A 67,960-nucleotide genomic window follows, 5' to 3' on the forward strand; every position below is an offset into this window, starting at 1 on the left:
GTAACCCAGGCTGGCCCTAGAACTCTCTATGTAGCCAAAGATGACCCTGAACAAACCCCTGATCCTCCTTCCTCCACCTGCTGCATGTTGAGGTGACAGGTGTGTTCTAACACATCTGACTACTCTGTTTCTTTCTTCTTTTCTTTCTCCTCTCCCCTCTTCTCCCCTCCTGTTCCCTCCCATCCCTTTCCCTCCTGTCCCTTTTTTGTTTCTCCAGACAAGGTTTCTCTGTGTAGCCCTGGCTGTACAGAAACTCACTCTTGTAGACCAGGCTGGCCTCAAACTCATATAGAACTGTCTTCTTTCTCTATTAATTATTCTATTTTTATTGGGATGTAATTCACATGCTACACAGCTAATCATAAAAACTTAGTTTTCACTGGGTATGGTGACAGAGCTTCCCAGCACCTTAGAGGCAACAGGTTAGATCACAGACTATACTCGACTACAGAGTAAGTTTGAGGACAATTTGGTCCGCATTAAATAAAATTTTGGGGTTGTGGATTTAGTTCAGTGGTAGAGTGCTTGCCTAGTAAGTGCAAGGCCCTGGGTTTGGTTCTCAGCTCCTAAAAAAAAATTAATTAAATATTTTAGTTCTCCTAGCTTCTGGGAGGATCCATGTTTTTAAGTCTGGGTTCACCTCTACTAGGCATTTCCTAAGAACAGACTCTTAGAATATGTGAACTTTTGCATCTAACTTTATTTTGGAAGTTCACCCTGGATTATCTATGACTGTAGTATCCACCATCAGTTCCTTCCCTTTCAGGGCTGAGTAATATTCCATTGAACGGATATACCTGTGTATAACTGCTCATCAGTGGATGGCCATGTGGGTGATTATCTATGACTGTAGTGTCCACCATCAGTTCCTTCCCTTTCAGGGCTGAGTAATATTCCATTGAACGGATATACCTGTGTATAACTGCTCATCAGTGGATGGCCATGTGGGTGATGCCCTGGTTGGGGCTGTTGTGAACATAGTTGTGCACAAAGCCAAGTATGCACAAGCTCCTCTTCCCAGCCTTGGGGAGGCTATGAGTTCAAGACCTTTTAGACTTTGGGTTTGGGATGTTGCTCACTGGTTGAGTACTTTCCTAGCATTAGAGAGGTCCTGGGTTCCTTCTAGAAAAATACAGAGAAAGAAGAGAAAATGCTAGGCGAAACTTCATGCCATCTAAAACCTTCCGAAGCTTAATCAGGTCCTGTTGATGTTTTCCTGTGTGTGCCTCTTCAGAGGGCACATCTAGGAACTAACTTCTTCATGCACAGCCATGGAGGTTTTGACCAGGTTTCTTTCTTTCTTTCTTTCTTTTTTTTTTTTTTTTTTCCTTTTTCTTTTTTTCGGAGCTGGGGACCGAACCCAGGGCCTTGCGCTTCCTAGGCAAGCGCTCTACCACTGAGCTAAATCCCCAACCCCGACCAGGTTTCTTTCTAAGCATTCAGTTTCATTTAATTGCAAGATCAATGGGCGACCATGGTGGGTGGTAGGCCGTAACAGAAAGAGGGGAGACCTGGCCACTGCACACACGGTATCTGAGGAATGGCTGAAGCTGGGCTCAGCTGACACAGCGGGCTGGTGGACAGACAGAGGAAGAAGGCATCTCACGCCTGTGCTCTCCCACCCCAGTTCTGGAATGGACACGGGCCGCCCTGCCCTCGCTGATACCTTTTACGCCATCTCCTATCTCTATTACGGGGCTCTGGGCACGCTGACCACCATGCTTTGCGGTGCTCTCATCAGCTACCTTACTGGTAAGTGCAGCGGCCTCCTTCGGAGTCAGCTGCTCATCCTCCTGCCTCCACCCTCCACTTTGCAAAGGGAGAGGTAAAAGAGGCCGCCATCGGGCTGACAGCTGGCACGTTTGCATCATCCTTTAGGCCCACAGCGCCGAACAAGGCTGGTTCTGTTTTGCAGATGTGGGAACTGAATGAGGCAGGTTCCACCAGGAAAGTCCCTGCCTTGACCAGGGATGTGGGGCGCTGTCCGTGGTCCTGAAGCAAATCTCAGCGTGGGGAGGCTCCTGGGTTTCACAGCATCCTGTTTGCATGGGTTTGAGATGAGGGGTCTCACTCTGCAGCTCAGGCTGATCCTAGAAACAATCCTCCTGCCTCACCTTTATGAGAGTTTGGATGACCTTTGTGCGTCACCGAACTCAACACAGACTATATTCTTTCTCTTTTAGTCATATATTTCCTTTCGAGACAGGGTCTCATGTAGCCCAGGCTGGCCTCAAATTCCTTAGGTAGCTGAGGCAGACCTTGACTCCCCCTCTTCCATCTGCCCCTGAGGGCATGCACCACCATACCTGGTTTATAAGGTTCGGTTCTGGGGATGGAAGCCAGGGCTGTCTGCACAGCAAGAGCTCTCCCCTCTGAGATGAGGGCCTTTGACACCCGACTCCCAGCCTCAGCCTGGCTTCCTCACTCCTGTGATTTGGTGACCTGATACCCTCAGGCTTTTGTTGAACTTCTAGACATTAGGGTTGAAACAGAGAGGGGCCAAATGCTAGGCACTCCCAGCCAGCTGAGGTAGGTGATGATGCCCGTCTGTGATGCCAACACTCTGAAGGCAGAGGCAGGAGAATGCCATCAGTTCCGGCACACACTGAACTGTACTGGAGACCCTAACTCAAAAGAGACAAATAAACTAAGACTGAAACCATTTGACCCCTCTAGCTGCAGATGAAGCAACTGAGATGAACTGGGTGGGCCACCATAGCTGCTGACCGAGTTGGGCAAACACTCAGCCCTGAGTTCCTGATCTCTCTGCCCCTCAGGTCCCACCAAGCGCAGCTCCCTGGGTCCCGGATTGCTGTGGTGGGACCTTGCTCGACAGACAGCGTCTGTGGCCCCAAAGGAAGACACTGCCACCCTGGAGGAGAGCCTGGTGAAGGTCAGATCTATCCCGAGTCACTGGGAACCAAGGCCATGGGGACCTGGCGGGTGTGACCAAAGGGGCCCGGCAGATTCCTCTCTGTGGTTAAAGCTGTCCCTTTCCCAGGGGCCGACACATGAGCACTGTCTATTTTTATCTTATCTGTTTTTTTAAACAATTATTTCCTGCCTGTGGCAGGGGAAACTGGTTTCCCCTTGAGAGAAAGAGAGAGAGACTCATGAAGAATATTCTTAAGATAACATTACTTAATTCACAATTACATAAGAAACAGGGGGGCAGGGGAGCTAGGCTAGAGCTGAGGTCGGGGACTGTAGAACCAGTCAATGACCTGAAAGTGGGAGACACTGTCACCTCAGATCAAGTGACCAGAGTAACACAAAGAAAGGAGAAGTTTTTCTAGTACAAAGATAGAAACGTGGAGTGCCAGGCCAGGAGTTCGAGGCCAACCCAAGCTGCATAGCAGGCCTGCCTGGGCCCCATGAGAGCCTATTTCAAGTGACAGTAGGAAGTGACCGGCTAGGCCTGCAGGTCCGTTCCTGGCACTACATGAACACCATTGTCTGCCACTCCAATTCCCCAGGATCTAAGGCTCCAGGCATGCACACATGCTGGCATAACACCCACACCTCACACCATAACAGAAATAAAATAACGTTATGAACCTGATGTAGGCACTGAGGCAGGAGGATCACTGCAAGTCTTACACCAGGATAGAGTGAAACCCTGTCCTCAGAAAACACAATGAAATAGAGCCGGGGCTGGGGCTGGGCCTGGGTGGAGTGCTTGCATAGCACCAGGAAGGTGGAGGCAGGAGGATGAACCTCAGCTACAAGGCTAGCCCGGGCAGCAGTTTACTCTGGTGGACGGTTGCTGGGTCACCCTGCACGTAGCTGACCTAGTCCTGGGGACCCCATCTGGGGCGGGTGTATGATGTCCTCTGCTTTCTCCCAGGGACCGGAAGACATCCCTGCTGTGACCAAGAAGCCCCCTGGCCTCAAGCCAGTCGCCGAGACCCACCCCCTGTATCTGGGGCACGATGTGGAGACCAACCTCTGAGGGCGGGGTCCAAGAAGGCCAATCACAGGCCTCGGGCCAGCAGCCTCCTCTCTGGATGGTTGGACCTGAGCATATATAGAAGCTTGGCTGATACATGCCCTGCCCAGAAGTCCCTGTGTCTTACCCGCACCAAAGAGAGAGAGAGAGAGAGAGAGAGAGAGAGAGAGAGAGAGAGAGAGAGAGGAGTTGGTTCTCCATCCACAAAGGAAACCGTCTGGAACCTTCATGCCCTTGTAGATTTCAGTAGGCAGCGGAGAACACTCAGCTTCTCCAGACTGAGGTTTTCTCATTTATCAGGCAGAGAAACGGAGGGCTGTCACCCCAACACCGGGGAGGAGACAGTAGAAGGGTCATAGATACAAAGAAAACTAAGGCAGAGGGAGAAATGAATTGTCTACAGAGCACAGAGCTCCAAGGATTGTGAAGCTACCTTGAGGTGCCAAGGGACGGATTCTCAGAGCCTTCACAAGACACAAACGGACGAGTTGCCTCCTCCAATTCAGATGGTTTGCAGACTATCAGAGAACATGTTTCTCCTGTGATCAGCTACCTAGCCTCTGCCAACGTGTTCCAGCTTCCAGGAGGCCACACAGACCCCACCCCCCATGCTCTCACCCTTTACCCCTGTGCTTTTCACACACTAGGCAACTGCTCCACCACAGGACCTCACACCTAGACCTCCGTTTTTGACACAGGGCCTTAAGGTAGTCTGGCTGCCATCTGACTATCTCTCAGCACGTTCACGTGTATAATATTTCATTCTTTTTCATTGCCAAGTTGTCTTGTAAGGAGAGACCACAATGTGTCATCCATGCCCAGCTTTTGTGTCTAACAAATAAAATCGCTGAAGGTGTTCAGGTGCAATGGCCTGTGACATTATCAGTTGGCTGTCAGTCTCTGGGCTCCATACCTGTGTGTTCCAGGAACCCATAGATGGAAAACATTTGTTTTTAAGATTTATTTGTTTGGGGTTGGGGATTTAGCTCAGTGGTAGAGCGCTTGCCTAGCAAGCACAAGGCCCTGGGTTCGGTCCCCAGCTCCGGAAGAAAAAAAAAAGATTTGTTTATTTTTATGTTTATGAATACACTATAGCTAGCTGTCTTCAGACACACCAGAAGAGGGCATCGGATCCCATTACAGATGATTGTGAACCACCATGTGGTTGCTGGGAATTGAACTCAGGACCTTTGGAAGAGCAGTCAGTGCTCTTAACCGCTGAGCCATCTCTCCAGCTCTGATGGAAAACATTTGAAACAGTTACTTTACTAAACATATATGGCCTTATCTGGAGCCATGGTTCCCTAGACAAAGGGTGTAGGAAATAGCTACCAAGTGATGACTGCTCTGTTAGGGTGTCCGTGGGAGCAAGTTGCTGTGGGGGCGCACCTGTGAGCCAGCCCTCAGAAGGTAGAAACAGGAGCGCACTATGGCTTCCAGACTCATTTGGGCTATGGAATGTTCCCCTGTCTCAAAACTACAGGACAGCAAATCAACCGGGCAGCTGCTGTTGTGACCTGGAGAGTTTGTCGTGCAGGCCAGAGGCTCTGTCCGCAAAGACAAGTCGAGAAGACTGCGGTTTGGCTCTGTGCAAGGACAAGACATACAGGGCCTTGAGTAGGCATGGCATCCTGAAATCTGTGCTCCTGAGGCCACCACATTAATTTTCTCCTGGGAAATCCATTTCTTGGATGGCCATGACCTGCCTGGTTTAATTTGGGGGGCGGGGGGGGGCGGGACAGACAAAGTAATATGTAGCCCAGCCTGGCCTCCCGTTTGCTATATAACTCAGGATAACCTCTCTAACACCTGATCCTCCTGCCTCTGCCTCGTTTGTCTAGCAAGAAGCTCAGGAGCCCTCCCACAATCTCCTCCCAGACCCCACCACCTCCTTTATTTCATTTTATTTAATGGTTTGTTGGTTTTCTGAGACAGGGCTTCTCTGGGAGGCCCTGGTTGTCCTGGAACTTGGTATGTAGATAAGGCTGGCCTCGAAACCAGAGATCTGCGTCCCCGGTACTGGGATTAAAAATGTACACCACCACTATACACCCCACCCCCAAAGATTGCTCCCTTTTATTTGTATATATGCAGACACATTCCGAAGCAGGGCACCGAGAGGCCAGAGGGCGGCTTACAGGAGTTGGTATTCTTGTACTGTGTAAGACTGCGGAGGATCGAACTCCTGTTCTCAGGCTTGGCAGCAAGCCTATGAAACCATTTCTGCGGCCCCTCTTTCTCTTTCACTCTGGCCTTGATTCTTTTTTCTTTTTTTTTCGGAGCTGGGGATCGAACCCAGGGCCTTGAGCTTGCTAAGCAAGCACTCTACCACTGAGCTAAATCTCCAACCCCGATTCTTTTTTCTTATCTGGATGGCAAACATCTCCACAGCAGCATTAGCTGCTAGCCAGGGTGGTAGCAGCCTTGCCTCACCCAGAATGTGTTGTGTCTGTCCTTCAGTCACCTGACACAGGCAGGCAGCCCTATCCACTCCCTGGCTTGGAGCAGCCTAATTTCCCTGGTTCCTCATTTAGCACTTAGGCTGGCAGATGTTATCAGGCTCCTCCACACGGTGAGCTGCTCTTCGGGAATTTTTCTTCCTCTCATGTTTGAATGATCCAGGCCCTCCAGAGCTCCAGGGTTCTTCTGGTCCCTGGAATGAAAACCTTGCACACCCCCGGCATGGTGGCCTCTGCCGCACAGCTGACTTCAATCTCCTAATACTGTTTTTAGCATTTTTGCATGCACAGCCTCCTGTACCACCACCCCCTTCCACCCCACTCTACCCCCTCCCACTGTTCTCCACCAGCTCTTTCCTGTGGTGGCTTCAGCAGGGCTCGTACAAGCTCTTTACCTGCTGACTCACCCCAGACTCTCACTCCAGACCCTCTCCAAGAACGGCCTGTGCCGGGCCAAGCGAGCACAGGGTCCCCGGCTTCCCTCTCCTCACCCCCACATCCCACCCTTGCTGACAGTCCCAAAGGGCCAGGTGGGGCCTCCCTTACATGGCTGTGTCTGTCTCCCCTGCTGGGCTAGGCATCTGTGGCTCAGGCCCAGAGCCTGCTGACATTCCTGTAGGCTCTGGGGCAGCAGGGGCGCTGTCAGGAAGCCAGGAGAGACGGAGCCGCATCAGGCAGGAAGCAGTTAAGTTCCTTTGGCTGAGTCAGCTTTCGGCTTGGCTGGCTCCAGAGACACCTGCGGTGCTGAAACCCAAGGTTCGCCCAGCTAGGTGGGACTTGCCCGTCATCCTAGCACATTCCCATGAAGGTGGAGGATCTTAAAAGTGCAGGGTGTCATCCTTGGCTTCAGGGTGAGCACGGAGACAGCCTGGGCTGCCTGAGACTGTCTCAAGTCCCAAACAGCAACCACAAACAGATTCAAGATTCAAGACCTGTCCACAGACATTGGACGCAGAGTTGGGGGTCCACTCTCAGAACTGGAGCTCCTCAAACTTAGCTCCCAGAACATAGCATTACCCACTAATACAGAATCCCATGAGGTTGCTGTGTGACCCACACCCAGTGACTGCACCTCTCTGGTTCCCCACATTGTTTCACCAGGGCTGGCCAGACAATGGGTTACACAGCAAGAGCTGAGATGCCGTTGCCCTAGCAACATAAAGTCAACCAGATTCCCAAGGGTGCTCTTCTAAAAATCCTGTATCTTGGATCAGGAACACGTCTCAGCAGGAGCGCACCTGCCCTTCACGTTTGAGCTGCTGACAGTGCTAGAAGAAGGGTTCCTGGTTCCTGGCTGTCATCCCACTCCCTCCAATACAGTAGGATCTGAGTCTTCCCTTCCATGCTGCTGCAAGCCAGCCCCAGGGCCCCCAGAGAGTTTGTCTTAAACAACAAACAGTAACGGGAGTGGGAGGAGGGAGTAGGTGTGTGAACTCCGCAGGACTCTTCAGGATGGAGGTGGGATCCAGGGCTGTCAGCCAGGTGGACTGGAAGTGCTTCTGTGGAGTCAGGATAAACAAGGCCTGGAACTAACTGAAGCCTTCCTGGCTCTGGTGGGGCTTGAGAAAATGTCAGCCAGGAGTGAATCCTAGGCCCCCCGATGCCCAGATCCCAGAGCCAGTGATGGATGCTGAGTGGGTCAATGGTTTTCTTGATTTTTATCCAACATGGATGGGTGAACCTGTGGCTTCAAGACTTTTAACGAACCTCGAGAACAATCTCACTATTTCCTCTGTAACAAAAATAAAAAGGCAAATTTTAAGAGCCAGAGAGAGGGCTCAGGAACTGCTCTTGTAGGGGATCCAGGCTCAGTCGCCAGCAACAACATCAGGTGTCTCAGCTCCAGAGCATCCAATGCTCATTTCTGACCTCAGCAGGCACCAGGCACACACATCCGCATAATTAAAAAATAATGAAATTGGGCAGGAGAGATGGCTCAGTGGTTAGGAGCACTGACTGCTCTTTCAGAGGTCCTGAGTTCAAATCCCAGCAACCACACGGTGGCTCACAACCATCTGCAATGAGATCTGATGCCTTCTTCTGGTGTCATAAAGACAGCTACAGTGTACTCACATACATAAAATAAATTAATTAATAAATAATTCTTTAAAAATAAAAAATAATGAAATTAATATCTCTAAAAAGGAAGAATCGAAGATGAAGGTTTTTTTTTTTTGTTTTTTTTTTTTTTGGTTCTTTTTTTTTCCAGAGCTGGGGACCGAACCCAGGGCCTTGCGCTTCCTAGGTAAGCGCTCTACCACTGAGCTAAATCCCCAGCCCCCGAAGATGAAGGTTTATTCAGCTGGACAAGGTGGTGCACACTTTTAATCCCAGCATTCAGGAGGCATAGACAGGAGGATTTCTATGAGCTCGAGGCCAACCTGGTCTACAGAGAGAGTTCTAAGATAATCAAAGTTACATAGTGAGATGCTGTCTTGAACACACACACACACACACACACACACACACACACACACAGTGGGGGAGGGGGGAGAATGTGGGGCTGGTTTTTGATCTCCTGGAGCTCTGCCTGTCACAAGAGCAGACCCCACAGGGTGGCTGTTTGATGGCGACAGCTTGTCCACATATCAGCACAGCCCACATTATACTGTGCAACAGATTGCCCGCAGGAGAGGAGGAGAGGGGTCAACCCCAGAAAGCAAACAGGCCCTTGGCCTCTGCTTTGTGTCCCCAGGGGCCTTGTCAGGCTTCATGCCTGCCCAGCCCACCTCCGAATAGAATAGGGCTCCTGCGGTTGCTGGATTTGGTCCTTTCTCAAACATTTGTTTTGAGACAAGATGCCTGCAGGTGAGTCATGGCCGGGGCAGCTGAAGGGAGAGAGGCTAGAGCTCTACAGCTGCACTGGTCCTAGAGGCAGATGAGAATCTGGGGCCACTGCAGCCTGGAGCCCTGAGGGGGGACCAGCACGAGGCACAGCGTTAGGACAGAGGCCAGGAATCTTCAGGGAGGAAACTGACATACAAGCCCCTCTGTGACAGTGAAGGAACAGAAGTTCCCAGAGTGAGTGATTTCATTGATTGAAAGGTCAAGAACATGCCAGGGCTGGGGGTAGCAGTGAGGGCTTGAAGGGGAGCCCAGGTGACTGCCAACAGTTTGGTGTTGGAATATTTTGTGACTTGACAGTGGTGGGGGTCCCTTAGAGGAAAAGGGACCAAGGGCCTGTAGACTGGAGTTTCTCTCTTTAAAAAACAAAACAAAACAAAACAAAACAAAACACCTGGGTACCACCCAGTCTCTTTCTTCTTCTTTTTCTTTTTTCTTTTTATTAGAATTATTTATTTTATGTATATGAGTGGTACACTGTACACAAGAAGAGGGCATCGGGCCCCATTACAGATGGTTGTGAGTCACCATGTGGTTGCTGGGAATTGAACACAGGACCTCTGGAAGAGCAGTCAGTGCTCTTAACCACTGAGCCATCTCTCTGGCTCCCTGGAGTCTCATTTACATGACTTTGGTCAAATAAACCAGACACATGAGCTGTTGAGATGGCTCAGCACCGGCTACTCTTGCAGAGGACCTCTGTGAGCACTGAATGCATATGGTGCAGACAGACAAGTGGGTGAAACAGTAATACACATGAAAAGTTAAAAGGCAAAATACACCAGGCAAGCTGCTGTCATTCCAGCACTGGGGATGCAGTGACAAGAGGCCCCCTGGGACTCACTGGCTGGCCACATGGGTGACCTCCAGGTGTCTCAGAAAAAGAAGACAAAGAGAAGCAAGGAAGACACTCAAAGCCATCCTAGAGGCTTTGCCCGCGCACACATACACACGAACACAGAATGAAGAAACAATTAACTTAGACATAATAGAAAACAACAAAAATAAAACCGAGGCCAGGCTTCGTGCAGCCAATCACAATGCACAAGTGAAGACCACAAGTTCCAGGCCAGCCTGGGTTGCAGGTCAAAGGAAGAAACTGGAAGCAGCTTCTTCTGCACCCTGGTGCAATGGGATCTGAACCCACCCACGGCCCCTGTGAGTTCGCCCTGGGTCTCACAGCAGCAAGAAGCCCTAGAAGGTCAACTCTGCTCCCGGGAAATTCCTCTGGTCTAGTGGTGTTGGCTTGGTCACAAAGAGACATGGGGTCTCCTGCCCTTAACTGAGTGAACAGAGACTTGTTTAGATTAATTTTAACTAAACTGATACCATTCTCTTCTCACATACTAGCTTTGTTTTTCTTTTTTTTTCTTTTTTTCCGGAGCTGGGGACTGAACCCAGGGCCTTGCGGTTGCTAGGCATAGCTTTGTTTTTCTATACCCACTACTTAGGACAGAACTAAGAACAGACTCCAGCCCTCACTGGAGATTCTAGCCAGGGGCTCCACTCTGAGCCACGCCCCTAGCCCCTCACTGGGGAATTCTGGGCAGGAGCTCCATCCCTGAGCCATATCCACAGCCTCTCACTGGGGATCCTAGGTAGAGGCTTTACCCCTGAGACATACCTCTAGCTCCTTCCTGGGGGATTCTAGCTTGGGCCCCAATCCTGAGCTACTCCCTCTGCCCCTCACTGGGGTATTCTAGCAGGGGCTCCACCCCTGAGCCACACCCCTGCACCTCCCTGGGTATTCTGGGCAGAGGCTCTACCCTTGGGCAGTGTCCCCACCCCTCTTTATTGTAACCCTGGGTACCTCTGGGGCCCCACTGTATGTGTGAAGATAAAGCAGTTTGCTCTGGCTGTGGATGGCTGGGTTTGCTGACTGAGGTGCGTGACCTCATAAGTATATCATGTGCAGGAGATTAAGGCTTGATTCTGAGTAGATGGATTTCGCAAGCAAGTGTGTGAAAAATGTACCTTTTGGGAGGAGCATATAGAAAGTTCTTCAAGGTGTTTTCCAAGGTGCTATATCAGAGAAAGTAGCTTAAAACTGGGTTATTCGGTCCCAGAATTAGGTGTCCCTGGTCTCCTCTCTCAACCCCTAGTTTTTTGAGGTGTTGTGTCATTCACTGATTCTGAGCTGAGTATAACCCTATTTCTGTCACGCTCTATGAGTGGTTGAAACATCGGGGTTTGAGGACAGCCTAACCTTTTTTTTTTTTTTTGGTTCTTTTTTTTCGGAGCTGGGGACCGAACCCGGGGCCTTGCGCTTCCTAGGTAAGCGCTCTACCACTGAGCTAAATCCCCAGCCCTTTGACAGCCTAACCTTTACAGGGAAACCTACCTCATAGAAAGTCATAGTGGCTGGCTCAGCTGGTAGAGTGCTTATAGCTCAGTTGTTAGAGTCCTTGTTGCTCAGTTGATAGAGTACTTGTCACTCAGCTGTTAGTTGTGGCTCGGGCTGGAGAGATGGCTCAGTGATTAAGAGCACTGGCTGCTCTTCTGGAGGTCCTGAGTTCAATTCCCAGCAACCACATGGTGGCTCGCAACCAACTGTAATGAGATGTGATGCACTCTTGTTATGTGTCTGAAGACAGATACACGGTACTCATCTACATAAAATAAATAATTCTTAAAAAAAATAAAGAGTACTTGTGGCTCAGTGGTATAGAATTTGCCTAGTGTGCATGAAGCCCTGTGTTCCAACCCCAGCATACCAGGGTATGGTACCCACACCTGTCGGACACAGAGAGCTCCTGTCTCAGCATCAACAATGAAAAGAGGTCCACTTGGCTGCTCCAAGAATTTCTGTCTCCGAATAACCTGCAAATGTATCATGCCTACCAATGTCATCTGTGAACTTTGCCATTCAGATAAATTAATAAGCTTAATAACAAACACTAGGGGATGGATTATCAGGAACAAATGTTTGCATTTCTCTAAAGGTACCTACGGGCCGGCTGTCGCCTCTCACAGAGACAAGTCTTCCTCCTGTCACTCAGGGAAGCAGACAGAGCATTTCTCATAGTTCTTTTCTTCCACCTTCTCTTTTTGGTTTTCTGTTTATTTGTTTTTTGTTTGTTTAACCAAGGTCTCTCTATATAGCCCTGACTAGCCTGGAACTCACAGAGATCCTCCTGTCTCTGCCTCCCAAGTGCTGGAATCAAAGGTGTGCGCCACCATCTGCCCAGCTTTCTGGGTTTTGTTTGCTTGTTTTGTTTTTGATTCAGGGTCTCCTGTAGCCCATGCTGGCCTCGAATTCAAGGCTAGCTTTTGAACTCCTCCCATCCTCAGACTCCTGTGTCCCGGGTGACAGGTGGATGCACCATGTTCACCTTTCGGGCTTTGTCCACACAAGGGCTCTACCCACTGAGCCACAAGCACTCTAGTAACTTAATCTCAGTACCCACTTTTTAAAATTACATCCTACTTTGTAGCACAGGCTGGTCTCAGATTCATGATATTCTCCTGCCTCAGCCTCCTGAGTGCTACCACACCAGGTACTGTTCAGCTCTTTTTTTTTTTTTTTTTTTTTTTTTGTGAATCTCATACAATTGGAACGTATTCATGGCAGCAGAAGTGCTGTGTGCTGGACCCATCTCCCCTGGGGTTATGCCATCACTGCAGAGGCTGATTGCCTCCAAAAGGCTTGAAAAAGCCAACATTAACAGTCCACAAACTGAAATACCATGTTGACAGTTGTATGTCTCTCCTTCTGCCCTTCTCAACGTCTACCACATGGGTAAGGAGCCAGTGTAGGCTGTGGTTGGGGTGGGGGTGGGGGTGGGACAGCACCTCTTCCCACTGAGCCTTCTTTCCTGCCCTGTGTTCCCTCTCACAATGAGCAATGGACACCTCGATCTGCACCTTCTGCTTTCTTACCAACAGGGGCATGCCTGCCACCACAGCTCCTAAGACACTGAGGCAGGGGCATCAGTTCAGGGTCACTTATGGCTACACTCACTCACTCTCAATAAACCAGCAAACAAAGCCAGGTGTGGTGGCACACACCTGCCTGTCCCAGCAGAGGCAGGTGGATCTCTGTGAGTTCCAAGGCTAGCCAAGGCTAGACATTTAGAGTCTCTCAAAATAAAATAAAATAAGAAATAGAAACCTGAGGTCGGAGTCTTCACGAAAGGTTCAGTCCTGATCTGTGTACCCCATACCTGAGTTAGGCTGGGGTAGGAATGATTGGAACCTGAGATAGGAGAGTGGCCCTTCACCCAGAGCCCTGACTAAAGCAAGGATCCAGTCTGACAGTTTCCAATGCTCAAGCCCCTCCCTCCCTGGCTGGAAACCTGCAATTTCCTGGGCATCTCCAAGGACCCCATTTCTAGGGTGGGCAGGTCCATTCGTGCACCTTAGCAGCTCATGCCTCTGGCTCGCCACATCCCTATCTGCAGCTAGAGGTGATGGAGACAACCTCGAACCTCAACACTTGCATTCACGAATAAACACACACACTCACATGCACACATACACAGGCACTCACACATACAACATGCACATATGCGCAGACACACAGCGGCACACATGTGCACATACACCCCCACACATGCACACGGGAACATGCACACACAAACACACTCAAACACGCTCACACTTTAAGGAAAATGTAATTTTGAAAATGTAAATGTCTTTTATCAAAGCAAGGCTTTTCCCTGAAAATCCTCGCCTGTGCCTCAGGTGGCCTCCCACTCGTGTTATCAAACCTTCATGCTTAGTCACATGCTTAGTCACTGAGCATCTGGTTTTTACCTGAGTCAATTTCCCTGGAAGAATTGGTAGCTGGTAGCTCCTCGGGCTCTGGGGGACAGCGGGTAGCTGTGCTCCAGTCACCAGCCTCACAGTGAGTAAAGAGAGGATCCTGCCTTATGGTTCGAGGAGGATGGGCTCAGCCCCTCCCTCTCCTTGTGCCAACCCGCCTTTCCGGATGCCAAACAACACCCCAATGCCCGCAGGTTCCCTGTTCCTAACATCACAAAATAGGGAAAGCAGCATCAGGCAGGACCAGGCCTGGTAATTTTGGGAAGGAGGCTGCAGGGGCTGGGGCTGACAGGAAACAGGAAGGCTGGTGCTAGGGTGGTGGAGGAAGACCTGCAGGCAATGAATGGGGAGCCAGGGCAGATGTTAGAGCGGGGAGATCCCTGGGTGGCTCATGTCCCAGCAGAGGCACCATTGGGAGGAATGACTCAACTTGTCCCTCCTCAGGGGTCTGACACCCAGAAACTCCAAGGATGACCCGAAGTGGCGGTAACTGTGACAGATATACACAACATCTGAAATATTACAGACTAAGATTAATTTAATCACCAATGAAGCAACAGAAGCATCAAAAAAACTAGCGGGGGGGGTGAGTAAAGAAAAGCAAAAGGGTTACACGGTGAGAATCGGCTTCAACAACAAGGGAGGGGCTGACGCGGGCAGCAGAGGACACCGAGTAGCTGCGATTTATTTAGTGATTCGGCTATATTCAGTTAATTTTGAGACAGTGTCACTTTTAGCTCAGGCCACTTTTAGTCAGTCCTTCTCCTTCGAGCCCCATCGTCCTGTGAGGAAAATACCGCTACGTCAGTTGCATTTAGTCTAATCCAATTTCTACTCCCTCTGATCCTCAGTTTCCCGACTCCAACAGGGCAAAGAATGTCTTCGGACTTTTTTTGAGCTGGGGTAACCATTGGCCTGACAAAGAGCCGGGAGCAGCCAGGCCCACACCCCGCGTGGGGCACGGACGCCCCCTGGCGGCACGGCAACCATGTCCGGGCCGTCGCGCTTAGGGCTAGGGCCGGCCTCGCAATCTTTCCTCCGGGCAGCGGCCATCTTGGTGAGGTCATTGTTTTAGAGTGTAGCTTTTATCCTCCTCTTTTGTTCATAAATGTCTGAAATGAGCCAATAACATGATATTCTAAGAAACATTCTGCTTAGAAAGAAGAACTGGCAACACTGGTTTAGTATTTTGGCTAAGAGAAAAACTGATACAGACTCTACCAAGATGGCGGCACTCGAAACGTCATGAGCGGAGCGCCACCAATAGATAAGTGCGCAGATGCGGTGACGTCACCGACACGCGACCAAGCCGGTGCCGGGGGAAGAGGTAGGAACGGCTGTGGCGCGGGCGGAGCCGGGTTGCGGGGCACGCTGGGCGGGCGCGGCTCGGCCTGGGGGTCCTGCCGGCGGGAAGGCGGAACCGGAGATGGGGTGCCCGGTGGTGGGTGCTCCCAGCGCGCAGGCGCAGAAGCTCGCGGGGAGTTCAGCCAGTTTCCGGCCCAAGTCGAGCCGGGAGGGCTTCCTGAAGGAGGAGGAGGAGGCGTTTTCCGCCACTTTCCTCCTGCCGTGCGGCCTGGCAGTCATGGGGAACCACTGAGGCACTTTTCGAAGGGGATTATTTAGACTTCTGGTCTCATTTTGTAGCCTAGGCTGCCTCGAACTCGGTGTAATCCTCCTACCTCAGCATTGCCAAGTGCTGGGATTACAGGCGTGGGCTCACGATGCCCGGACTGTCTTTTCTTTTTCTTTCTTTTTTTTTTTTTTCGGAGCTGGGGACCGAACCCAGGGCCTTGCGCTTCCTAGGCAAGCGCTCTACCACTGAGCTAAATCCCCAACCCCCTAGGGCTGTCTTTTGCGGATTTGATTAGGTCCAGGTCCCTGGTGAGGAGGGTCCTTGCAGTCTGTGCTCGCGGACTCCTTAATGCCCCCAACCTGCTGATTTATTAAATGACAAATTAGACATTCAGGCAGGAGGATTGTGAGTTCCAGGGCAGCCTGGGCAAGATACCGGGATAAAAATGTCTGGATGAAAATGACCCCAGATACCTCCACCTACCCCCCCCCCCAAAAAAAAAAAAACCAAAAAAACAAAAACACCCACCGCCACCACCAAATGCCTTAAAGAGAACTTTCCGGTCTGAAAAAGTCAAGAGTTCTCGGTTTGCTTTCTCACTGGGGCCACACCTGAACTGGTTTGCCTCTGCTGGGACTAGAGGCATTTGCCACCATGCCATGCGTGGCCCTGAAGTTTCAACAGTTTACTGGATTAAAAAAGTAGCACACCTGTCATCCTGCTGAGGCAGGAGGATGGAAAATTCCAGGCCAGGTGTGCAAGTATTGAGGGCAGGGGTGATTTGTGTGCTCGAAGGCTCAAACGGAGGCAGGTGTGGCTGTTATAGGAAAGAGATTCCGAGACTTGTGCCTTGGCAGCGCGGAGTGGAGTCGCGCGCCTCAGTTTCCCTGGGTGTCCAGGAGGGTGGCCTCGCTTCTGCACGTGCTCCTGGGATCCCTGGAGAGCTTTGCTGCCGGCCTAGTGCAGTGAGAAGCTTGGGAGGAGTCAGGGAATGTTTGTGGTCCACACGCACTGTCTTGTGCAGGGTTCTGGTATCCCAGAATTCACAGCGTTCCTGTGTGAAAACTGAGACACACAGGCGTGCCTTGGCCACAGGGGACCCAAGTTGCCGTGGTCTACCTTGCGCTTTGTCTGTCTGATGGCCCTTTTGAGGCCAAATAGTGCTTAGGAGCCAGGTCAGGGCCCTCCACCATTCATGAACTGGCCTCACAGCCAGCTCCCAGGACCCCATGCCCACATGGCATTCATACCCAGCTGTGCCCACAGGATCTGAATGGGGCTCTGTAAGCCAGATAGGAGTGTGTCCCCAGTCCTGCCTCCCTCCTCTTTCCTACCCTTCACTCACCTACCAGAGCCTCCTTGGACCCCTATAAACATACAACCTCATTCCTGCTGCAGGACCTTTGCATGCCCCTGCTGTCTGCAGGGACTCCTCTCCTGATAGGATACATGGCTGTGTATGCACGGGGTTTTCAGTAGGGGCCGAGTGGATTTTACATAGAGAGGGCTTGAGGGATGTGATATCCTTGTGGTCCTGGCCCACTAGGGACTGTCTCCCTCATTCTGAGGCACTGAGCTGGAGATGGGGACGAGGCAGAGAATATTCTAGATGAGGGCACTAGGTGGCGAAGTCTGAGGTCCAATATGTTGCAGGCTGTGGGCAGGTGCATATTGGGTGTGGTTATTTCTTTGTGTATCTAAGATGGCCTGAAACTTGTGATCCTCATGCCTCAGCCTCCCAAATGTTTGGATCGAAGATACACCCCACCACACCTGACAGGAACAGGGGTGTGCCTAATACCAGCAGCATGGTCTCCCCGTCACTGAAGTCCAGCCTCATCAGCTTGTCCACTTACCCCAGGGATAACTGACACCCCACAGTTGTTCTGGGGGCTTACAGTTGAGTCAGTTTATATACAGTATCTCCTTCAGGCACGGATCCATGCCTCCTTTCATCTGGTGGGATCCAGTGAAGTTCACAGGCCACAGCCCACCCCGTCTACACAGGCTCTGATCCAGGGGACAGTGTGAAAGAACTCATCTGCACAGTCTAAAATAGGGCACCCCAACAGCAGCGAGAGTCGCCCACCTTGCAGGGTCCCACTACACCTTGATGGATGGTAGAATATGCTCCACACAGCATACATACTATGGCACCTTGGATACTTAGACACAACACAAAACCCACTGCTGAGTGACAACGGCCAACACAGAAGGCCACATGGTGAATACCTGAGTGCAGAAATTACCTCCAGGGACAGGCAGAGGGCAAGTAGCTCAGGGACTGGAGCAGGGACAGAAGTGACAGCTGATAGGGATGGGATCTACTGGGGTAGGCAGTGCTGGTCTTTGCACAACATTGTAATTAGAGTTTTAAAAACTTATTTCAATGGGCTAGAGAGATGGCTCAGCAGTTATGAGTACTGACTGCTCTTCCAGAGGTCCTGAATTCAATTCCCAGCAACTACATGGTGGCTCACAACCATCTGTAATAGGATCCAATGCTTTCTTCTGGTGTGTCTGAAGACAACGACAGTGTACTCACGTTCATAAAATAAATAAATGTCCCTGTCTAGAATCCCCCAGGGAGGGGCTGAGAGAGTAGCTCAGAGCTAGAACCCCTGTCTAGAATTCCCAGTGCAGGGCTTTGGGTGTAGCTCCAAATGGAGTCCCTGCCTACATTTTGTGGGTGCAGAGTTATATATATATTACTAAAACGAGAGGGAATGCTGACATGTTGCTCCTTGCTATCCCAATAGCTTCCAAGAGTCAGACAGGGTCATGTTGTCAGGCCAACCTGGTGTACTTAGTGAGACCCTGTCTTTTAAAAAAATCGTTTTTGCATGTGGTCTGTAAGGTCGTGGAGAGGGGCGGCCCTAGCCCCAGTCCAGCCCCTCCACAGTGTCCTTCCTGCAGCCTGCTGAGGGATGCCCAAGAAGTTCCAGGGCGAGAACAGCAAGTCGGCCGCTGCCCGAGCACGGAGGGCTGAAGCCAAGGCGGCAGCTGATGCCAAGAAACAGAAGGAGCTGGAAGATGCTTACTGGAAGGATGAGGACAAACACGTGATGCGGAAGGAGCAGCGCAAGGTGGGCGCTGTGGGGCTTCGGTGTTGAAAGGTGACTCGAGGTAGCCATGGAGGGATGCATATGCAGAAGCCAGCTGAAGTGGGTCTGCATTTGTCTCCAGCCTTAATTGTGTCATCATTCCTTCCTGACCGAGGCCTGTCTTTGAGCCAGCCCCAGGTGCCTACTTAGTACTTGGTACCAGGTTCGGGCCTGGTGCTGACGGGTCTTCCCACTAGGTGGCGACAGAGACCCTTTCACCTCGCAGGCCTCACTCTGCAGAGCGGCTGAGATGCCTGGTACCAGCTTTCTTTGCCTTTAGGGTCTCTGTGACCCAGGCCGGCCTGGAACACCTGGGCTCAGCCTCTCCTCCTGCCTCAGCTTCCCCTGCAACTCAGTAATACTCCACATTTGTACCATGATCAGAATTTTGTGTTTCTCACTCAATACTGATGGCCACTTGGTCCTGGGCTCTTGAAACTGTCCGAAAAATCTTCCTTCTTTTGGGGACGGGCTCTCCTACCCAGACCCTCTGTCCCTGAAAGACTGAGAGTGGGATGTTCAGAGCCAGTGGAGGAATTCCAGAGGGCAGGCTGGTGTGCAAAAACCTGTGGCAGGACAGGGCTGAGTCGAGGAGCCTCAGGAAGATGCTGCCCCTGGCTTACAGAGAAACAGGCAGACGCCAGTAGCTGCCCTCAAACACGTTTGACTTTGACCCCAGACAAGCATTGCTCCCCACGTTTGGGGCAACGGCACATGGAAGACCCGGTGAAACACTTTAACTGTCCAGGTCCTTTTGCACAAGGGTGCTCTGGAGGAGCGGGGAGGAGGGACCCAGGCAGCTTCTGTCTGCATAGCATTGGGGTAGGCAGTGCTTTTTGACCCTGTTGCCCCCTGCAGGAGGAGAAGGAGAAGCGACGCCTGGAGCAGCTGGAGCGCAAGAAGGAGACACAGCGCCTGTTGGAGGAGGAGGACTCACGACTCAAAGGCGGCAAGGCCCCACGTGTGGCGCCCGCCAAGGTCACACGCGCGCAGATCGAGGACTCACTGCGCAAAGAGCAGCGCGCAGAGCCAGGTGCGCATGTGGCCTGGGGTAGACCCCCCCAACCCAGGACTTCGCCTACTGCCGCGTTCTCACATTCTGTCCCTGTCACCCTCAGTGGAAAAGGCCAAGAGCCACCTGGAGCTGCCACTGGAGGAGAACCTGAACCGGCGCCTGCAGGAAGAGGGCAGCGTGGAGGCGCGCACCGTAGAAGACGCCATAGCAGTGCTCAGGTGGGCGGGGTAGGGCTGTGTGGGCGGGGCCCTGAGGAGGACAGCGTGGTGGGGGCGGGTCCTAGGCATGGGTCTTGACTCTTTGGCTTGCAGTGTGGCTGAGGAAGCTGACAGGCATCCTGAGCGCCGTATGCGAGCGGCCTTCACCGCATTTGAGGAGGTGCAGCTGCCACGGTTGAAGCAGGAAAACCCCAACATGCGGCTCTCACAGCTGAAGCAGCTGCTGAAGAAGGAGTGGTTGCGCTCTCCTGACAACCCGATGAACCAGCGTGCGCTGCCCTTCAATGCACCCAAGTGACAGAACCGGGCTGAATCCAGCTTGTCCAAGTCAGCTCATCCCTCTTCAGCCTGGCCTGACCAGGGATTAATAGAGTTCCGGGTCTGGGGGTCTCCCAGCTGCGCCATAGGTCACCCTCAACAAACCAGAGGGTCCCCGCTCTGACATCCTAGCCCCCGTGCATCCTGCAGAGCCCGGTGGAGTGCCCGCGCAATAAAGGCTGTGGCGAGGCTGTCTGAAGCCCATGTCTATATGTGTGGTGGGTCCCATAGGTGACGGGAAGGGCTGTATGGTGACCATGTCTGAGCCACTAGTCCAGACCCGTAGCACCCTCCTTGGATAGCAGGGCAAGGTGATTGGAGAAATGGCTGAGGCTTGAAGTCACACAGCAGTGGGGAGCTGCAGCCTGTGCCCGCCCTGAGCCTGAGGTATAAGGCAGATTTCTCCAGGCTGACACACAGGGATACAAGTGTGCTGGGCTGACTGACGCTAGCTGATAGGATTTGACCCCAGAACTGCTTTTTCTAGGTGTGTTACTCCTGAAGAGCAGAGAGGGAGCTGGAGAGACCCACAAGCCTGTGGGCAATGCTAACAGCATCATGCCAGTGAGGAAGGCTGGCTTGCACCCTGGCCATGTCCCCATCTGAAAATGGCTGGTAGAAGCACCTTTGAGAGGCAATGGTCAGACAACCAGCAGCACATACTGAATGTAGAACTTAATGTCTAACAGACATGGGCACCGAACTCATGCCCTACTCCTGACCCAGTGGTCATAAGGCATTAAGATGGCCTATCATGGGGGAATTAAGGCACAAGGGTGGGAACTGGGGGTGGGATTTATAAAGTCCTACAATACTGACACCTGGCATACACAAGGTTGTCACCTGCCACTTGTGCCCTTGTCAGCCCTAAGTTTTGGGTTTTCCAGACACAGCAACTGTGTCACTTAGGACCTTTTACCCGCCCAGCTTCTTATACCAGGAATGATGCAGGTGTCCCTGCCTCCAAGGGCCAGGGCTGGGTCCCATATAAATGTAAGCTTCATGGAGTGGGCCTTTGAAGAATGTGAAAGAGTTCTGTACCTAATCAAGAGAGACAGGCCATTGATGCCAAGGGAGGGAGAGACACATAGATACTGGATATGGCTGGAAAATCATCTTCAACAGTAAGAAGTATAGCAAGGTTTGTGGGATAAGTAGCAGTGACTGCACTTGGCCAGCATGTTTGGGGGCTTGAGCTCCAGCCTACAACTGGAAACTCAAAAGCTCTAAACCAGCCATGGGGGTGTGTGCCTGCCACTTCCAGCCCTCCAGGCAGTCAGGATTTCGAGGCTATCCTTTGCAGAGGCCAGTGTAGGCGCCATAGTCCTAAAGGTCTTGTGGGGAGAAAAGTCTACCGAAGAGACTGACCCAGGCTTGCAGTGCACCCAGAGGCAGCCCTGGGAACAGGCAGTGGGGTGCCTGGCATCTCTGGAAATCACCTGGGACTCTTGGTGAGGCAAGAGGTTGAGGGAGGCGCCATGCATGGGGCGTGGCAGCAATGCCATGCAGTAGTTCGGGGTCAGTATACCTGAATGTGTCATTTCCTGTACCCCTGTGTGTACCCTGTGACAAAGCAGCTAGAACACGGGAGGAGAAATCCACCATCCTTGCAGCTCCAGGTGCCTCAACTAGAAAACAGGTCCTGGGAGCGCCCTATAAGGAGGTGTTTCCACTGCATCCCACCTTAGTGGCCTTTAAAATCTTAAGCAAAGTTATCTTGTGTTCCTGGGAGGCTGCAGCAGGAGCCAACCTGGGCTACAAAGACCTTCTTCCGACCCCATACTTCCAAAAAGACAATTGAGGGAGCTAGAGAGTTGGTTCAGTAGGTAAAAGCACTTCATAATTGTGACTCCAATGCCAGGGCCTCCGATGACCTCTTTGATCTCCAAGGTCACCAGATACACACGTGGCCCAAACACATATCTACTTATGTGTGTCCAGACCAAAAACAACAACAAAAAAAAACCAAAACCATAAAACACTATACACATAAACGTTGAAAATTAAAAACTGTAGCTAAGAGACAGTCTAATATAGCCAAGGTTGATGTTGAACTTATTCTCCCTCCATCTCCTTTCTGCTGGTACCAGGATGCACCGCCACACCCAGCTTCCAGGACCACTAATGACGCAGAATTGGCCACACCATGTAGGGCATCGCTAGAAAGGTACAAGCGCCCTAAAGAAGGCGACCCGTGGAACCTCCCACTGGCCTGTGTTGGACTCTCCTGGTGACAGGAGGAAGCCGGGCGGGAGGGGTAGGGGTCTGGGAGCGCACGGCAGAGCAACGCGCAGAACCATGCATCTGGCTGTTTTCCTACAGAGTGAGGACATAAAGGAATGTGGTGGCCCTTGCCAGTCATCCCAGCAATGTGGAGTTTGAGGGAGGAGCATTGCTGTAAGTTCAGTGCCAGGCTGAGCCACATACAGAGACACTGTGTCAAAAAAAAAAAAAAAAAAAAAAGACACGGACCGGAGCAGAGGAAACAACCTTTGTTCTGTAGAAAAGCCCCATCTCCCGGAATGCAGCCCGCGCCTGCGCACTAGCAGTGGGGAAATCCCTGACTCCTGTACGGGTTTGCCGGAAGGGAGTTCCGCGCAGTTGCCAAGGAGACCAGGCGGTCCTAAGAGTCACGCGCTGCGCACGCGCGGAGTACTTTGTTTCCCTCACCTGGGCTTTCCCTCCGTGTGTATGTGGGGGGGGGGTTCTGCGCGCATGCGCCAGCCGCTGCTAGTCCCGGGGGACTAGGGGAATCCTCCACCGCCACTGCGCCCACGCGGTCCGGGGTAATCCGCTTGAACCAGAGAGGAGCTCCTGGAGAGGGCGGCGGGGGAGGGCTGCCGGCGGGGTCTTCCCCAGGTTTCCTCCCTCGCGGTCGCCATGGCAACCGTGCGGGGGCTGCAGAGAGGGCTACAGGGAAGCCGGGTAGGTGTGCGCATGCGCCGCCAAGGCCGGGGGTTTCCCTTTTGCCGGGCCTGGACGACTAAGACAAAGGGATCCACGCGCTGCTGGAGAGGAGAGCGGGGTGGGCCTCGCACGGTTAGCCACACCTGTTATCCCAACACTTAGTGGAGGCATGAGAATTAGGAGTTCAAGGCCATTATGGGCTCCGTGAGCTCTTGTGAAAAAAATCACATGGCACAAAGCCTGCAGCCAGAATTTGGCTCCTCTCCCCCTGTCTCTCCACTCATTTCCCCCTCCCCCCTGCGACTCCCCATCCACAACCGTCTCCCCAGCCTAGCCCCCTCCACTTCCCCAGGTCTCCACCCTCTCCCCATCCCGGTGTCATGAACTCCAGCCCAGTGTATGGTACAAAGACCTGGCTCCCTCACGTAGCTCCGAGCGGTCCAACCGGGTGACTGGCCCCACCGGCAGCGCCTTTGGTGTACTCTGGGGCGCAGCCCGTGCCTCTCCGTCCGCATCACTCAGGTGCGTGGCAGTGTCCAGAGGGACAGTCTCCTGTCGCGGACCGCAGCGCCACTCTTTAGGGTGCAGACGCCTTCCTCGCGCCTTTGTCCTTAGTACAAAGCTTTCTTCCATCCTTTGTGGAGAGAGCGTGTGACACACAGGCTATGGGAATAATGAGCCGCAAAGAGGGTCAGGTCCCAGCGGACACCCTGAACACACACGCTATTTGATCCCCAGTGGCGGGGCAGCCCCACTGCGTTACTGAAGTTTCGGGGACGCCCTACAGAAGGCATGAAGGCCTTCTGTGCTGGGTCCAAAGGTCCTTCCCAGCTGTCTGTGCACAGACCCCCTTCTCCGGCACCTTTATTTGAGGTTGACTCGCCCCAATTGCCGCTTCCTCCCGGCTCCCTAAGTGTCTTTAGGTGCCTCTTTCTCCTTGAGGAGGGTGATGAATGTATCAGGAAAGGAGGGCGTTAGGGACCTGAAACCGGGGCGAGATGGCCAGTAAGGACGCCGGTCGGGAAAGATCACCTTCAGTCTATGAATGAGATGTGGGAGTAGTTGGCACAGGACAGAGCTGGCCAAAGGGTCCAGATTCTAGGGGTCACCTAGGGGTTCTGGGAAAGACTATGGGTCTGGGAAAAGCCAGGTTGGTCTCCTCGCTTGCAAGGAGAGACAGACAGGGGAGATGTGCTGGACCGGAATGTGACCTGTCACCAAGCTATCAAGGTGTTTCATGAGGCAGGGATTGTTGGGAGTCCAAGAATCGCGGCTTGAGGACTCCACTCAGGGCGATACAAGGTTCAGGGTTCCCCACAGCGATGGGAGTCCTTTGTCGTCCCTTCCCCCACATCTACGTCCCTCCCTCGAGCTCTGTTCTTCAGACCCCGAAGTCCCCCTTTCTGCCATGTCTCTCCCCGCCCGCAGCTCCGCGATGGGAGGGGCCCTCGCAGCCCGCGGCTGTCGCCAGCGCATCCCAGCCCCGCCCGTCCGAGGAATCCCCGGCCACCGCGGGAGCGCCGCGTAGCTCTTGACAAGCTGCGGGGCTGGGGGACTGGCGCGAGGGGAACGGCTATTTTTAGAATGTATGGAAGAAAAAATACAAAAACAAAAATAACAACAACGAAAAATGATGGAGACTCTTAAAGGCCTCCAGACTCGCAGGAGGAAATCCCCCCGTCTCAGACCGTGGCTGAAGGTGGGTGGGTGCTCAGGGGTGGGACTAAGAGGGAAGGGCTGCTAGGGGGGTTGGGGGGGTCGACACTTAGAGGACAAAGCAGGACAGAACCAGCAGCCCACATTTCAGTTTTGGAGAGCCACCCCAGAGTGGGCTGGGGGAACTGAGTCTTGGGTCTAGCCCAAGTCCGGGCTCCAGACTCTGCTTTTCGGCTCCTTGAGCTCTCCAGACCCCAGGAGGCTCATTGTTCTGGCTGGGTAGTTTGACCTTCACGGTCCCGCCACCCCGGCATTCGCCGTTAGGGGCGCAGGGGGGACCCCATCTGCGTGAGCAGCACCTTACAACCAGACACCGGGACAGAGAAGTTTTCTCTTCCTGCCGCTCTGGTCACTTAGGCACCCCACCCCCCAACCCCAACCAGGACCTTCCAGTCTGGGCCGCGTCATCAGCTGCTCGAGTCTCCCGGCGTCTCTCCCTCTCGACCCTCCCCTGCCCCAGGCTCAGCTTCCCGCAGGAGTGCAGTTCTCTGTGGGAGGCGACAGCTGCTGCGCCTGACTGGGTTGAAGGGCAAGGGTTCCCGGTCCTGGTCGCAGCCTCAGTTTACCCGTCTGTAAACTGTGTGTGTAAAGCCAGCGGATACCAAGGTTCACCCCAGCCCTTGGCGTGTCCTCGGTCACTGTCAGCCTCGGCGGGGTGCACGCTGGGAGCCGCCGCGGAAGGGACACCTGACCGTCCCCAGCGGGCCGCGAGGGTGGGGGTCCGCGCTGCAGCGGCGCGCGCACCTCTGTTCCCACGCCCTTGCCCGGCTGCTTGTTCACTTGGTTTTGCTCTCGGACCAGGACGCAGGGACTCCAGCAGCTGAAGCTGAAGACTGCTGGTGAGTGAACAGGCGAAAGCGGGGAGCGATAATGTGGGGGTGTCTCTTTGCCCGGCTTCACTAAGTCTACCGATGCTTAGGAGACCTGCGGGAATCACGGGATGTCCCTTCATTTTCCCCAGACAATCTGAAGCAGAGACTCCCAGTATGAGACCTGAGTCCCTGGGAGAAAGGGGCTCAGCTTCAGGTGAGGTTGGGGACCTGGGGACTGCCACTCAGGATAGCAGTCCTCACAACCCCATGGCTCCTTCCTTAGGCATTGGTCCTCATGTTTGTCGGGGATTCCCCCCAGAGGTGGCAGACAGGAGCTTCAGAGCTGATCTGCTAGACCCTCAGGTTTTTTCCTCTGGCTTTCTCTCTTGGCCGGTCACCCCCTGCAGTGGGTAGCTTGGGGGGGGGGGTGTCCAGAGAGGGTTAGTACTCAACCAAGGTCACCCAACAAGGCAGGGGCAGACCAGTCTTGAACCCAACAAATCCTGGGTGGGGTCCTGTCTGGGCTTTTTATTTCATCCTTGAGCCTGAGGTGTGAAACCCCTCAATCTGGTGCCCAGGAACTAGGGGGGAGATTAAGTAGGATTCCCCAGGATTCATTTCATGGCCACGGTCTAGCTCAGTTGGCCGGGCCCAGCCCCAGATCCTGTGGATCACCTAGGAGGCAGGTGTCTGGAGGAGGCCAACAGATTGACCTTGGCAGCCCCTGCCCTCGCCAGCCACTGTCAGCTCTCCTGAGCCACCACCCCACTACCCGTGGCCACTGCCCGTTGCCCAGGTCCTGGGAAAAGAGAAAAGTCACGTTTAAGTTCACAACAGCAAGCAAGGAAGAACCAGGAGGGAAGGGGAGTGTAGAACAGCAGTGTGCAGGACCCTGAGCTCAAGGAGGGCGCAGGCTCTGAGAATGCAGCCTCTGAGAGCGAAGCCTCTGAGAGCGCCTGAGTAGCTTAGGGAGCAAGCTGCTGTCCCAATGCCTCATCGCCTCATCGACAAATGAAGCATTTCACTATTTGGAGAGAAAGTCTCACTCCACAACCCTGGCTGGCTTTGAGTCCGAGGTCAGCCTTCCTCTGCCCGACTGAAAGCATGGCTGTGGCTACCTGGTACACCTTGTTTATTTCTTTGATTTGGTTTGATTTTTTTGTTTGTTTGTTTGTTTCTTTGGCTTTTTAAAGACATTATCTTACTGTGAAGCCTAGGCTGCTTTGAAACTTGAGGTCTTCCTACCTCAAATGCTGGGCTCACAGCTGTGGGTCCCATAGTCGCCAAAGCCACTAATCTTAAAGAACACTGAGACCCATAGGCCTTCAGCCTGGTGCTGGCGCATGCCTTTTAATCCCAACGCTCACAAGACAAGACAGAGGCATCAGGGCTAAATCTCTGTGAGTTCAAGGCCAGCCTAGTTTATACTGAGAGTTCTGGGACAGCCAGGGCTCCACAAAGACCCTGTCTCAGAAACCAAAAGCAAAACAAGAAAAGGAACCCTGTGGCCCTGTCCCATCTGGTTCCCACGTCTGATCCTTACAGGTGTGGAGAAGAAAAGAGCCACGGGCAGAGCCATCCCACCTCTGAGGGCAACTTCAAGGCACCAAGTAACACGGACCTCAGGTTGGTGGTTTCCAGAGCCCTTTACAGCCCAGGGTGAGTTACCTAGCCCTGGTCACCCCTAGGTGTCGGGCAGGAGGGTTGATGCCTGCCAGGCCTGAGTTGGGGGGAGGAGGGCAGCCTGGGCTACAGAGTGATACTTTATCTGAAAAAAACAGCAACAAAAAAGCAAAGACAGGACTGGGCAGTGAGTCAGGTGGGAGGGCGCCTGTGTAAGTAAGGGGACCCGTGTGGATCTGCATGCTCCATGCACACGGGAAAGAAGGGTGTGGCCTGTGTAGAACCTCAGCACTGTGCAGGGTGGAGGCAGGAGAATGGCAGGGCTGGATGGCTGCCAGCCATCTCCAAGCTAATGAGAAACCCTGTCTCAGGGTATAACTCTTGAGAGTGAGCCACAGAGGCCGATGCCCTCCAGCCCGCTCAGGGATACACAGGGGGGGGGGGGGACACAGAGAGAGAGACACAGACAGAGAGACACAGACAGAGACACAGATGCACAAAGACACATACTGGATAAGTAAACAATAAATAAATAAAGTCTGCTGCCCATGTCTGTCTGCAGGCCTCATGGCCCTACACTGGGCAGTTGTACACAGAAGGCTTAGCTAGTGCCATGACTCTGTAGTGAGTTTGAGACCAAGGTAACTTAAAATCCTGTCCCTTTAAACAAAACACACACATACACACACACACACACACACACACACACACACACACACACACACGCGTGAAGTTAATTAAAAGCTTTTTAAAATTAATTTTATTTTGGGGGGGCAGGGTTCTTTAAACAGGCTTTCTCTGTATAGCCCAGGCTGTCCTGGAACTTGCTCTGAAGACCGGGCTGGCCCCAAACTCACTATGATCCACCTGCCTCTGCCTCTGTCTCCCAAGTGCTCATATTAAAGACATCAACACTACCACGTCCTAATTTTGATTTTTTTAAAAAAGTATATGTCTGTGAAGGCATGGCACGTGAGTGCAGGTGGAGACACAGGAGGTAGTGAGCCACTGGTGTGGGTGCCAGGCTGGGCCTCTCCCAGAGCAGCAGGTGTCTTGCTGAGCCCTAAGTTTAAAAAAAAAATAAGGATTTTTCTGAGATATGTGCACATATGTTTGTGCCTGGTGCAATGCTGCTGACCTTGGGAGCCAGAGGATGGTGTTCGATCCTGGGGAATCGGTGACAGAAGCGGGTATCTGCCCTCTCAATTAAATATTTTAAAGGGGCTGGGGCTGCTCCCTTGGCGCACTAGCCTGGCCCACACCAAACCCTGGCTTCTATTCCCAGCACTGCGAAAACTAGGCATGTGGGAGATGAAACTAGGAAGACCTGAAGCTCAAGGTTATTCTTGGCTACCTAGTGATTTTGAGTATAGCCTGAGCTACATGAGACCCCCACCTTGAAACAAGAAAACAAGGGAAAATAAAAACTTAAAAAATTAAAACCTGGGCTGGAGAGATGGCTCAGCGGATAAGAGCACTGACTGCCCTTCCAGAGGTCCTGAGTTCAATTCCCAGCAACCACATGGTGGCTCACAACCATCTGGAAAACGGCATGTCTGAAGTCAGTGATGGTGTACTCACATACATGAAATAAATAAATAAATCTTTAAAAAAAATTAAAACCTGGTGTTGAGGATTTAGCTCAGTGGTAGAGTGCTTGCCTAGCAAGCACAAGGACCTGAGTTTGGTCCTCAGCTCCAGAAAAAAAAAAATAAATTAAAACCTATAACAACAACAGCAAAACCTCCTGAAGCTTAAGGGAAAAGGCCTAGAAAAGACACAGCATTGAAAGAGCAGCAGCACAGCTGGCTGGCAACATCACCATTGCCCAGTTCGATCCTCTCAGCAGGGGCGGGGAGCTAGTTCAGAGAGGTTGGTGACCTGCTTAGTGTCACACAGCCTGGTTGGTAGAGTTAAAGGCAGGTCCAAAAGATCCTGACCCACCCCTCCATCTCCAGTCCTGACTGATGTCTAATGTCAACTGTGCACTGTCCATGGGGTCAGTATTAGACAATCAACAAACACTGCATAACTAGCTACTATCCATAAGATCTTGGGCGAGGTGCTGTGTATATAGTAGGGACTGAGACCTTCTGTTAAAACAAAAACCATCAGATAGCACTTCTGCATGAGGTCAGATTGTGAAGTCTGGGGACAAGCAAAGGTCCTGACAGTTGCAGAGATGAGTGGGCTGGGTCTCCAAGGCTTCCTAAGGAGCCTGTGGATGTCACCTTGTATGTTATTGGGGCGTTGCCTTCCCGGAGACGACTGGGGCTGGTGCTCTCCCACTTGAGGTCTGGCCTGTTGGGAGCTTCTGTTATCTCTGAGAGGACAAGCTCTGTATACAGAATGGGCTCAGGGCACACAGATGGGTAAATCCAAGCTCTCCAAGCCCCAGATTACCCAGAATTAGCTCCCTGAGATGTGGGACCCCACTTCTGTGATTTCCTTCTCTGCTCCTGCCTCAAGGCCTTTACACACTCAGCGATGACAAACTCCTTCCTGGTTTTCTGTTCATTTTGCAACAGGGCTATAGCCCAAGTTGGCTTTCTCTCTATATTGGGAAGGCTCGTCTTTTCCTTTAGGGCTCGGCCTCCCCAGTGCTGGGATGGCTGGTGTGTGCTGCTGGGCCTGCTTGATTTCAGAGCCTGGGGGAGAGTGTGTGTGACCAGGCCACCTCTGCTTCAGCCCCTGTCTCTGGGTGCCATCAGGCCAGAAAGGGTTTCCTGGTGTCCTTCAGCCACTGCCCAGGACTGGTGGCTCAGCCCTCAGGCCCTAAGAAAGTGCCTCGTGTTCAGCAGTCTCCAAAGGACAGTTTTTGCAAGGCTGTTTTCTGTCACAGGAGTCTAACAGTATCCCAAGGGTATCTGTGGCTCCTCCACTCCCTTCCTGCCCACCATAGCCCTCTGGAGCCCATGCCTAGAATGAAGGTGTGGCCAGTCTGCACTCAAGCCCAGAATCAGCCCCTGCCGATTACCGCCCCCAGCCTCATTTGTCCTCAGGGCTGAGGTTCTTGGAGGTCTCTGGGCCATCCCAACTGGTTGCTAGGATACCTCCTCCTTGAGGGGCTCCTTAAAGGCAAGGTGGGCCCCAAGAGGGAAGGGGTGTGTCTTATAGGCAGAAGTGGCTGCTGAGCCTGTTAATTCCTTTGTTGGACTTGATTGTGGCCACAGGCACCATGGGTGTGCATGGTGAGACAGGGATCTCAGGAGAACTAGATGCGCAGTGAACACCCCAATTTTCATGACAAACTGGGGCATGTCCCTAATCCCTGGGAGCTGTGAGAGGTTGAGGCGTGTCTCAGGAGGTTGTGTGCTTACAGCTTCGTTGGTGGAGCGCTTTCCCAAAGTTTATGAAACCCTGGGTTCTGGTGTCAGCACTAGCAAATGGGGCTTGATGGCCCATGCCTGTCCCCTCAGGCAGGACTAGAGAGGTAGAGACTGGAGGGTCAGTTCCAGGTCGCCCTCAGCTCTGCAGTCAGTTCGAGCCTCACAAACACAAAAAACCTTTCTTAAAAAGAAGAAGAAGAAGAAGAAGAAGAAGAAGAAGAAGAAGAAGAAGAAGAAGAAGAAGAAGAAGAAGAAGAAGGAAGAAGAAGAAGAAGAAGAAGAAGAAGAAGAAGAAGAAGAAGAAGAAGAAGAAGAAGAAGGGGGCTGGGGATTTAGCTCAGTGGTAGAGCGCTTACCTAGGAAGCGCAAGGCCCTGGGTTCGGTCCCCAGCTCCAAAAAAAAAAAAAAAAGAAGAAGAAGAGGAGAAAGAAAGAAAGAAAGAAAGAAAGAAAGAAAGAAAGAAAGAAAGGGAAAGGCAAGGCACAAAAAAAGATCCCTGGGTTGTCCAAGGAGGGGCAGGCAGGGAAGGCCGATGGCCTCAGGATGAGGTGGCCTCAGGATGAGGTGGCCTCAGGATGAGGTGGCCTCAGGATGAGGTGGCCTCAGGATGAGGTGGCCTCAGGATGAGGTGGCTGCATACAGAAGGTTCAGGGGCTGGAGACAGAACCTGGTGTTCTTGGCCTGTCCCTTATAGTGTCTCTTGGAACCTGCTCATGTCTGTCATGTCAGGCCAGTTCCACCTGGCTCCCTATGTGCATAGCACGGATGTGGCAGTGACCCCCAACACCTGGGCTGTCACTGTGCTGGTGGTTCTGCTGGGCTCAGTGCTTCACTGCTCCAGGGCCACTTGTTGGCCACACATCTGCCCCTTGGTCCTTCCCAAGGCTCTGTGAGCTGCATAGACGCTGGGCCAGGAAGGAATCGGATGGAGCCGGGAGGGAGAGCTGCACCTGGGGGCGACCAAGGCTGCAGACCAACCTCAGCTCCCCAACATGACTGAGGGGGTGGAGAAGAGGGCTACCCCTTGGTCCTTCCGGTGTCTTGGGAGACACCTGAAGCTCCAGCACCTTAGGGAGAAGGTTGAGGCAGGAGGACTTCAGTGAGTGAATTCAAGATTAGCTTTGGATACAGAATGGGACCCTATCCAAAAACAAAAACAAACAAACAAACAAAAACCCAAAAAACAAAAACCCAAGACCACAAAAAATGTTGCATGGGCTGGGAAAGGGAAAGCCTGTCCCAGCGCTCTGGAGGTGAAGGGAGAAGGAACAGGACTTAAAGGTCATCCTTGGCTACAAAGCCAGTTCAAGGCTAACCTGGGATCCCTGGTAAGTTCTAAGGCAGTCTGCACTTCACACTGAGTTTGACGCCAGCCTAGGCTACATAAGACTTTGATTCAAAACAAAAACTTGCGTGAGTGAGCTCTGCAGGTTTGGCTTGGGGATGGGGGAACAGCAGGTTTGGGGTTCTCTACATCCTTGATGATTCCAGCTCCCCGGAGCTCTTTCTGCCGGCAAAGCTGATAGGGTTCAGGACCGGTGGCCTTGAAGTGAGCGGACTTGTCTGTCCCCAGAGATGAGGTCCAGGTGTGCAGGATCCCTTGGAATAGCTGGTTGTCCGCGCACAGATGTCCATCTCGGGGACACGGGGGTGGGGGGGGTGTACGCTCCTAATCTTCAGAGCGCCCAGGAGGAAGCTTTAAGCATGGGCGGGGCCTGAGGGTCATGGGGGCGGGGCCTGGCGTGCTCAGCCAATCCAAGGCGCTGCTCATCCAGGGCGGTGCTGCTCCCCCTCCCTGACCGGCCGCGGCGGGGACGCGCTGGCACGCGGGTCCAGGTCCCCGCTGTCGCCCGCAGGTATTGGCGAAAGGAAGCGGGGGGTGGTGCGGGGGGCGGCGGTAATAGTGACTCCCCGGGCTATGCGGCCGGGGACGATGCTGGGGATGGTGTCGCCACGGGGTCAGGGTCAGGGACACAAGAGTGGGTGCGCGTGTCTCCCGGTGAGGGAAGATTGTGAGTGGGAGACGCTGAGTCCACGAAGTCCGTGCACAAGGGTGCATGTGGTACTGTCAGTGGCATGAGCACGCGCTCGCCGGCCACCCTGAACCGAGGTCAAGGTGCTCAGTGACAGCACCTGGGCTGCCAGCCTGGCCTTGTAAGCTCCCTGGCGGCCGGTGGGCAAAGGGCAAGCAGACCCGGTCACCCTGAAGAGTCAGTGAGCCTGGTGAGGAGAGCTCTGGCACCCTTCCTCCGCCCCATGGCCTTCTGGGTGCTGGAGAGGCCATCCAGACACAGGTCTAGTGTCCTGAGAATTTCTATAATGGGCCATTCTCGCTGCGGTTCCTGCGAAGGGGTGTGGGGAGGTGGGTGTCTCCTTGAGACTCAGCAAGGGACACCTACTGATCCGATTTTATTTTGTAACAGGGTCTCATGTTTTGAAACAGAGTCTCGTGTAGCCCAGGTTGGCCTCAAGCTCACATAGGACAGGCTAGCCTTGGCGTTCATCACCTCTTGCCTCAGCCTCCCCAGTTGCTTACATGATAGGTATGTATCACCAATCCTGTCATGATGACTCACATCTGCCATCCTATCATCTAGTGTATGTCACAAGCTCTGGGCCAACCTGGGCTATTGATTGAGAGCCTGTCTCTAAGGTAAATAAATAAAATCACAGAAGACAAGAAAAAGAAACAGACTGAGGGGTTGGGGATTTAGCTCAGCGGTAGAGCGCTTGCCTAGGAAGCACAAGGCCCTGGGTTCGGTCCCCAGCTCCGAAAAAAAAAAAAAAAAAGAAAAAAAAAAGGAAAAGAAATAGACTGAGCTGGTATCTCAGGCCCCATGACAGAAAGCAGCTCTGTCCCAGCTCATAGCCCCTCAGGGGGAGAGGCAGGCTGGTTCCCTGTCAAGGCCCTGCCCACTGCCACCACCAGGCAGAGTTCATCAGTCACTGCTCTAACTTGGTGCTGGTCGAGAGCCCAGCTGGCTGCCTGACATTCCTTTAGAAAACCAGAGCAGGAGTTCCTGGTGCCTTTTACCTGGAGGCTCAAAACACAGCGAGCCTAGGACTATTCACCCAGGTAGCTCCCCTCCTTGCTCTGCATCCATCCTCCTAAGCCAGCCCAGACTACCCAGGAGGAGGCTGCCCAGGGGAGCAACATGGCAGCTCCTAGGCTGTGCTTGGCACATGTGTCAGGCAGCTGAGTCACAGCCCCAAACTGCCTCTCCTTCCGTGTGGGGAGAGGTATGCAGTAGGCCTTGCAAGCACCCAGGCCACCTTGTCACTTGCTGTCAGTAGCTTGAGGGGAAGGGGGTGCTCAGGCCAGGGTGGTTACAGGGCACACTGGTGTCTGGAAGGTAGAGATAGCTCTGGGGAGCTGCAGCAGGGTTTGAGCAGGGGAAGGTATATGCTGACATGATCCACATGATCAATGCATTCCAGACTCTCCCGAGCCTTGGAATGTTCTGGAATAGCTACAGTGATGGCTCTTTCTTGTCTCCACAGGTCTGTTCGGAAGCCCTTCTGCTGAACCATGCTGGGCCCCAACGGGCCTGCTGCAAGTCCAGCCCACGGAGGCAGGTGGCCATGAGTAGCCGCAGCCACAATGGCAGTGTGGGGCGGCCTCTGGGCAGTGGGCCTGGATTCCTGGGCTGGGAACCTGTGGACCCCGAGGCAGGCCGCCCCCGACAGCCCACCCAAGGCCCCGGCCTGCAGATGATGGCCAAGGGTCAGCCTGCTGGGCTGTCACCCAGTGGCCCCAGGGGCCACTCCCAGGCGCAGGAGGAGGAAGAGGAAGAGGAAGACGAGGACAGGCCAGGCTCAGGGAAGCCCCCGACCGTCAGTCACCGCCTGGGCCACCGTAGGGCCCTCTTCGAGAAGCGTAAACGACTCAGTGACTATGCACTCATCTTTGGCATGTTCGGGATTGTCGTCATGGTGACAGAAACAGAGCTGTCCTGGGGTGTGTACACCAAGGTAGGCCCCGTTCCCCAACATCTGCTCAGCCTGGGGTTGGCATCTCATCTGGGTTCCATGAGCAAAGGCAAGGGGCGCAGGAGAGGGAATGCAGATGGGTGCCGCACGCTGAAGTCGCCAAGATCCGTAAGGCTGTGCCACACTGAGATGTTTCTGGGAGCCAGAGGAGCTGAGACTGGAAAGGGGGAAGCCGCAGGGACAGACCCCGTTTGGGGGGTAATTGTTCCCACTCAGCTGGCGCCTGGGCAGCTATGCCGGGAACCACAGTGTCCCCTCCCTCTCTGCGCAGGAGTCTCTGTGCTCATTCGCCCTGAAATGCCTAATCAGCCTCTCCACTGTCATCCTGCTTGGCCTTGTCATCCTCTACCACGCCCGAGAGATCCAGGTTGGTAATCACCACCTCGGAGGTGTGACCCGACGCTGGGCAGGGGCCTTGGGGACCCTCCCAATGTCCCTGTTTTGTCTGTTCTCCAGGGGGTTGTTTTTTGTTTTTGAGACAGGGTCTCAAGTAGCCCAGGTTGGACACTATTGATCTCGTCACCATCTCCCATGCTGGGATGACAGAGTGGGCTGCTAAGACCAGTTCTTCCCTTTGATGCTAGGGAGGCAGGCAGGTGCCCTTTGACCTGAGGCATAGGGATGGAGACTGAGGGAGGCCACAGATGTAGCTCTGCAGTGCTGAGAAGGTTCCAGAATGGGGAAGTTGCTAGGATGAACAGACTCTGGGCTGCAGGAGGGCCAAGGGAGTCAGACTGAGGGCTGACAGTGATGAGGTCTCTGGTTGGCACTTGGGCCATGGAGAAGGTGTCACCTGCAGTGTGGGGCAGGTGCCCTCCTGATGGCAGGGAGGCTCTTGAGGCCTACCAACACCACTGTGTCCCAAGACAGTGTCAGACCATGTGTCCCCCACAGGGCGAGGTGGACATTAAGCTAAAGGACTTCTTTGCAGTTCAGGTGATCAGACCCAGGGCAGCGAGGCAAGCACTTTCCCCAGAGCTCAGCCCAACACTTCCTTTCCTCCTTTTATTTTGCACGTGTGTGTGCACATGTGTGTGTGGTGTATGTGATGTGTATATGTGGTGTGTGTGGTGTGTAGTGTGTATGTGGTATGTGTGGTATACATGTGTGGTGTATGTATGTGGTGTGTGTGGTGTGTATGGTGTATGTGGTATGTGTGATATATGTGGTGTGTGTATGGTGTGTGTATGTGGTGTATGTAGTGTGTATGTGGTGTGTGTATGTGATGTGTGTGGTGTGTGTATGTGTGATATGTGTATGTGGTGTGTGTAGTGTGTGTGGTGTGTGTGTGTGTGTGTGTGTATGTGGTGTATGTGGTGTAGTGGTGTGTGGTGTGTGTGTGGTGTGGTGTGTGTGTGTGTGTGGTGTGTGTATGTGGTGTAGTGGTGTGTGGTGTGGTGTGTGTGGTGTGGTGTGTGTGTGTGTGTATGTGGTGTATGTGGTGTATGTGTTACATGTGGTATATGTGTTGTGTGTGTGGTGTAGTGGTGTGTGTGGTGTGGTGTGTGGTGTGGTGTGTGTGTGTGTGTGTGTGTGTGGTGTATGTGGTGTGGTGTGTGTGATGTATGTGTTATGTGTGGTATGTGTGTTATGTGTGTGGTGTATGTGGTGTGTGGTGTGTGGTGTGTGTGTGTGTGTGTGGGTTATTTCTTTGGAATCCCGGACTTGAACTGAGGCCCTCATGCTTGCAGGCAAGGCAAGCATCTTTGGTTGACTTTTAGTTTTGGCTACATCTGAAAAACCATGTGTCCTACATGGCACATATCACATCATCCTACTACTTTGGAGACTGAGGTAGGAGGATTTGAGAGTTCAAGGCCAATCTGAGCTTTATAATAAAAGCCTGTCTCAAAAAGACAAGACAAAACAACAAACAAAACAAAACAAGCCAAACGGAGTGTTTTACACCTGTCAACAAACATTTGGCACTGATGCATAAGAATCAGAACTTCAGTGTCATTCTTGGAAATCTAGAGGGTCGGGGCCAGCCTGGGCTAAATGAGACCCTCTCTCAAAAGAACACAAACAGAAATAATCTTTGTCCAAAATCCTGAGCTGGGTGGGATTGAGACCCATGCCAGCATTCCCTCTGAAGGGGGTAGCCCCATCCCCAGGGGACCCACTCAGCCACCACCGCCTTCCCACAGCTGTTCCTGGTGGACAATGGTGCCGATGACTGGCGCATTGCCATGACGTGGGAGCGAGTGTCCCTGATCTCGCTGGAGTTGGCTGTGTGTGCCATCCACCCAGTGCCTGGCCACTACCGCTTCACATGGACGGCGCGGCTGGCCTTCTCCCTGGTGCCGTCAGCAGCCGAGGCGGATGTGGATGTGCTTCTGTCCATCCCCATGTTTCTGCGCCTCTATCTGCTGGCTCGGGTCATGCTCCTGCACAGCCGCATCTTCACGGACGCATCCAGTCGCAGCATCGGAGCCCTGAACCGTGTCACCTTCAACACACGCTTTGTCACCAAGACACTCATGACCATCTGCCCTGGCACCGTGCTGTTGGTCTTCAGCATCTCCTCCTGGATCGTCGCTGCATGGACAGTGCGCGTGTGTGAGAGGTGACCCACCATGCACCACCACCGTCCTGTCCTCGAACCCAAACCCCAGGTCCCCACCTCAGCCCATTCACCTGCAGACAGTCCTGTGACCTCACAGGAGCCTGCATGGGGGACCTCAGTATCTCTGGCTGGGAACTATGGCCATCCCTGCCCATGTCCTCAGTCTCTGGTCCCCGGGGAGACCCATCACTCCGTCCCTGACCTCCTCCGGGCATCCCATGCTGGCCTCTGACTATAGCCCCCCGACAGAGCTGCCTCCATCCCGGTCCCTCCACTGATACCCCCACTTTCTTATTTCTGGGGAGCTTGGGTAGAATTCAGGGCTCAGGGCCACTGCGTACAGGCTCAAGTTTAATGTTAACTTTCCCTCCCTGTCTCTGGCCTTCCGGACCCTAGGGGGAACACGTGAGTCCCACGGTCAGCTGAGCTGCCTCCAGCCCCACCCCCACCCCACCCCCATCTGCACCCCTGCACCCACTCCCATGACTCAGCCACCCAGCTACCTCTGTTGCCCACCAGCCCCACCCCCACCTCACACACCCCTCCCCTGACTCAGCCACCCAGCTGCCTCTGTTGCTGCCAGGGAGGGGAGCTGGCAGCCAGGGTGGGCCTGGCTAGAGGAAGGAACACCCAGAGTCCAGGCTTTTTGTCAGCTCTGGGATAGAAATCTCAGATCCCTCAGGGCCTGGCGGAGGGTATAGAGTGAGGGAGGAAACGATGTCATGCCTCTTGAAGTCCCAGAAAAGGAGACTGATTTCCTCCGGGATTGAAGGACTTGCCTGGGGTCCCAGACCTGACTGAGCAGAGACAGGTATAGCTGGGCTGCATTAGCACAGGAGTGCCTCGGTGGTGGGTATCATTTACCCATTTGGTGGTTATGAGGTCCATCTGCTCTGTGCCGGAAAGGCCTTGGTGGGAGACCTGGATCTCCCACTTCATGTCCTTCCAGGGGTCAGGCTGCTTCTCAGGGATCTGATGTGCCCACAGTTCTTGTAGCTGCACCCTGATAAGAGCGGAACCTTGGGACCCTCCCTGGACCCCTACTCTAAGCCGGGAGAGGAGCATGCAGCCTGCCTTAAATGCCACACTCTGCAGTTTGCCACCTTGCCTTGCTGTCCCCCCCACCCCCAGCCCTGTCCCCACCCGCATGTCTCCATCCCTGCACTTGGGTCACCCTGTAGCTGCAGTCTAACATGGGAGCTACCCCTGTCATCTCAGCACTAAGGAGGTGGAGGCAGGGGGCTATCCTCAACTACATAGCAGGCTTGAGGCCAGCATGGGCTACATGATGCCCAGTCTCAACAAAAAAATCAACACTAGGGGTTGGGGATTTAGCTCAGTGGTAGAGCGCTTGCCTAGCAAGCGCAAGGCCCTGGGTTCAGTCCCCAGCTCCGAAAAAAAGAAAAAAAAATCAACACTAACTGCAGAACCATCTCTGGGAAGCTTGGGACTGTGGGCAAGTTCCCTGCTCCCCATCACCCCCAAACCTGAGCAGGTCTCTGCTGTCAGGGCACTCAGTCCCCATAGCTCCTATAGGTGAGACCTTTCCCACAGAGGCAAAAATCCAGCTGTTATCCAGTCCTTTCCACACCCAAGGCCTCAGGCTGGGGGCCTGACTCCCACCTTTCTCAGTGCCCCTCCCCCTCCTTACACTACAGCTACCTCTGGCCTTCTGCCTCCCCCAGTCCTCTTTCCTTAGGCCTCACAGGCTCTGCTATGGGAAGTTCTTCCTAGTGTCTACCCTACATGCTTGTCTTCTCTGTGGCTGTGCCTTCAGGCCATCCTTGGTCATGCCATGGGGTTTAGGGAGGGTAAACATGGTGGGTTGCAGCATGGGTGTCAGGGTAGTGAGAGGCTGGAAGGACCATGGAGGAGGAGGGCACAGTATCCCCATCCCAGCCCTCACCACTCAGCCCCCACCCCAGTCCCTGAGCAATCAAGAAACACGCCCCAAAGTCCTGTTCCCATCCCTAGGGGTGTGATGAATGGAGATTGTGAGGACAGCATGGAATGACAAGCCTTGTCTGTGCCCCCAACACCAGGTACCATGATAAACAGGAAGTGACCAGCAACTTCCTGGGGGCCATGTGGCTCATCTCCATTACCTTCCTGTCCATCGGCTACGGGGACATGGTGCCGCACACCTACTGTGGGAAGGGCGTGTGTCTGCTCACCGGCATCATGGTGAGTGCAGAGCCTCTGTCTTTCACCCCAAGTCTGGCTCCAGTGTTGCAAGGGTTTGTCTAGGGAATTCTGGGGATACCACACCCATGCCTAGAGGTCCCAGCTGGCCCACATCTGATTTCGGGGATCCTGAGTGTCTCATCAGCACCTCTAAAAGTCTGTCTGTAGTGACTCTAGGAGCCAGGAAGAAGGAAGCCTCAGCTCTCTCATCTTTGGTGGGTGTGGTCCACTCAGGTCATCAGATTCCTTTTCCCTTGGTTTAAGTAACGGTTTTCTTTGAGACGGGAGTCTCACTATGTATCCCTGGCTGCCTTTGAACTCACAGAGACCCGAATGCCTCAGCCTCCCAAGTGCTGGGATTAAAGGCAAGCACCACCAGCAGCACAGCCTAGGCAGCAGTTTTCTAAGCCACTGACTAGTACACCATTCTTGCTGAAGCACAATATTCTTGCAAAGACAGCATTATCAACGGTCACAGTAGCACATGCCTGTCACCCCAACATTTGGGAAGCTGAAGCAGGTGGGTGGCCACTTCCAGGCCAGTTTGGGCTGCCGTTAGAGATGCTGTCTCAAAACAAAATTAAACTAAAAGTAAGTTCTCAGCCACACAAACTTTAGCTGGCTCTCACCAGGCCCAGCTCATGTAACCATGTCTCTCTAAAGGCTTCATGGACTCTTGGCTAATTCACCTGGCTGTGCTCCACCCAAGAAAAGAGGGAGAACAAGGATGGGCCTTGGCCCAGTCTCCCAGAGCACAGGGCTGAATTCAGCCTTGCAGCCCACAGTGGCCTGGAGGGAATACAAAACTACATTCCCTAATGAGCCAGATCCCTTCCAGAAAGTTCTGTGGTTAACCATAGTCCTTTAATGGACATAGCTTTAAAAGTACGAGTCCTTTCAGAAAATTCTAACTAGCAGCTAGAGCATCACCCAAACCCCTCCCTAGGGGATTCTAGGCAGGGTTCCGCCCCTGAGCCATGCCCACAGCCATTCACTGGGGGATTCTAGGCAGGGCTCCGCCCCTGAGCCATGCCCCAACCTCTCACTAGGGGATTCTAGGCAGGGTTTCGCCCCTAAGCCACGCCTCCTGCCCTTCACTGGGGGATTCTAGTCAGGGCTCCGCCCCTGAGACGGTGTCCCCAGCCACACATTCTTACTATGCTAGAAGCAGTCCTGAAAGTCCTGGACTCTGGGGCACCACCTGCCTCTGCCTCCTGAACTGCTAGGACTTTGGTGCTCCAGCTGCCTGACTTGCTGCTCTCCCCTGCCCCATCTCCTGTCGCCATTTCCTTTTCTGGACACTGACAGTTACACTTTCGGCTTCCTCATTTCCAACACCTATCTGGCCTTTTGGAGGCAGACATGGGTGACTTTTGTGTGTGGCAGCTGTTTGTGCTTTTGTGCTCTGTAAGGATCTTTCTCCCTATTCTTTGTCCTGACTCTGTAGTATTCCCTCCAAAACTTTCCAGCAAATTGCTTTAACCTTGTCAATGTGACTTTTCCCAAAAAGCAGCCTCTTGGTCCTTAAAGACCCTAATCCAGACCAGGGTTGAGGCAGGCTCATCTTGGTGGTCTTAGCAGTCTCACTATGGTGGTCACTTCAGCACCTGCCCCCTCCCTCAGTGCCCCGATGGCACCCCTTGGGTGTTGGAGGCTCCCTGTTTCACTATGGCAGATACCTTCCCTCTTTTCTGTGTAACTTCTCATGTCCTGCTCCTACTGTCGCAGAGGGGCCAGGACACAGGGCGGGCTTCGGAGGTGGGTGTGCCTGGCACGGGGATTCTGATATGCCCTCCCACTACACACAGGGAGCAGGCTGCACTGCACTCGTGGTGGCCGTCGTGGCCCGGAAGTTGGAACTCACCAAGGCTGAGAAACACGTGCACAACTTCATGATGGACACACAGCTCACCAAGCGGGTGAGGCGTCTGCAGGCCACTTCTGTCTCTGTGGGTCACCACTATAGCTGTTCCAAAGTGGCATCAGGCTCAGTCCAGTGTCCACTGTCCGCAGCACAGAGGAGACATGGCCATACTGCGCTTCCAGCTCTGGATCAAGCTGCTAAGTGCACACCCCAAGTTCTTCAGTGTTTGCACACGGCCCTTTCTGTGCAGATTCTGTTCCCCATGTATAAAACGAGGGGCCAGAACTCAGCAGGCAGTGTCTGCCCTGGATTCCCTCCCTCCCAGCACCACACAAACCAGGCATGATGGTGTGTGCCTGTCATCCCAGCACTCAAGCCAGAGGCAGGCGAACAAGGCCAGCCTCAGCTACATAGTGAGATTGAAGCTAGCTTGGGCTACATAAGACTGTGTGAAACAATGGCTCCCAGTCTTCCTAATGCTACAACTCTTAAATATAGTTCTTCATGTTGTGGTGACCCCCAACCATAAAATTATTTCTGTTGCTACTTTATAACCGTAATTTTGCTGCTTTATGAATTGTTATGTAAATATCTGACACTCTTAGGTGAACTGTATGAAGGGGTCATTTAACCCAAGTAGGTCACAGTCCCCAGGTTTCAAACCACTGCCGTAGTAACTGATAGCATGTGCACGGTTGTTAGAGTTCCATATTCACCATTTGACCATTCAGTACCTGTGTTGTATAGCCATGGGCATGCAAACACACCCAAACACATAGTGCAGAGATTTCCCAGGGGTTTCTAGAAACTGACAGAAGTTTCTGATCCTCTGATAATAACCCTATTCTTTTTTTTTTTTTTTTTTTTTTTGATCCCCAGGTTAAAAACGCCGCTGCAAACGTTCTCAGGGAGACATGGCTCATCTACAAACACACCAGGCTAGTGAAGAAGCCAGACCAAAGCCGGGTTCGGAAACACCAGCGTAAGTTCCTTCAGGCCATCCATCAGTAAGTCCGGCTCCTTTGCAGCGCCTTTCTCTCTGCTCACCTGGCTCTCAGAGTCACACACAGCTTTGCCCTAGTGCTGGCCTCAGGGAATGTTGAAGAATGTTCAAAATGATTCCGGGAGAGGAAAGTGGGAGGTTGGGGGACTGAAGAGTAGACTCTTGGGAGACAGTATCCCTGTGTGATTCACCTGTGTCTAGGACATGACGGTCTGATGCAACCCCCTCTCCGTCGCCCCTCCCTTCCGTCGCCCGCCCCTCCATAGCCCCTCCCCTCCACCATCTTTCCCTGTATCCTCCAGCAGTTATTGAGATCAAACACATTTGGATTAGGGCCTAGAGGGAGGCAGAAGCATGGACAGGAATCCCACAGGCAGCCGTACTGAGGAGGGTGTGAAGCCCAGGCTGAGGTAGGGAGGTGGGGGGAGCGATCACAACTACGGAACCTTGCTAAGGAGAGCCCTGACAATGGAACTAGTGTTTGAGCTCTCAGGAAACCAAAGAAATAAAACCAAAAAGGGACAGTCCTGGGAAAAATACGCAGAGGCACAGTGATTGCAGGGTGAGGATCTTCCCAGCTGTGGTGGTGTTTCTTGGAGAGGGCCTGCAGCAACTCGGTCCTAGTGGGACTCCCAGTACAGGAAGTGTTGCGTGCCTGTCTGCCGCCCCTTCCCCTTCCCTCTCCCCTCCCTTCCCCATCTTTCTTTGCCTGTGATGCTATGACACTCCAAAGGCGCCAGGGTCAGAACTCTGGGCCTTAGGAGGCAGCCCACAGCCCTGGGGTGGCATATGCAGGATGAAAGTGGAAACAACCTTTGTTCACCTCTGGTGGGCAGCACTCCAAGCATCAAGGGTGCACCTGGTCAGCAGCTATGGTCAGCAGTTCACGTCCTGTCTGTGTTGTGCTGATCCCCGTTGGCACCGCCCCTGCCAGCCTCAGTTTCCATTCAGGATGTTTTCTCAGCAAGTTGCCCATGGAGGCAAGGTGCCACTCAAGGGACTGTGGGAGAAAGGCAGTGACTGGCAGCTACCCAGGGCTGCCAGGAAGTCCCCGGGGTGACAGGACACAGGTGTCTTCAGGGGTTGGCCTCTTACATTATGAGACCGGATTCCAGCCCACCGAGGCAGCAGCAACTTGGCAGCCCAGGACCCCCTGCCAGGAACTGGGGCGTCATCTGGTGATGGGCGCTGCCAGCCACTCAGATGTTGCTGCTTGAGACTAAAATGGCTCTGTGCTTTTCTCATTCTCGGTTTTCTTTTTCTACGCTCTCCTGGCTCTTCCCAGGGCGCAGAAGTAAGTCTTGGGGTGACTGGAAGTCTGGTGGTGCACGATGCCCATGGGGGGGAGGGTTATGCCACAGGCATGTCTGTAGTGGGCAGGGAATATGTCTGTCTTTGTCTTGTGGATGGGCCCACATCCTTGGAAGTGGCCTGACCTGGGCCGGGATTACCCGCAGCCCCGAGGGTCTGCTGGAGCCTCACCTGCTCCGTCCCTGCCCTATCCCTAGGCTCCGGACTGTGAAGATTGAACAAGGGAAGGTGAATGATCAGGCCAACACGCTGGCTGACCTGGCCAAGGTGAGAGTCAGCAGGGCGGGCGGGCGGGAAGGACAGGCTCCGGGACACAGGGACAGTGTCTGATCAGAGGAGGCTGGAACCCCACAGTGCAGCATCGAGTTTCTGCTCCGCTTGGCTCTTCAGTTGAAATCCATGAACAGAACAATGATTCCAGGCACGGGACCACAAGCCCAGGTTCTAGCTCCTCCAGAGGCTGAGGCAGAAGGATCCTCTGAGGCTAGGAGATCAAAAATAGCCCGGGCTATATAGAGACCCAGTATTAAATACATACACATACAGCATAGGATTCTAGGCATGGAATCCACCCCTAACCAGATCCCTAGCCCCTCACTCAGGGATTCTAGGCAGGGGCTCCACCTCCCGGTCTAGCCAATAATGGCTTTGGAAGATGTTAAATTCTTTTTGTTGCTTTTGAGACAGTCAGTGTGTCATATAGCCCGGTCTGTCCTGGAATTCACTGTACAGCCGGGGACAATTTAGAACTCCTGATGCTCCTGCCTCAGCTTCTAGAGGTCAGGAATGTTAGGCAGAAGTCATAGAGCAGTTCGTTTCACATAGTATACTCAGTGTACACATGCCTGCAGGATGATGTCCTGGAATCCTGGAGACTATGTCTTAAAAAATACATACATACATACATACATACATACATACAATACATACAATATATACATACATACAATACATACATACATATATACAATACATACATGCACACATATAATACATATATACAATATATACATCCAATACACACATACATGCAATACACACATACATGCAATACATACAATACATACATACATGCAATACATACATATAATACGCACATACAAACAAACAAATAAAGCCAAGCTAGGCCTGGTGGCACACACCTTTAATCCCAGAGCTCTGGCTTGTGAGTTTGAGACCAGTCTGGTCTATATACCAAATACCAGGCCAGTCAGGGCATGTGGTTATTTATGCCCTGTCTAAATAAATAAATGAATGAATAAATAAACAAATAAAATACCTGAGATGGCTATGAGCCAACTGAAGGCTGGCTACAGTTGTGGGTTTCTCCAAATGTCATCCTGGCTTCTGGACAAGTGGGGACAGGTGAGGTACAGTCTGGGCAAAGGCATGGTGGCCCAATGGAGAGGGCCTTCCTCTAGCTCTGTCTGACCCTGCCATGTTCATGAGCCTCCTCAGTGGTGGTGAGCTTGGCGCCTGTGATGGGACTCTGCACGTCTGGCGCCCCCTGCTGGTCACACAGCTGGCCAGCTGCTAGAGCAGAAATTGCTTAACCCCCCTGCTCTTTAATCCTTATGATGGCCCCTACTGTCCTTAGCCCTCTATCCTTAGCCATCTCCTGGCCCCTCCCTTGTCACTTGGTCTGTCTCTCCATCTCTGCAGGCACAGAGCATCGCATATGAGGTGGTGTCGGAGCTGCAGGCCCAGCAGGAGGAGTTGGAGGCCCGTCTGGCTGCCCTGGAGAGCCGCCTGGATGTCCTAGGCGCCTCCCTGCAGGCCCTACCAAGTCTCATAGCCCAAGCCATATGCCCTCTACCACCACCCTGGCCCGGGCCCAGTCACCTGACCACAGCCGCCCAGAGCCCACAAAGCCACTGGCTGCCCACCACGGCATCAGACTGTGGGTGAGGGCCTGCTGGTCACTAGACTGCTTAATCTTGGCCATTGTGTGGCCACAGCTAGCTCCTCACTGTTCTGGACCTCCGGACGACTGAGTTTGCAAGCTTGGGTGGAACTGAACTGACTGGACTGGCATTCATTCCTCTGAGGCTGGACCATGAGATCCATGGCCCCTTAGCTGTCCCAAGCCCCAGGAGGGCAAGGAGTAGTAGAAGGGGGGCCTCGACATTTCTAAGTAAATCAGAAGCCTCCAGCCCACTTCCTGTTTACATGGCAGGGGGGGCCATGACCATCTCCCCAGAGGAGGTGGATGACCCAGCCTGTGGGTTCCTGAATGGGCAAGGACAGGGGTGGAAAGTCACTGCCCATGCATTGAGTACTTGCTGTATACAGGGACTGATACAATGACTTTTCTTCAGGATCTAATTGGAGTAAGGTACAAACAAATGAAAGTTGAGAGAGGTGAGGCCACTTGCCTGCAGTCACACAGCAATGGTCTGAGGCAGACACACTTGTCAAACAGCACAGGTGGATAGATTCTACTTGGGGATCCTCATGTCAAAGTAAGGGCACACGGGAGGGTATGGGGGCAGATGTGAGAGGGTGAGAGGCCAGGGTTACAGACAAGCAAAATCACCACGGTCCCTTCAGACCTCAGGTTCCATCCAGACTTTGGGTACTTGGGGAACACCGAGACACCTCACAGGGGTAGGTGGCTTGTCACAATCAACCATGGAGCCTAAGTCATGGCAGCCCCTGATATGGACGTTAGCCACCTGTCTCAGGAGATAGTAGACCTGAACTGAATCCCAGGGGCCCAGCTTGGACTCTACAAGTTTGTGGGCAGGAGCTGTGGGGTGGAGCGGGGGGTGGGGCTGGTTTTATTTCCCTGCTGCTATGGGGCAAGTCTCTAAGGGGAAACAGGCCTAACCTAACCCCCACAGGGGTCAGACAGTAGGTGCTCAATAAATGCTCCCTCTTCCTGAGACTGCCCATGAAGGCTTGGGAAACATAGCCTCATCCAGTCCCCTCTGAGTCCAGTGTTAGCTCCTGTCCATGAGGAGGGACTGGGATCAAAACAGGACCGGAAGAAATAAGGCAGGTCAATGTGACACATGCCTTTATTCCTAACACTTGGGAGGCCAAGGCAGGAGGCTTGCAATGTATGCACAGTAAGACCTGGGGGTGGCACAGAAATAAACAAGGCTGGAGGTGACTTGAGACTCCGGTGGTGACATTTGGGCATGGAAGACTCGACTCGCACTGCGTGCTGCATGTTCTAAGGTCCGAGAGGATCTGTGGTCCACGCATCACCAGGAGGCGGGATGGGGCTGAATGAGAGCCTGAAATGCAGCTGTGAGGGAGAGCTACAGGTCGCTTCAGTCAGCGGCCACATTCTCCCTGCCCGGGCCTGAATAATCAACGCTGGGGAGCAGGAAGTCAGGGTGTCTCAGGCACCAGGCCTGCTGGACATGCAGCTGGGCTCCAGGCGCAGTTTGGCGCTGGAATTGCGGGAAGTGACGCCGCAGGGCTTTGGGGATCAGCAGCTGCTGGGCTGGGTGCTGTTGGAGGTAGCCGTGCCGCTGCGTGTGCAAGCGCTGGTGGTGGCGGCATGGGGCCAGGCGGCCACGTACTGGCTAGAGGGTGCAGCATGGGCGTGAACGCTGTGACCAACAACTTCACTGAAGCCAAGACCTACCTGTGACGCCAGGAAGTGCTACTCTCGGGTGACCTTGCAGAAGCAGGAGCGCCCTATGCAGTAGATACTCAGGAAGCGGAGGCAGAAGGATTTCCAGGAGCTCAAGGCCAGCCACAGCTACATGGAGAGACCCTGTCTCAAAACATAAGAAATAAACGTTAGATGTGGCTGCACATGTCTGTCATTCCAGCACTGAGGAGCTGAGGCAGGAGGAGTTCTGCCTGGACTATGTCCCTATTCCAGGCCTGTGACAACCTAGAAATAGAGGTTCGTAGAGGGATACCCCCAATTAAAGTGGGAGAAATCAGGCTCCATGCAGGATCTGTGGAAACCGGGGGTGGGCTAGAGAGTCTCCTGTTTAGGGCCTCCAGGTAAGGGGGTTCCAATTCTCAAAGAAGCTTCTCAGGCGTGCACCCAGAATTCTGCCTGTTTGCTTTGCCCTGTCTGCTACTTTGGGTCTGAAGTGGGAGCGGGTCTGATGGTGTTTCAGAGTGGGAAGGGAATGTCCCACGGGAGAGGGGGAGCCCATGGGGATTGAAATGGGGGACATTCCACTGTGGATGGGGGTCATAACCCCTCCCACTTCCCATCCCTGTGTCAGAGAACTGCTGTGTGGCTGCAGGGCAGATGTGGTACCTGGGCTGGGCTCCCTGCCCCTCACTCACTCAGCTAAGCCAGGCCTCACTATGCCAGACCGAGAAATAGGCAGGGTAGAAACAGGGACCGCATCTGTTCCAGAAGCTCTGAACAGATAAATCCGCAGCTGGATTAAGGAAGTCAGCATCTGTCCGGGTGGGACAGGAAGGGACCCCGTTGAAACTTTCTTCTCCAAGTGACTCAAAGGGAATCCTGAAGCCACCCAGACTTTCACTGAGGACTTCCTCTAACACACTCACTGAGGACTTCCTCTAACACACACACACACACACACACACACACACACACACACACACACACGGTGGGGTGGGTTGTGACATGCTGCGTGACACCAGGCGAAGGCCAGGTCCTCTCTGGGTCTCGGACGCTTATCTGTGTGGTACACTCACCGTGGGACGGGGTGTCTTCAATTCCAGCACTTTCCTTTAGGCCAAGGCCTGTGAGTCCTCTCTGATCCTCCAGGCCGCCCCATCCTCTCCCCGGGCTGCTGGTGAGAGGTGCTGCAGCCTGGGGATCCCTGTGTTCACACAGCTGGGCTCAGGAATGAATTCGTGCCCCAGTGCACTCCCATGTCCACCAGGGGGCGCCGGCGTCCTACAAACGCCGGGCAGATTTTCCCGCAGGAGTAATTCTTCCTGTGGCTCTTAGGTTAACGGAGGCCCCAGAAGGGTCTTGCTCTCCCCAGGAACGCTGCAGCCCTGGACTCAAAATGTCAAAGAGTCTTCTGGGTTTGCTGCCTATGCATGGCGATTTCCTTCTGGATCTGAGAGACTAAGTTCCCCCATACCCTATGGAAGTGGAAACTGAGGCACGTCTTCCTCGTCCCTTGCCTAGGTCCCTTAGGCACACGGGGGGTGGGGTTGGATGGGGGACGGTGAATGCGGGAAAAGACCAACCTTCCCTGTCCCCACCAATTCGCACTGCAGGAAACAATCAGCCTGTAGTAGGGTGCTCCAGATAGGTCTGCAGGCAGAAGTTGATGATTAAGCTGGGAGGTTCTGGCCCAGTGGTCACTCCTGCCAACCCATCGCCTAAGAGGCTAAGACCGAAATTCCGTTGCTGTGAGTTCCGGGACCGCCTGGGTTACAGTATGAGATCCTGTCTCAAAATATAAGAAACAGGGGTTGGGGCTTTAGCTCAGTGGTAGAGCGCTTGCCTAGCAAGCACAAGGCCCTAGGTTCGGTCCCCAGCTCTGAAAAAAAGAAAAGAAAAAAAATTATAAGAAACAGCCAGGCACTGTGGCAAACGCCTATCAAGCCAACTCTGAAAGACTGGTGGGGTTGGGCAAGTTCAACGTCAGGCTCCGTTCGAGTTCGAGGTGAATTCGAGGCCACCCTGGGCTATGTGAGACGCAGCATCAAAAGAAAAATAAGCTTTCGGGTTCAAAAACCCGATTTGAACTTTAATTCCAGCACTCGGGAAGCAGTGGCAAACTCATCTCTTTGAGTTCAAGGCCAGCCTGGTCTACATAGCGAGTTCCAGAGCAGCCTAGGGAACCCAGTGAAACCCTGTCTCAAAACTACCTGCTTGGGCTGGAGAGATAGCTCCTTGGTTAGCAACCACATGGTGGCTCACAACCATCTGTAATGAGATCCGATGCCCTCTTCTGACCTGCAGACATACATGCAGGCAAGATGCTGTCTGTATATATAATAAATACATCTTTAAAAAAAACAAAAAACAAAAATACTACCTGCCTATCATCCAAGCACTCAGGAGGCTGAGGCAGGGGAACTGTCTCAAGTCCCAGGCAAGACATGAGAACCAGTCTCCCAAAACAACAGAAAAAAAAAAAACAGTGACAGCTGGGTGACTAAGACCGGGTCCCCCATTCCTGGGTCTCAGTTTCCTTGTTTGACTGTGTATTTGCGAGACCCAAGGCGGCAGAAGTGCGCTGCAGCACCGCCCACTCAGGCTCGCCTCCAGAACCAAGCCCCGCATAAGGGTTCGTGAGGCCACGCCCCGCCGCGCTATTGGTGAAGTTCTTTTCGGTAGGCGAGGCTTTCTCTAAGGCTCCGCTCTATCTGCTTCGTGCTATTGACTCCGGCTCCGCAGGAGCGGAGTTCCCCTCAGACCACGCCCCTCTACGTTATTGGTCTAGTCCCTAAAAGGGGGCGCGGCTTTATCTCAGGCCACGGCCCTCGAGGAGACGTTGGCCTAGTTCTTTGCAGAACCAGGCTTTTTCAGGCCCCGCCTTCTCACCACGCTATCAGTGGGGGTCTTTTCCTGAAGGTGTGGCTTTCTCCTCAGGCCATCCCTTCGCCGCACTATTGGCCTAGTCTTTTCTGTGGGACTCAGCATTCTCCCTCTGGCCCCGCCCCTACTGTCCTGTTTACAAAGTCTCTTCCGGTAGGCGCGGTCTTTTCCCCAGGCCCCGCCCTCGCCCTGTTGTATAAGAGCGACGCTGGCGCGGGTCACCAGTGGTCTTCGGTCCTGCTGTCCGGTGTGTACGTGTACGTAGTTCGAGCCTGCTGCGCTCGTAGTCTATCTAGATAGCTCTTCCTCATCGCGGGTTCGAGCACCTGGTCGGTCTGTTTTTGGGTTCGCGTCCGTCACCTCAATGCTGTTCGATAAGGTGAAGGCGTTCGTGGTAGAGCTGGATGGGACACGCGCGGGCACCGAGCCCGTGTTCCACGGAGGCCAGGCCGTGGCGGGCCGGGTATTGTTGGAGCTGGCGGGCGCGGCACGAGTGGGCGCGCTCAGGCTGCGCGCTCGGGGGCGCGCGCGCGCGCACTGGACAGAGTCGCGCAGCGCAGGCTCCAGCACTGCTTATACTCAGAGTTACAGCGAGCGCGTGGAAGTCGTGAACCACCGCGCCACGCTGCTCGCGCCAGGTACGGGCTGGGGACATCTTGGGGCGCACCGGTCATGCGATCCCCAGGCCCACATCCGCTGAGCCCCGGGTCTTGTTCCTAGACTCGGGGGACATCGCCATGCTTCCCGCTGGACGCCACGAGTTTCCCTTCAGCTTCCAGCTGCCTATGTAAGCCCCGCTGTCGCCCTATGGCTGGCATCTAGGGTCCCCTCATCCCTGACTACTCGGGACACCCCTCTTGCATGCCCTCCTTCATCTCATTATCTCTTGATAGTGATTCCCTGACCCGCCCCCCCCCCTCTTGCCACCCCAGCTCCCTGGTGACATCCTTCGAGGGCAAACACGGCAGCGTCCGCTATTCCATCAAAGCCACCCTGCACCGGCCATGGGTCCCTGCACGCCGCGCCCGGAAGGTGTTCACTGTCATTGAACCCGTGGACATAAACACACCTGCCCTGCTGGCAAGTGGCTGTCCCGTCGGAGGGAGGGGTCCAGCCTGGCTGCTTGTCACCTTTTAGATTTGAGGGTCTTAAGCAGCCTTTGAAACAGGGAGCCAGAAGTTAGTGATGAGTACAGAACCCACCATAGCTAGGTGCAGATTCTGAGGGTGCTCACCTGCTGTGTGCTTCTGAGCAGCTACCTTGCTCATTCCCAGACTCAGATACCCGGTTTGGGAAACAGGATATGATAGGGCTTTTTGGGTTATTGTTTTTACTAGTTTGGGGTTTTGTTTTTTCTTTTTTGTTTTTTTATTTTTCATTTTTTAATTTTAGAAAGGTCACTCTGGGGGTTGGGGATTTAGCTCAGTGGTAGAGCGCTTGCCTAGCAAGCGCAAGGCCCTGGGTTCGGTCCCCAGCTCCGAAAAAAAGAAAAAAAAAAGAAAAAAAAAAAAAGAAAGGTCACTCTGTGTGTAGCCCTGGCTGGTCTGAGGCTCACTGAGTAGACCAGGATGGCCTCAAGCCCACAGAGATCAACCTGCTGGGGCTCAATGTGTGTGTCACTACATCCAGTCTTATTTTTATTCAACTTTTGGCTTACAGGGTTACATTTTTTAGGAATGTCTGGTCAAAAATTACAACAACCCCCCCTTGTCTCAGCCTTTCTATAAGACTAGGGTCTCCAAGTACCCAGTGCCCAAAGTGACCCTTGGTCTCTCCACAGGAACCCCAGGCTGGAGCCCGGGAGAAAGTGGCACGATCCTGGTACTGCACCCGTGGCCTGGTGTCTCTCTCAGCCAAGATTGACCGTAAAGGCTACACTCCAGGTAACAGGGAAACTATGTGCAGCTGGAGCAGGGATAGTCGGTAGTGGGGAAACTGAGGCAAGCTACTGTCTGCTGCAGGTGAAGTCATCCCTATCTTTGCGGAGATTGACAATGGTTCCACGAGAGCTGTGCAGCCCCGAGCCGCCCTAGTACAGACACAGACCTTCATGGCCCGAGGTGCCCGCAAGCAGAAATGTGCTGTGGTGGCCAGCGTGGACGGGGAGCCTGTGGGCCCTGGTCGCCGTGCGCTCTGGCCTGGCCGTGCGCTGCGTATCCCCCCAGTGGGCCCGTCCATCTTGCACTGCCGGGTACTCAGTGTGGACTACTCCCTCAAGGTACCCAGACTCCCCTACATGCTATCGTCCGGACTGAGGGGGAAGGCACAGGTGGGCGTCAGCCCACTTTGCTGCTGCTCCCTTCAGGTCTGCGTGGACATCCCAGGCTCTTCCAAGCTGCTGCTGGAGCTGCCGCTGGTCATCGGCACGGTCCCCCTGCATCCTCTGGGCAGCCGCTCCGCTAGCGTGGGCAGCCGTGCCAGCTTCCTGCAAGACTGGGGCCTGTGTGCCCTGATGGAGCGGCCAGAGGGTGAGCTTAGCCAACTGACAAGGGATGTGGGCGGCCCAGGCCCCGCCCTTTGCCCCCGGGGTCTCTGTACAAGCAGGGACTAATCCCAGACACCTATCTAACCTGCACACAGAGGGCTAAGGAGTCAGTTCAAGGCCAGCTTTCAGTACTTAATAATTTAGAAGCCAGCTTGGGCTTGAGGAGACCTGGACTCAGAAGCCGAGGGTAAGCAGGGATGGCTGGAAAGCCAAGGTGCGGAAAGACTGGCCTATGATGCCAGCGTCCAGAGGGCAGCCTGCTCTACACCAAGATCCTGGCTCAAAACAGGCAAAAGAACCAGTAGCCAAAACTGAAGAGTCCAGGTTGCCAGCTGAGGCAGGAGGATTGCTACAAGTTGGATGTCAGCCTGAGCAAGTGAAGCTGACCCCATGGGGAAAGAGCTTGATACCATGTCACAGCCAGAAGCTCGCAGAAGCTGAGCTCCTGAGCCTCACTCACTGTCTCTCCTTTCCAGCCCCTCCTGAGTACTCAGAGGTGGTGAGGGAGAGCCCGCAGGTAGCGGCATCACAGGGCCTCTTCTCCTTCCTGCATGACCCTGATGTGACCACAGAAGGGCCCTACTTTGCCTGTCTCCAGGAGTTCCGCTACCGCCCGCCTCCTCTGTACTCGGAGGTAAGCCGCCTGTACCCTCCCTGGCTTTGGTGGGCTGCTCGGTGACATGCTGAGAGGGGGCAGGGTGTCGTGACACAGGCCTGTTGTCTCAGCCTTTGGGAGGCTGAGGTAGGGGATCCTAAGATTCAGGCGAGACCCTCCTTGGCCCCAACTGTCTGCTCTCTGAGCTGATCTGCAGGAGTTGGGCTGGTGGGGCAGACAGTGTGGCTCACTTGGGCTCTGTCTGTCAGGAGGATCCTAACCCACCCTCGGAGGCTGCAAGGCCACGCTGCATGACCTGCTGATCCACGGGCTGACACCTCGGTAACGGTTCACATGTCTTTGGCCACTGCAGTCCTGCCACCTGCTTTGGGAACACAGGGTTAGATGAGGTCTTGTGTCTTCCAATGTCGTACAGGACTTAGAAGCAGCACATGGCTTCCGTGGACAGGTCAAAGCTTCTGGTTCTCTGCATTGACCCACCAGGAGCCAGCAGTGCTAGGGAGAGAGATGAGTCTAGGGGTGGACACTTCAGCCTCATGGGACCAGAAGCCGCTAGAAGTCCAGAGGGAGGCAGAAGGCTTCCAAAGGGCATTTCAGTGGAGGCTCTATCGTCCGCTCAGCACGCAGGCAGCACAGAGCCAATGGTCAGAGCAGACAGCGCTTACTCCTTCCTGGGGTTGGGAGCCCAGGCATTTAAGTGCCTTAGACATGGCCTCCCTGTGAGGTTAGCAGGACAGAGGGCCTCATGGACAGACACAAAGGGGAAGTCGGTGGGACCTGAGGGTCCAGGAGTTCAACTTTTGAGGACCAAGGACTGGTGGTCCAGATGAGCCCAGAACTGTGGTTGTGATCTGCCATCCATGTTCAGAACCTCAAGCCTCCCTCAGGGATCAAGATCCAGACAAAGACATCGCACGGAGGACAGGCGACTGGGGGCAGCTGGGCACCCCCATCCCCCACCCTAGATCTGGCCGGGACTTGCCATTTTCACGGTCTGAAGAATGGACCACTTTTGTATATTAATAAATAAATAAACAAATGTGGGAGGAAGACGCAAGGCTGTCTTGTCATTTTTCTGTGACAGCTGGAGGCCAGCGCAGCTCTGACCCCTTCCTGGGAGGGTCACTGGGACTGATCACACCTCACACACCTGCCACCTGCTCAATAGCTCTGTCTGCTGTTTATTATAAGGTTTGCCCTCCCCCACCCCTGCTGAATATCTCTGCACTTACATGAAGTGCCCATGGAGGCTGGAGGGGTCATCGAGACCCTGTAGCAGGAGTTGACAGACAGCCATGAGCCCTCATGGGTGCTGGGGACAGAACCCAGGTCTTAAACCCTGACCCCTCTCTGGCAGGTCTGCTCTGTTTATAGTTTTAAAGTAACTTCCTCAGCCCTGCGTGTGGCATCTGCACGTGATCCCCGGGTCCCCTCCCTGAGGCACAGCATGTACGGTTGTCACCAGCATATAAATGCAGACAGTTAAAAACTTGCTGAGCACTCAGAAGGTTGAGGCAGGAGGATTTCAATGAGTTCAAGGCCAATCTATACTACTTAGTGAGACGGTAGCAATGTCAACTGATAATAGATTCTGTTAATCCCTTGTGAGCAGAGGCAGGAGGATCTCTGGGAGTTCCAGGCCAGCCAAGGCCATGAGGGGAAACCAAAACAAAACTACAGTCTTAAGTGGTGTTGGTCACCACAGCCCCAACATGAGGTGGGAGCCCAAGGTAGTGCAGATCCCCATCCAGAGCCCCACACAGCCATGGGATACTCGGGGTGTCTAGGCTAGGGAGCCATCCTCACTACTGCCCCCAAATCCAAATCTGAAGCCAGGGACATTGCATCCCCACCACGTGGGTGCAGGATCCCACTTCCAGGTGTGTTCCTGAGCCTCACAGTGTCCCAAGAGGGGTCATTCGACAGTTCCAGGGCGGTTCCCTCAGGGCAGGCTGACAACTGGACACCTGAGCCGGCAGCTGTGGGGACCGGATGCTTACAGAGGGTTTTTGGGGTCAGGTGAGCAGCTAGCAGGAAGGGTCTGGTTCAGAGGTCCTAGGAGAGGAGAGGGAGGGGTCAGGTGAGGTAAGGTTGCTTCAGGCCCCCTGCTTGCTGCTTCAGGTCCCCTCTTCTCGCCCTCTCCTCCCTCTGCAGGGACCAGGGCTGCTTTCCCACCCGTGGCTACAGGACTGAAAGCCAGGAGGCTCACCTCATGCACTTGCTCCTGGGACCCCCTTAATCTGACCAATGAGTGCTCGGTGTCAAACTCCAGGTCCCTCTCTGTCTCTCTGAACCCTGACGGTGTCCCTGCTGCCTCTGAGCCCTGGGTGACAGGCACGCAAGGCACAGACAATTGGCAGCTGGCCGGGCTGGGCGACTGTTCAGGAATCTACCCACAGTCTCGGCCGCCCTCACCATCTCCCAGCCGCTCCCAGGCACATTCTGTCCGGAGCAGGGCGCCCTGGGGTGCCGGGGAGGGGGCTGCTGTCCTGCTGGGCTCCGGTTACAGGACACCCTGTCCCTACCTCCGGTCAGCGCAACCTCCAGAGTCCCCTCCTGGCTCCTGCTCGTATCTTCCTGAGGAGGGAGAGCAGCTTCAACCCCAGGACCTTTACACCTACTCCACCAGCAGCTCCCGCTCCTCAGCCTCCGAACCCTGTTTGTTTTTATTTTTGTTTGTTTTTGAGACAGTCTTGTGTAGTGCAGGCTGCCCTTGAAGTCCACATGTCCCTGCCTCCACCTGTTGTGACAGGCAAACACGTTTCTGGGTTCCTGGGACAAGCGGGTCTTTGCCCAAGGTAGGCCAGTGCTCTGTCTACTGAGCCCCAGCCCTGATCCCTAGGCTTTGTTTATGATGTTGAGGAAAGTCCCCAAAAAAGCTAAGGAGGAAGTGGTGACTCGCCGGGACGGGTGGTGCCAGCTGTGGCCAGTGGGGGAGGGGAATACAGCTCGGGAAGAATAGAGGCATAAACAGAGCAATTCCTCCGCAGGAAAACTGTCCAGGGCTCCTCAGAGTCATAATAGGCAGGAAAGAATACCAAGCCTTGTGCACAAACTCCCGTCGGGGTATCGGGTCCTCCCCTCCCAGCCAGACCCGCCCCATTTCCGGGCTCCTTGTGACCCTGGACCATCTGATCTGGCAGAGCCATTGGGGTTGGCTCACAGGGTCCTGACAGAACCAATCAGACTGAGGCTCAGCAGAGGGAATCCAATTCCATATCCCTCGGTGACTAAGGCAGTAGTCTCTGGGACACCTGGATGGGGGATGGGGGACGGGGGTCGGGGGTCGGGGGGGCACGGAGTCCAGGCCGCAGAGTCAGGGTAGATCCATGGAAAGAAGGCAGATCTGGAGGGTCCTGGAAAGAGAAGAGGACATTGGAGTTGGGGTTTAAGTGGATGAAGAGGGGTTTGCCTGGGAAGTGAGTTCCAGTCACGGGGAAGAATCTGTGCAGTAACAGAGCAGACAGCAGTCAAAGATGCTGGGACAGCCATGGCGGTGGTGAATAGAAAGGGGGTAAGGGAGTGACCCCGGAGCCCCTAGGAATGGAGCTACAGGTCAGGAAGGTCTGGTAGTTCCTCAGGTGTGAACCTTTGGCCCAGTGAGTAGGGCAGATCAGGAGAAGGCTCTAGTCACTTGTCTTCCCTGAACAGGCAGCGGCCTCAGGGCTGTGGACTCTTGGGGATGGGGGTGCTGTGATCTGTGAGGAGGGGTGAGGAGATTGCAGGGTTCAGGATTGGCTGAGGAGTGCCAGAGTCCTTTTCCAAGCATAAGCTGCTCCTCGTGTGGGCAAAACAAAAAGCAGGTCTGGAGGAGCCCCAAACACAGGCTTCCTGAGCATTCAGCAGGCTGGCCCAGCTGGGTGTGGACACTGCCAGTAACCCCCATGCAAGGACTGCACTGCACAGAGGTGGGCTGCTCTGCTATCCCGAGAAGCACAGGCCTGTGTCTCCCTGTGGCCATGCTGGTAGCTGTGGTGTAGACAAGAGACAGGCGACCCTGTTGAACCCTAAACAAGGACTCCAGCTTCAGTTTGGCTGTGTCCCTTTCCAGGGCCTTAACCTTGGCCACATCAAATGGGAACAATTCCAGTCTGAAGTCACTCTGCTCCTGATACCATTGGAGTCCACTTTCTATCATGTCACCAGGATGCTACATTCTTGTAAACTTTTTTTTTTCTCTTTTTCGGAGCTGGGGACCGAACCCAGGGCCCTGCGCTTGCTAGGCAAGCGCTCTACCACTGAGCTAAATCTCCAACCCTCTTGTAAGTTTTTAGTCACCTTTGAAAATCCCTAACCTGAGCCTGGCCCCCTTTCTGCCTCTCCAGCCTGGTTCTGACCCCCCACAGGCTGAGGGTGTTTGTATCTTGTATGGGTCACTGTTCTTCTCATCCTGGCCAAGGCTGAGGCCTCTCAGGGAACCAGCATCAGAGAAAAAGGAAGACAGGACCATGTTGTTGTAAAATTATAAGTAATGAGACAGTCTTTTTACCCACTGTAGGTCTTGCACTGTAGTGTCCCAAGATATCTGCTAGATATCTTGGTGGAAACGCATCCCAGCTCCGTGGCAGCCCAGATCAGCAGCCCCACACTCCCTTACAGTTAAATCTACACACGAAAGAACACACAACACAATAACCTTTGATCCAATTGATAAGATATAATTGCCCACCTAAACATACAAAACCCTGTATACATCCATTCCCTTAAGAACATTCATAACAACCTGTAAAGGTACAGCGTGAAATCTTAACGTCAGCATCCATGTTGTCTTGCAGCTACCCTCTGCCCTCTCCTCCTCTCTCCTCCACTTCCCTTAAACTTTTTCTCCCACCCATCCTTCCTTCTCATCCAATGACAGGCCTCATTCTAACCTGTACTGGCCCTCACCTATATTTTACAAATTAAATGGGGAGAAGGTTCTGGTGAAGTCACCTGAGTCCTGAGTATGTGACTAGGCAGCTGTCCTTGGGGCAGTGAAATTAGCATCAAAATACAGATAACTCCAGGGCAAACCACAACAGAACCATATTTCTCAAATATGACCACCTGGTTGGGTCCTATAGACTAGCCATACCGCCTCACATAATTAGCTTTTTTTATTTGTTGAGGCAGGGGGCTTGCCTGGAGTTGAGTGCACGGTTATTCTCCTTCCTCAGCCTGTGGATGGCTGAGCTCACAGCTCTGCCTGAGAGAAGCCCCAAGGTGTCTGAATTCAGCTCTTCCACCATCATGGCTGCAGGATGGCCCAACAGGAGCCCCATCCCACCTAGAACTGGCAGCTGCCCCTATGGGGACAATGTTTACTAAGTATCGAGTGATATCAACAAGTGACCAGACTGGGTCACAGGAGTGACACTGTAGGGCCCCATGGCAGTGCCAGCAGTGTGGCCTGATGGTGAAACCCAGCCTGCTGGCACTGCCTAGCCTGCTGCTGGCACGGTCCATCCAGGTTGGCTGCCAGACACCAAGTCCAGGTGGCAGAAGGCAAGCAAGAAGGAGCTTATGGTACCTTGCCTGGCCCCAGCCTGCATGCCAGCTGGCTGTGCCACTGTCCCGCACTTCCTCAGTCATGATGGACCTAGCTTTCTCACTGACATGTCAAAGTGAGTAGAGGCTACCCCTACAAAATGCTGATGTCCCAGGTGGCTCCATTTCAGATGAAGAGTGAGTCTTTCTTTCTTTCTTTCTTTCTTTCTTTCTTTCTTTCTTCCTTCCTTCCTTCCTTTCTTTCTTTCTTTCTTTCTTTTTCTTTGGGGGGGGGTGTCAAAGTGTGAGCTTGCAGAAGATGTGCCTGGATCCCAGGACCTTTTCACAGCTGAGTACTTCCCATCAACAAGCAAGAAGGGGCCAGCCACACGGCTCAGCAGGCAAAGGCATCTACAGCCAAGCCTGTTGGCCTGAGTTCGATCCTCGGACCCTCATAATGGAAAGAGAAACTGGCTCCTGCAAGCTGTTTGTTCTCTGACCTCCGCATGAACACCATAGCATGTCCCCGGATCCTGCATGGAATATACATATAAATAACAAAATAAATCTTGGAACACTCAGGAAGCAGCAGAAACACAAGCACAGCTTAGTCAGGTCCCGCCGAAGGGGCACACTGGGGCTGGGCCTTCCAGAGGCAACAGGGTCCCAGGCAGGAAGAACAAGCAAAGGTCCTAGGGTTGCAGAAGCCGGATGGCTTGGGGTGCGGGAGTTGTGTACTCTGGAGCTTGGGGATGGAAACCCAGGTTCCATCCACAGAGCTAAAGAGAAAGAAAAGCCTCACGGTTAGGAACTCAAGGAGGAGATCAGTCACCAGCGCCTCTTCACATTCACAGCAACCATGTCTGGTAGACCTGGGGCTGTGCCCACCCACGACTTTCCAACAACTAGGTTCTTCCAGGAACAGAGCTAGGGGCCCAGTCCGGGCCTCAGTTTTCAGTGGGCAAAGTTCTCCGGCCTGTGTAGCAAGGGTGAGGAAGTCGAGGAGCAAGGTGAGCATTTCACTTTCTCTTTTGTTTGTTTAAGGCTTTGTTACTTTTTTCTTGTTTGTTTGAGATAAAGTTTCACACAGCCAAGGCTGGCCTCAAACTCACAGAGATCCGCCTGCCTCTGTCCCCAGGGTGCTGGGATTAGTAATGCATATTACTCTTTCTGATTTTATTGCAACAGAGTCTCACTATGCAGCCAGTGAGACTTTCCAAGTGTTCAGGCCCAAGTGCTGCCCGCATGCTTAGCTTCAGGCTGTGACAGACAGCCTATTTTCCTGCCACCTGAATCTATTTTAACCTGATTCTAAATGGGGGGGGATGGGGGTTGGGGTGGGAGGGAAGGCGTGTCACTGCAGACAGCCTGGGGTGATGTCTGCTACAAGAGCAGGAAACAGTCTTAGTGTGGAGCAGACCCCAGGCTGGGATGCTGTCCACAGAGATCCAGTCTCTCTCTCTCTCTCTCTCTCTCTCTCTCTCTCTCTCTCTCTCTCACACACACACACACACACACACACACACACACCTATGGCATTGCAGTTGTCACTTGTTCGTCATCACATTCATACTGTCATTTTTGAAGCGGGATCCGTCCCCCTGAACCCAGGGCTTGGCAGTTCAGTCAAAGCATTGAGCTGGGGTCCTCCTGCATCCACCTCCCCGGGGTGTTCCTTTAACAAGCCCAGGACGGGACATTTGGGTGAGGATTGAAGGTGAAGGACTTGGTGACTGTGGGGCCTGGCTATGGCTCAGATGTGTCACGTGACCCTGGTGGTGTGGGCAGGGGCAGGAGGGGGCTGGGGTCACTACCAGGATGGCAGGCCACATCAGCCAGGTCACTGCGGATCAGAGCTGTTCCTGGCTTCTAAACAGGCCTGGAATTTTCCGGGGACTCTGTAGGGATCAGCTGGGCCTGTCCCGGCGATGATTAGTTCTGTCCCTGAGGCACCGGTAACTGTGGAAGCTTCACGGGGGAGGGGGGAGGGGGGAGAGGGGACGGGGAAACGGTCTGGGGATGTTCCTGTCTTGCTTGGATGCCGGGACTTGTGTGGCCACCTCTTGGGGAGCGCAACTCTGCTTTGGAGGGTCTGGGACGGGTGTTGCAGGGCTGTGGGAAACTGAGGACCCTGAAGCAATCCGGACGCTCAGAGTGCGAAAACGACAAGGAAGAAGAGTCTTGACTTAGTCAAAATACTAAAAAGTGTTTAAATCACGTGTTTATTTTATTCCTTTACTTTGCGGGGTGACATGGCAAGATCCTGGTGCTTAGGTCAAGGGATAGCTTGCTAGAGTCAGTTCTCCTTCCAGCATGTGGGTCCCGGGAAGTAAATTCGGGTACTCAGACTTGGCAGTGAGCACCCACTCAGTCATGGTGCCAACACTACCAGAAATATTCATCATCAGACCAGAAAGATGAAGGTATAAGCCTGTCATCTTGACACATGGGAAATTGAGGCAGGGGGATGTCTTTGAGTTCCAGACCAGCCAGAGAGCTACAGAGTGAGACCCCCATCTCAAACGACAACAACAAAGATTGGTGGGATCTACATCACAGCTGAGAGGTAGAGATCCAAGGTCATCCTTGGCTATATAGTATGTTTTTTAGGCTAGCCTGGGCTACATAGGTAGAGCTGTCTCAGCAACAACATAAAGCCCTGTTTAAGAGGGTAGTGCAGGGCCCAGCACTTCTGGAGAAAAGTGAGGTGGCAAGACTGGTCCTACCAGACCCTGGGAGCAATTTCACGGCCTGTGGTTACATCAGAAAGATTGCCACAGGGAGGGGCTCATTGATCAACACAATGGATTTTGAGGCCCACAGAGGCTTCCACACAGCTCAGGAACTTTGCCCTGAGGTTAAGAGGGTCTTTCCCCAGAGAGAGGGGCCATCGGCACTAGCACAACAACAACAGACACAGCTCAAAGTGGTAATATGTGGCCAGGTGTGAGGGCGCACACTCACAGTCCCAGTACTCAGGAGAGGTCAGAGGATGGTGAGATTGAGGCAAGCCTGGGCTACTAGAGGGGGACTCTGTCTCAAAAAACTGAAGGGAAAAGGTTAATGTGTACAAACTGGCATACATTAAGGAAGGAGGGGGCTGGAGAGATGGCTCAGGGGTTAAGAGCACCGACTGCTCTTCCAGAGGTCCTGAGTTCAATTCCCAGCAACCACAAGGTGGCTCACAGCCATCTGTAATGGGATCTGATGCCCTCTTCTGGTGTGTCTGAAGACAGCTACAGTGTACTTAAATATAATAAATACATAAATCCTTTTTTTAAAAAAAGCGGATAGGGAGGCAGAGGAGACGGTGCAGGGAGTCAGTTTCCTGTTGTGTCAGCATCAGGACCGAAGTCTGAGCCTCCAGATTGTGGTGCATGGCTTTAATCCCAGCACTTGGGAGGCAGAGACACGGGGATCTCTGAGTTCAAGGTCGGCCTGGTCTACAGAGTGAGTTACAGAACAGCCAGAGCTATACAGAGAAACCTTGTCTGGAAAAACCAATACATACAAACATACATACATACATAGATACATACATACATACATACATACACACACACACATATACATACAGGTTACATGCTGGTGTAGCAGTAATCTCAGCCCTCAGGGCAGACACAGATGGTTGGTGGCACTGTGGTTAGTGAGAGATACTGTCCCAAGGAACAAGATGGGCTGCCGAGATGGCTCAGAGGGTAAAGGTGCTTGCTGCCAAGCCTGACTGTCTGAGTTTGATCCCCAGGAACGAAAGAACTGACTCCTGAAAGTTGTCCTCTGACTTCTACTGAGCCCTGGCTTCTGAATGCCCACAGGCAGGAATGATGCAAGCACACACCCAAAGAAACGCAAAAACAATTCTAAAAAGGAATAGAATGTTTTGTTTACGTGATGCCTTGAGAAGAGTGAAAGCTAAATACCAAGGCAGCGCATGCCTGCTTTGCTTCCGGATGCTCTGTCTGCAATCCTGGGTGTCGCAATTCTGTGTGCATGTGAGTGCAGAGCTCAGAAGGTCCACAGGAGGAGTTAGATCCCCTGGAACTGGAGTGGGGACACGAGCTGCACTGTCGGTGTTGGAAACTGATCCTGCAACAGGAGCCCCAAGGAATGAATTCTGAAGCCGTGCCTTGAGCCACGGCCTCCCCTGCCCCTTGGCCACGGGATCCTGAGACAAGCGGGATTGGGTGTATTTTCCATTGTTACTTTCCATTTAGGACAGGTCTATCAGAACAAGACCCCCACTGTAAGCCAGAGGACATCTGTTGTGTTAGCTTTTTGTCAACTTGACACAAGCTAGTCCTTTGGACAGAGGAACCTTGGTTAAGAAAATGCCTCGATCTGATTGGGCAGTAAGCATACCCATGGGCATTTTTTTAAAAAAAAGATTTATTTATTTATTTATTTATTTATTTATTGTATATATATGCGTATCTTCAGACACACACAAAGACGGCATCAGATCCGATTACAGATGGTTAGGAGCCACCATACAGTTGCTGGGATTTGAACTCAGGACCTCTGGAAGAGAAATCAGTGCTCTTAACCACTGAGCCATCTCTCCAGCCCAGGCATTTTTTTAATTAGTGATTGATGGGGGAGGACACAGCCCACTATGGGTGGTGCCATCCCTGGGTGGGTGGTCCTGTGTTCTATAAGAAAGCAGGCTGAGGGGCTGGAGAGATGGCTCAGTGGTTAAGAGCATGAATTGCTCTTCCAGAGGTCCTGAGTTCAAATCCCAGCAACCACATGGTGGCTCATAACCACCTGTAATGGGATCTGATGTTCTCTTCTGGTGTGTCTGAAGATAGCTACAGTGTACTTATATATAATAAATAAAAAAGTCTTTAAAAAAAAAAAGAAAGCAGGCTGAGCAAGCCATGGGGAACAAGCCAGTAAGCAGCACCCCTCCATGGCCTCTGCATCAGCTCCTGCCTCAGGTTCCTGTTCTGAGCCCTTTAGTAATGAACCCTGAGCTGAAAGCCAAAGAAACCTTTTCCTCCTCAGATTGCTTTTGGTCATGATGTTTATCACAGCCAAAGAAGGAATAGTATAGAGTATACATAAAGGACTCCTGTGCCATACACAAGAGCTCAGGTGCCCACACCCAAGGGATCTAGGTGGGAACGCAGCAGCCACAGAAGAGATCGCCAACTTCATTCAGCATCCAGCCATGTGACTGACAAAATCAGCACTCTGAGGCATGTCCCAGGCATCCACTCAGGATGTGCACATGGTGGGGGACAGAGTGCAAGGGATGAATTGGGGACTTCAGAAACCCACAACCCCTTGAGTCCCCAGAGAGAAATGTTCAAGGGTCAGGAGCACATACCCCCCTCTTCATGCCTGAGGACCTGCAAAGCCCAGCCACAGGGTGGCTGTGACCTGGGGTGGGAGGGGAGCTGAGATCATAGCCCTATTGGCTTAGGTCACTGGGGCCTCTGGCCAAGGTTGACAAGGGAGGGTCTAGAGTTCCAGTCCAGCTTGGGCTACATAGTGGGTTGGTTCCAGGTCAGCCTGGGTGATGTGGGACAGCAGTGCGCAGGGACCCCAGCTGAGCACCTGGAGTGAGGACTTCTGCTTGGTCCCAGGTCCCGGCCCTGTGGAACACCTGCCCCTGTCCCTGCGCCATGGCCCAGTGCCCTGTTTCTTCCAGTACATGATGACAGAGCCAACCTCCCCCGGCTGCCCCAGGCGGTGTGATCTGGTGTGCCATCTGCAAATCGATACCAGCCTCCAGCCACCTGTGAAACCGGCTGCTACTGTTTCTGCCCATGAGAAAGTCCCCGGGCAGGCTGTATGGGGGAGTGGCAGATGTCACCACAGGAATAGCTCAGCTCTGTGCCTCAGTTTCTCCACCTGTGAACTCTCTGAAGCCCACACAAGTCCTCCCTGCTGCTCTCAGGGAGGCGACCCCACCTCACACACCTGCCTTGTGGTCATGCCTACAGGTCTCCCCAACACAGGGCACAGTCTCCTACCCTCCAGGGCCTCCCGCTCATCCAGCCTTCACCCAAAGTTGCCTCCTCCAGGAAGCCTTTGGCTCCTGACCCTCAGAACCCCTCACTGACTGATTGTGATGACACCAAATCATAGCTTGTTCTTCAGGCGCTCACTACTTAAATCCTAACTGTGTGCAGTCGCCAAATATGTCATAGGTGGAACGGCTTCCAATTCCGTATATTGGGGACGTGTGACTGAGAGGAGATTAGACCCAGAATGGGTAGGGGGCAGGGAGACACGAGACTGTTACAGAAATGAAAGATCCCAGGCAGAAACAAGACCCATGAGAAAGTCCTGAGGCAGGAGCATGCCTGAGTTGTTTGGGGAGTGTTAGCAGGCTGAGGAAGATGGGGGTGTGGAGCAAGACAGGCTCTGCACCTGATTGGTGTGACTCAGGTGGCTCAGGCCATCAGCCCTCCTCGAAGTGTGAAGGAGAAGCAGTAAGCTGGTGTGAACCGGGATCAGTTATCAGAGCTGGAAGGGAGCACAGTTTTGTGGTTCGATGGTGTGTAAGCAACCAGGCCAAGGCTGAGAGAATCCGTCAACTGGCCTAGGCCCTCTCTGAGTTGTGTGTTGACTGACTGTGTGACCTCTTCCTTGAGGCTGCAGCTGGAAAGCGCTTGACACTGAGGAGGGAAGCCACTGTTTTGCTCTCACCAGAAGGGTTCAGCGCTGGGCCAGCCCAGGGCAGGGACAATGGCCAGAGCAGCCAAGACAGGGCTGAGCAGTGATCTCCATGGAAACCTAGGTGGGGAGCAGGCCAGCTGGCCTCCTCCCTCACTCCCTGTTTTATTCATTGCCTGGGCCACTACACACGGTGCTGGGGACAGTAGCTCTGGGAGACTGTGGGCCAGGTGAGGTTTCCTGAAGCTGTCATGGGTCAACTTTGATGATTCTGGGATGCTCTGAGGGCAGAGAGGCAAGCAAGGGTGGCCCAGAGAGCTACCTGTGTAGAGTTTGTCATCTCAGCTCCTGCCTAGAATCCCCCAGTGAGGGGCTGGGTGCTGTGACTCACGGGTGACTCCCTGTTTCAGGTGAAGCAAGTTCCAGCAAGAAAAGAAGGGAGAGAAGGGTTGGGGATTTAGCTTAGTGGTAGAGCGCTTGCCTAGCAAGCGCAAGGCCCTGGGTTTAGTCCCCAGCTCCGAAAAAAAAAAAAAAAAAAAAAAGAAGAAGAAAAAGAAAAGAAAGAAAGAAAAAAAAAAGAAGGGAGAGGAAAGAAAAGCAAATGCTGAAAGGAAAGGGCCACAGAAAGAGGAGCACAAAGGAGAGGAGGGAGGAGAGAGCAGAAACTTTCTTCCTACAACTGCAGCTCCCAGGCCGGTGCAGCAGGATCCACAGCACCAGGAATGCAGAGCCACCAGAACCCTCATTAGCACAGGAGCAGAGAAACAAAGTGTGTATCAGGCACACAGTGGAATAATACTCAGCTGTGAAAAGGAAAGAGGCCTTAACACGTGTTGAAAAATTCCAAAATACAATGCATGTGATTGACTCGGGCGAGTAATCCTTATGACCTGGTATCCTGATCAGGCTCAGGGGCTGTGGAAGTGTGCACAGGGGTTCAGAAGCAGCTCATGCAGAAAGACACTTTAGCGCTTGGCATGGAATGTTCTGGAATTAAAAGTGCATACTGAGTGAATCCAAATGACACCGAATTGTGCTTTTTAGATGGGCAAGGTAAAGAAAAATGAGGTTGGGAGGGGGCAACTCCTGTGGTGTGTGAGCACAGTGAGATTTAAAGTCAAACGGGCAGAGCCAGGTGGGCATTGCTGGCAGAGCGCTGGGCGCCTGCTTCAGGCGGTGATCCCAGGGGCTGCTCTGCTCGGTTCACCGACCGCACGCAGGACATGTTCCCTAGAACCCGTGACAATCCTCCCACCCTGGCTGGAGGCCACTGGAAACATATAGCATGCAGGTGCCTGGGGAAGGAAACTGAGGCAGTTCGTGTCCCTGATCCACACAAGTCCAATGACAGACAGAATCCAGTAAGCTGGATGAGAGGAGGGGCCAGGGACTGGGCCAGTTGGCCCTCAACAGTCATACCTGCACTCTGGAGGTTGAGGAAGGGGGATAGTGAACTCTGATTTAGCATGGGCTGCAGCTGGAGGTCCCTGAGCAGCTCCCAGGGAAGTCACAAGCTCTTTGGTCCAGGCCACCAAGCTAAACTAAAAGGTCCTGGCCCGCTGGCAGCAGTCCTGTCACTCAGAACCTTTTTTTTTTTTTTTTTCCGGAGCTGTGGACTGAACCCAGGGCCTTGCGCTTTCTAGGCAAGTGCTCTACCACTGAGCTAAATCCCCAACCCCCACTCAGAACTTTTATCTGGTCTCGTCAGGGCCTTTGAGTTGCCGGTTCTTGGCTGTCCTCACCATTTCGGCATATTGTAGCCTTCTCCAGGATCCCTCCGCCCTTCAGCCCTGTGTGCCTTTCAACCCCCTCACCATGGTTCGGTTTGTTAAAAGTGTGGGTGTGATGGTGGCTGGATCCCTGTTTGCCTGTCGCAGCCTGTGAGATGTCCCATGCCACGCAGGGTAAGCACGCGGGATATCTGGAACACAGTAAGGACTTTGTTTTGCACTGGTGATGGTCAAACCCAAGGCTTTTAGCATTTTGATGATCATCCGGCCCTCGAGCCAGGACACCAGTCCCTCAAGGGAATCCTAGGCTGTCACTCTGCCCCCTAGCCACGCCCCCAGCCCCTTATGGGGATCCTAAGCATCCTCTCTGACCCTGAGCCAAGGCCCCAGCTCCTCAGTGGGGGATCCTAGACTGTCACTGGGACCCTGAGCCACGCCTCCAGCTCCTCAAGGGGGATCCGAGACTGTCACTCAGACCCTGAGCCACGCCCCCAGCCACGGGGGAGGGGGAGGATCCTAGGCTGTCACACTCTGCCCCCCACCCATCCAGCTTTCCCTTGGCCAGAAGCCAAATGGAGACTGTTAGATACAAATATATTCCATGAAAAAAGGAGCTGAACGAAAAGTTTTGTCCATCACACCTGGCTGGATGCAGGTGACTGACTCTCCACCCCCAAGTCTGGTATTTCCTTCTCCCCCGAGTCCAGGCACTCTAGGGGTGTTGGCAAATTCTCCCAAGCGTAGCAGCGTCCTCTGCTTCAGCCTCTCGGGGTCCCCGGAGGAGCCCCAACATACCCCGGCACTGGAGACCAGGGCTACCATAACCGAGCTATCTGTGTAACCACTGTGTGGCTGAACTCGGAGACCACGGCTCCTTCCCCAGCTAGAAGCTTTCAGGGTAAAACAGGTCCTAGGTCTGGGAGGCCTGGCCCTACTAGTTTCGCATACTCTTGTTATTAAAGGGTTCTCAAACCTTGGTGGTTCAAACTGGAAAAGTCCGATTTGAGGCCCCTGTGCAGGGCGGACGGAAGCGACACGC

At 53.4% G+C, this 67,960-nt stretch overlaps 4 protein-coding genes and 2 long non-coding RNA genes across 17 annotated transcripts in view; 4 read left to right on the forward strand and 2 right to left on the reverse strand.

Annotated features, from left to right (window-relative positions):
• Positions 1–4,809, forward strand: part of Slc5a5 (solute carrier family 5 member 5) — a 9,925-nt gene extending 5,116 nt beyond the window's left edge. The window contains 3 exon segments of the mRNA NM_052983.2: positions 1,628–1,752; positions 2,778–2,893; positions 3,848–4,809. Of these exon segments, the coding sequence (NP_443215.2) occupies positions 1,628–1,752; positions 2,778–2,893; positions 3,848–3,952 (346 nt within the window). The 3' untranslated portion in view covers positions 3,953–4,809.
• Positions 4,810–14,871: 10,062 nt separating this feature from the next.
• On the forward strand, positions 14,872–20,694 carry Ccdc124 (coiled-coil domain containing 124). 2 transcript variants are annotated; one of them, NM_001106071.1, is given in 5 exon segments: positions 14,872–15,343; positions 18,506–18,675; positions 19,552–19,726; positions 19,812–19,926; positions 20,020–20,694. In NM_001106071.1, coding segments are annotated over 4 exon segments (654 nt in total). In that variant the 5' UTR covers positions 14,872–15,343; positions 18,506–18,516; the 3' UTR covers positions 20,225–20,694.
• A 3,950-nt stretch (positions 20,695–24,644) lies between these two features.
• On the forward strand, positions 24,645–46,669 carry Kcnn1 (potassium calcium-activated channel subfamily N member 1). 10 transcript variants are annotated; one of them, XR_015639538.1, is made up of 11 exons: positions 24,645–24,850; positions 25,669–25,706; positions 27,225–27,305; positions 34,133–34,603; positions 34,893–34,988; positions 36,769–37,187; positions 39,230–39,371; positions 41,180–41,290; positions 42,115–42,217; positions 43,747–43,816; positions 45,212–46,664. XR_015639538.1 is itself a non-coding variant. In XM_087589008.1 (11 exons), the coding sequence occupies exons 4-11, from the start codon at positions 34,214–34,216 to the stop codon at positions 45,455–45,457; spliced, it is 1,602 nt and encodes a 533-aa protein (XP_087445134.1). In that variant the 5' UTR covers positions 24,645–24,850; positions 25,669–25,706; positions 27,225–27,338; positions 34,133–34,213; the 3' UTR covers positions 45,458–46,664.
• LOC148000425 (uncharacterized) lies at positions 37,063–41,819 on the reverse strand. The gene is made up of 2 exons (XR_015640272.1): positions 41,236–41,819; positions 37,063–37,159 (listed from the first exon to the last, which is right to left on the reverse strand). It is a non-coding gene; the product is annotated as an uncharacterized LOC148000425 (long non-coding RNA).
• LOC134482468 (uncharacterized) lies at positions 43,916–50,131 on the reverse strand. Its single transcript, XR_015640271.1, has 3 exons — positions 48,194–50,131; positions 47,148–47,279; positions 43,916–44,033 (listed from the first exon to the last, which is right to left on the reverse strand). It is a non-coding gene; the product is annotated as an uncharacterized LOC134482468 (long non-coding RNA).
• On the forward strand, positions 50,021–54,153 carry Arrdc2 (arrestin domain containing 2). 2 transcript variants are annotated; one of them, NM_001107303.2, is given in 8 exon segments: positions 50,021–50,638; positions 50,721–50,787; positions 50,933–51,080; positions 51,781–51,883; positions 51,962–52,218; positions 52,306–52,468; positions 52,962–53,119; positions 53,350–54,149. In NM_001107303.2, coding segments are annotated over 8 exon segments (1,224 nt in total). In that variant the 5' UTR covers positions 50,021–50,364; the 3' UTR covers positions 53,404–54,149.
• Positions 54,154–67,960: the final 13,807 nt, after the last annotated feature.

The sequence above is a fragment of the Rattus norvegicus genome, chromosome 16 (genome assembly GCF_021556685.1).
Source record: "Rattus norvegicus strain SHRSP/BbbUtx chromosome 16, alternate assembly SHRSP_T2T, whole genome shotgun sequence".
Lineage (NCBI taxonomy): Eukaryota > Metazoa > Chordata > Mammalia > Rodentia > Muridae > Rattus > Rattus norvegicus.

What these genes read in the sequence shown, in the direction of transcription:
- Ccdc124 (XM_087587736.1), top strand. Translation starts at nt 18,517, where the DNA reads ATGCCCAAGAAGTTCCAGGGCGAGAACAGCAAGTCGGCCGCTGCCCGA. An exon ending in TGCGGAAGGAGCAGCGCAAG is followed by an intron (nt 18,676 to 19,551) that starts GTGGGCGCTGTG and finishes TGCCCCCTGCAG; the next exon opens with GAGGAGAAGGAGAAGCGACG. An exon ending in AGAGCAGCGCGCAGAGCCAG is followed by an intron (nt 19,727 to 19,811) that starts GTGCGCATGTGG and finishes TGTCACCCTCAG; the next exon opens with TGGAAAAGGCCAAGAGCCAC.
- Kcnn1 (XM_087589008.1), top strand. Translation starts at nt 34,214, where the DNA reads ATGAGTAGCCGCAGCCACAATGGCAGTGTGGGGCGGCCTCTGGGCAGT. An exon ending in GTCTGCTCACCGGCATCATG is followed by an intron (nt 39,372 to 41,179) that starts GTGAGTGCAGAG and finishes CACTACACACAG; the next exon opens with GGAGCAGGCTGCACTGCACT. An exon ending in ACACACAGCTCACCAAGCGG is followed by an intron (nt 41,291 to 42,114) that starts GTGAGGCGTCTG and finishes TTTGATCCCCAG; the next exon opens with GTTAAAAACGCCGCTGCAAA.
- Arrdc2 (XM_087588250.1), top strand. Translation starts at nt 50,365, where the DNA reads ATGCTGTTCGATAAGGTGAAGGCGTTCGTGGTAGAGCTGGATGGGACA. An exon ending in CGCCACGCTGCTCGCGCCAG is followed by an intron (nt 50,639 to 50,720) that starts GTACGGGCTGGG and finishes TCTTGTTCCTAG; the next exon opens with ACTCGGGGGACATCGCCATG. An exon ending in CCTGATGGAGCGGCCAGAGG is followed by an intron (nt 52,469 to 52,961) that starts GTGAGCTTAGCC and finishes TCTCCTTTCCAG; the next exon opens with CCCCTCCTGAGTACTCAGAG.